The sequence below is a fragment of the Columba livia genome (assembly GCF_036013475.1).
Source record: "Columba livia isolate bColLiv1 breed racing homer chromosome W unlocalized genomic scaffold, bColLiv1.pat.W.v2 SUPER_W_unloc_4, whole genome shotgun sequence".
Classification (NCBI taxonomy): Eukaryota; Metazoa; Chordata; class Aves; order Columbiformes; family Columbidae; genus Columba; species Columba livia.
In genome coordinates, this window is record NW_027042999.1 from 641,109 (window position 1) to 713,197 (window position 72,089).

Below are 72,089 nucleotides of genomic sequence, written 5' to 3' on the forward strand. Positions count from 1 at the left end.
ACTGATTTGGATCTAGGAGAATAGAATAAGGGATTGATGTTTATTATAATGTTTTTTGACATCTGCTGTAAATTGTAAAAGGTAAATGGAGCTAAGGAATGTAACTATTGCTGAGCTACTTGGAATTGCATATAAAGTGTATTATGGTTGGAATGAAAAGGGAAAACAATAGAGCAAAATATCCCAGGCCTGTGTGCAACTCATTTTAACTGAGAAATTTCCCAGAAGAGCCTCCCACTTCGTACCTGCCATTATGCCAGCTGCATGACCTTGGGTATATCTAAACTGCAGCAAGAAGAGAAAGAAAAAAAAAAAAAAAAAAAAGGAAAAACCTGGCTGCCCGCTTTTAAAGCGGTGAAAGGATGGAGCAGTCTGAGGGTGAAGTTTAAAGGCATCCCTAGCAGACCCCTAGTTCTAATGAAACTGAAAAATAAAACCAAAAATTTGTTAACAGACTTATTCTGTGGTAATTAGTTGTAAGAGACTTCTCAGTAAATTCACCATGCTAGTTTTTGAGGTCATGGGAGAGAATGAAAGAAAGGCTTTTTTTTGAGACCAATAGAATGCCAAATTTGGAACAAAGTTTTAATACATGAATTTTTATAGTTGCCAGAAAGTCCTATACCTCTTTTACGTTAAGATTTGTTAAGTAAATTGTAAGCTCAAATAACGTTTTCTGAGAATTCTGTTTAGTTGCATGGCCTACAAGAAGCTGCTTGGATGGCGCAGATCTGCTTGCTGCAAGTGAGAAATCTCCAAGGAAATTTCGAATGCTGTATTTCCACTAGTATTAACAGCCAATGTTTTGATAAAGCAAATACTGCACTGATAGATCTGAAACAGGACTTCGATCCGGTAAGGGAAAACAATATCCAATAAATATGACAGCCAAAATGGAGTTAGAAATGTTGAGGAATAAATTTATGACAACCTTACAGGCTGACTGCATTCGATTGGACTTGCAGATTTGTGTATGAAAAACCTGTGGCTATTGTGGGACAGTATGATGACATTGCCAGCAGACTGATATACCGACTGTTATATATCAATTGTCACTCTGATCAAGAAAATGCAGGGAATGAATTTAAGTCTTAATAGGCCATGATCCTTTTGTCATATATGTACCATTTGTGAAATTTAATTCTGATTTTTTTTTTTTTTTTTAATTTGTAATCTATGTCTTTGTAAATTGCACTACCTGGGATTTTTTTTTAACAGCACAGATTTTGGCATGCATAAATGTAAATTGCTGCAGAACCTGCAAGTCTTTAACATCAGGTCATAGGCCATAGTTGTATTTGGTCTGATCCTACATACTTGCAAAGTTTTTGTTGATGGTTCTGGGGAGTCTCATAGAGCTGTAGTGGTTTGGTGTGAAGGTAACGATTGGCATCATTCTGTAAAAATTATTGAAGGTTCAACCCAATTAGCAGAACTTGGCACAGCTTTAAATTACTTAGAGCTTTTTAAGGAGGAACCTCTAAATTTGATTTGTGATTCTGAGTACGTAGTCAAGATGCAACGCATATTGCTAGTTTAAACTGGGTTTTTAAACTAACCAAGTCATTGGCTTTGAAGAAATGCAAACTATCTATCAACACAGACTCTTTTTTATAAAGGCATTTTAAAGAGAATATTTCAATTTAAACTTGTCTAATTTGTCCGTGTAATTATATGAACTGAATTACCTATTCAGGAGGAGTGTTGTGTTGTATTAAAAAAAATTATGTATGTAAGGAATTTCTTAGCTATATTTTGTTAAGCTAAATTTTAAAGTAGCTGACGTAGTAATTTTCCACACTTTGATCTAAAATCATTTAGCAGAAACCTGTGTAATTAAGAAGCAAATATCTTTACTGCTTAATGTAAACACTCTGGCACATCATATCAAAAAATATTTATCTACAGTGACTCCACATGTGTTTGGGACTAGTCATAAGATAAGATTCTATGCATTATGGTCACCATTTTCTATTGGTGTCATTCTTCTAAATTCATCAGCTGTTCATCAAGTGTGTCAGCGAAAACAAGTGGCACATGAAAAAAAACCTCTCAAGTGTGACTCCCCAAAGTCTTGTTCTGAACCAACGTGAAGCTGCAACTTGTTGTTGGGGAGGTGCTTTGAAGTCATGAAGGTATATTGTAAGTTGACCTGATTATCAGAATGCTTATTGCTAGTTTAATAGGCAGCAGAAAAGGAAAAAGAAAGCCTAATGTTAGCTCATGTTACATTATAACCCTTAGCAAATACGAGCGGAGAAGGGGCAGAGCTGAGCCGCTGATCCTGAGGGCTGCCAGAGCCCACAGGAATGCTTTTGCTTCAAAGCCCCGCCTAGGAGAGAAAAAAACAGTCTAGCACTTGCTCTCAAGAAGTGTCTTTGTCAACAAGATTGATGCAGATGCCAGCTGTGAGTGTCTGGAGAAGCTGGGCTGCCTATATCATCATCACAGGGGGGGTAGGTTTTAATTAAGATAGATGTGTACTGAGAATGGCTAATGATTTTGTCACCATATTCACCTTGAGAAGAATCACAGGTTTCAAACTCACTCTGTGCAGCTAGGTGAGCTTTGCCAATCAATGGGGTAACTGGTAGTTTCCAAAAAGAAGTACAGAGCAGCACTCAGAAAAGACAGGCCATTCTCAGGTCACACAAGACAAATGACAGCTGCTGTTTCCTTAACATCAACATTTTAACATTATAGTTTTTCCTTGTTTCATTTCTTTTGCTTGTTTACAGTTTGATGCACTATCTTGCTTTGCAGTCTGCATAAATGCATACTCTGGGCAAAAGCATTAGCTAACGTTCATTGACTTTGTGATTCCTAAGGTCATGGAGTTTGAAATTTTTGGTTATACCCTATCAAATATACCAGTTACTACTGCTATAGGATAGTTTTCATGTGCAACTGCTGAATGCCACTCTCATTTTCTCGCAGGGGTGGTGTAAGAAATTATTTGCAATTGAGGGCTCCTGTCAGTCTAGTGAAGTGTTGCAGGAATTCCAAACAGCCAAAAGTAACTACTGGGTAGACTGGCTGAAAGGCTGATCCTCTCCCAGTGAAACTGAAATAACAGGAACACACCCTTATTTTCCCAGGTTAGTGATTACCTCAAATACAAAATGTCTGAGGCTACTTCTATTTCTAGTTTAAAATTACATATTAAGAAATTAGAAGATGGTTGTAAACTGAGTGTCTCCTAAGCTAGGGAATGTCAAAATAAAGTAATTAATCTCATCCTGTGTGTGCACTGTATTGGTGGCTTTACAGGGAAATGAAATGTTCTACCAGTTTTTATTATCACTGAAGTGATGATTATGTTTCGTAAGTTACTTTATCAATTCTTGTAAAGTAGAACTTAGCACACCTACACGTGATGTGCTACCACAGTACCAAGCCTTATCTAATCATTGCACCAAATATGATTTACCTTTTAAAGGCTTTTACAGACTGGGAAAATTGCATTTCATAGCATTTTGTATACGTTGTCCATCAAGAGAAGGAGAGGGTGGCATACAGCACTGTAATTCACAACCGTTGATTTGTAAAGGTTGGTTATACTTTTGGTTTACTAACCTCTATTCAGTATGGAATTAATATGGATCTCAGTCCTGTCAAGCCTTAACTATGGCTTTAAATAACGTCAGATACCATGTAGTCAGCATGCATTCAATAAAATTTTAAGCGTTAGATAATTTGCTTTTTTTCTCCTCTTCATGGCATGTGCGGCTGTAATGCTCCTTGGATTTTAGCTTAGTGTTGTTAGACTTAGCATGTGATTTTGGTGTTGTTTTGTTTTGTTTTGCCTGACTTCTCAATTAACTTAGAATTGCAATGTTCTCTTGGCTTGTTTACCTGAGAGTTTTTGCTTCTACAATTGTATTGGAGGCTGTTCAGTTTTGATAATGTGTTGTTACTATGTAATATGTTCTTCCTAAATGTTTATGTTTGTTAGCATGATACTGGGTATATATAGTGCTATAAGAAAAGCTGTGTTTATACTGATGTCTCTTGTTATTTCTAGGACCTAAATCATGGGAGGATGTGTCAACCGAGGACCTTAGAAAATGGCAGGAGGAAGTACTTGAGGTAGCTATTAATGTAGTCCTACTATGCAGTTTGTTGTAATGTTTCTTTTTCCTTAATATATAATATCTATAGGAATAAATTCAAATCTCGCTGTGCCATATCATATTTGCAAGAGGTATTAATCAATTAATTCAACATCTGCCTTAAAATAGGGGTTTAGGATAAATTGGTTAAGACTGTCAGATGAGACAGACTAAAATAGATGACCATTTACCAGTTCTAAGCACCACTAGTAAACCTGGAAAAAATAAATATTTTTTTGTCTACATCCTGGCTGATGGGGATGTGTACTTTTGGATCTCATCAGAATATAGTCATTGAAGTCAACAAGCATTGAATCAATTGGTCTTGGTTCAGGTAATCACCTCTTCAATTCCAGAGGGTTTACTGGTTTCATCATTAGATTTTTTTTTTTTCTTTTTTTTTTCCCTGCAAAATAATGCTAAAGTAATTAAAGTATCTTTGCAATCTCAGCACTTGCTGTCTTTATGAGGCTAAAGCCATTACTGTTGTGTGATCTGTATTTTTTTATTCTGAGTACTTACATTAAACAAGCAGTTACTTCTTTTTCTATTTCCTGAACTCCCTCATAAGAACTCAACAGTGAATTTATTCTAAATCTCAGTGTTTCTGCCGTAACTGCCAAAAGTCACCTTGTTGCTACATTCCTAATATCTGCCTAAAAAGCTAAGTTATGTGGTGTGCCTTGGTAGTTAACACAGAAGCTGTTTGGAACCCCACAGAGTGAGGGGACAAGGGGTAAAATTCAGTCTTGGGAAACAAGAGAGTATCTAATGGAGAGAGCAAAGGGGCTGTATTTCCCTTTCCTTTTCCGCTCCTGGGTAATACCTTGTGCATCATCTACTAATCCTTGCTGCACAACTTTACAGACTAAATACATTAAGGACTGTAAGAGGAATTATCTGTCTTAGCCTGGGCCAAGGTAGCTAAAGCTTACATTCTTGTAGCGATTTTAACAGCAATAGTGTGACAAGAAGTAAGCGATCAGGTAACTTTTAACACGTATTGTATTTGTGGCTTTTCTCATCAGGCCGTGGGAAACCTGATGGAAACGGAATTATTATTTAGGAAGTGCCTAGTTGTGAGATGTACCAAAGTAAACAAAGGCATCCATTAATTACTATTCTAATATTCTTCTGATGTTTCTTCTTTTCCTGTTTCTAATTGCAGTGTAACAGAGGAAGTGAAAGGAATGCAGGTAAAGTGTTTAAGAAAATAAGTGCCATAGATTATCTTATCCAAAGAGTCTTGACTTAATAGAAGACATCCTGGTTTTATGCCAAACTCTCTAGGATACTCACTGTTTTTTGTGGGGGGATCCACACAAAACCAATAATGTTCATAATTAAAAGCTTCAGTAAATACATTATAATTGATATTGCTGTCACCACAAGTTGTTTAAAATAATCTCACCTGATCAGTTAAACAGCTTTTTGTTGTATATGTCAGTTTCGGCAGATGTTCATTGAATCTGAAAATTCCAGCCCTAAGTTACATGGATGTGGAGAGATTTGGAAGTTGCTAACTTTTTGAAATAATTAGATAAGCAGGCATATTAAAAAATGAGTGTTAAAAGAATCTCATTAAGTTGCATGATGAACTATCAAAAATTTAGCAGATTATTCTGTATACTGAATGAATCAGGCTGCCTGCAGGAAAAGGTTCATTAGAGACCAAGTATCACGATGAAAGTCAAATCAAGACTGCACAGCTAAGTGTAATTCTGATACTGCTTAGGGAGATGTATGCCATATGAAGATTTTCTCATTGTTCTGAAAAGGTCCTGTATGTTCCAAAAAAATACAAGTTTTTACTGGAATAAGAGAGTGGGGGGAAAAGCTGATGTGTAGTACAGCACAGATATGTTGGGCTTGATTTTCTTAAGGCTTCGCAGTCTTTATTTCTTTTTTTTTTGGTGTTGCTTATTTCATGACATTCATCTAAGAAACCCTTAGCTGAACATCTGAGGACAAAACACAATCTAGTGTCTCTGTCTCTCTATCAAGACTTGATCTAATTAATTTTAAATGTACTGCATCACAGATAAGGTAGAAAAGCAAAAAAACCCGATGTCTGTCTTATTTTTTCCGACTTTGAATATAACTTGAGCAAAGACTTTATTATTTAGTTATGTTTTAAATTATGCTAGGGAAGATATATTTAACTGAATATTGAAGGCGTTAACAGCTTTTGTTATGAGGAAAAACCTACTTTTACAGATTAGTATTTATACCTGTATATTTATATCTGCTATAAAAGATGGAATCTCAGATTTTTTTCAATTTAAGGAAATCATATATTGTATTGACTTTTTTTTATTTGAAATGCAAAAGTAAATGGAGTGAGCATTTGAAATGGCTGATTATGGTTGGTGTAACCCTTTAAAAAAAAAAGCCTCTGGCTATGGATTATTAAAGCTACTGTGCACATTTTACCTGTTCTTCTATATTCTTAAGTGGGCCTGATATGTATTTTCACTTAGGATACATAAAGTTCTATGCTATTAAGTGTGAACATTTAAAATATCTTTATGAGATCCAAATACTTATTAGTTAACCCTTTGTTTAGTGACAGTCTTGAGTCGGGTAAACATAGCTGCTTAAGCACATGTACTATTTTTATTATTTATGTCACATGCATTCAATCATGAGAAGTCCTGCTACAGCTTTAGTACCAGCAGAGTCATATGTTTGGGGATGCAGATCTTCTCTTTTGGGAAAGATTAAGTTTCTGTAATTTATGCAGCATTAGCAATAGATTTAAGCAATATTTTTTTTTTATACACACCTTATCATATTCGCTCTATAAAGACTTGAGAGGTTGTGGCTTGCTATAGGTAAGTTTTTACATCTAACAAGGCAGTGGTTAGAAATGTAACATTTTTCTGCAATATCAAAACAGTTTTCAGTCGGATTAATTTTAATAGCAACACTATTTGTCTTAGAGGATCATTATGAAATAAACTTGTGTGGAAGTCACATTTATTTGAAGATGGCTGCTTCTCTGTGGATGTCTTGTCGGTTTTATTTAAATCCATTTGAGTTGCGGTAGCAAATGTAAAAAATAGAGATCTCTGCTGAAATAGGCAGCTCTTATAGTCTTCATATTTCTTCTGCTGCTTCTGAGATAAATGGAGGGGGAACAACCCAAAAAGATTGTGAGTGGGTCTATCTGTGCAGGAAGACAGGCACAGCACTTTTGGAATGTCCCCTTGCCAAAAATCATTAAAAAGATGCAATAGAGGTTTGGGGCTCCATCCTCAGGCTTCAGGAGTAGTTCATCTTTTTCTCATCCTTTTCAACACACGTCAAGAAAAATGCAGAAAAAGTCTGCAGTTGTCTTCCTTTTCTACAAGTGATACCAACTGATAAAAGGGTAAATTTTATTTTCTGTAGTGCTTCATGGGTTAAGAAGAAAACAATATGGTAGATGTGCATCTCTGATCAGAATTAGTCTGCTGTATTTGACTAGAACGTTGTTCTGTCACTTATCTGCTCTTTGTATCAGTCCTATGTAAGTTCTCCATTTGCAAAATGTCAATGTTAAATATTTTTCCAAGTAAGAGTATATACAAATGATCAGTTAATGAGTTCGGGTATAATATTGGTCTGTGACTTATCAAATTGAAATAGAATTATTTTTTTCCTCCTGTGCGTGCTAAGAAATGTCAAAGCAACATAACAGTGATTTTGAGGATGGACATTCAACGGGACATCAGGTATGGGCACCACATTGCGTCTACTGTTACAAAGCCTCTTTAGGAAAAAGTATTTATGTACTCAATGTTGAGAAAATTATCATGAACAGGTGATCCTGTACCATACCTACAGATTTTTAAAGGCCTACTCATTGCTAAATTGAATCACTTTGTTCTCCTTAAGTAAGAACTTCTGCATTATTTTAGGAAAAATGTGTCTTTACTTGCTAGGTGCACAGAATCATAGAATCATTTTGGTTGGAAAAGACCCTCAAGATCATTGTGTCCAACCATTAACCTAACTCTGTCACTAAACCATGTCCTTAAGAAGTTCATCTACACATCTTTTGAATGCTTCCGGGAATGGTGACTCCACCACTTCCCTGGGCAGCCTGACAACCCTTTCTGTGAAGAATTTTTTCCTAATATCCAACCTAAACCTCCCCTGGGACAACTTGAGGCCATTTCCTCTTGTCCTATCACTTGTTACCTGGGAGAAGAGACCAACACACTCCATGCAACAGCCTCCTTTCAGGGTTGTAGAGAGCGATAAGGTCTCCCCTCAGCCTCCTTTTCTCCAGGCTAAACAGCCCCAGTTCCCTCAGCTGCTCCTCATCAGACTTGTGCTCCAGACCCCTCGCCAGCTTCGTCACCCTCCTCTGCACTCTCTCCAGCACCTCAATGTTTATCTTGTAGTGAGGGGCCCAAAACTGAGCACAGTATTCAAGGTGGGGCCTCACCAGCGCTGAATACAACAGACTGGTTAATATAGCTTATGTTACCAGGTCTTAAAATTCCTTTAATGTTCTTTTAAGGAATCTCCTGTGACCTCTGGTGTGAATACATCTGATACAGGTGGGTGTTTTCATTTACTTTTTAGATATTTTTTTTTTGCTTTTTGAAACTTGTATTACTCATGATCTTTTTATTCTTGTGCATATGAAAACTTGCTATTTTGCATAAATTAAACTATGGCTAGGCGGTTACCAGCATGTAATGATGAACAAAGCAGCTGCAGCAAAATATGGTTAGCTGGTGTTTAAATACTCTGGTATATATTAGGTACTTCACACACATAGCTGTCACCAAGGCAGATGATTGCTTCCTTCTTGAGGGAAAACAGAAAATAGCAATCATCTGAAATTTGTCCTCCTGTCATTTGAGAGTGTAATTTCAAATATGTATTTGAATGATAAAATAATTTCTGCAAAGTTAGAAAATGTAACCTTGTGTTTTCTCAACCCGTGTAGTGAAATACAGGAAACGAATTTCAGAGGCGTCTGTAGCTTAGCTTCTTTAAGTGTCCTTTGTGTCTTTTGCACTCATGGGATAAATGAGTGATGCAGTTCAGACTCTGGTAGCTTCATAGCAGTGTGCGATAATATGATTATCCACTCCTCCTCCTCCTCCTCCTCTTGTAAATTCACCTAGGTGTTCTGGTTTGGGGGTTTGTGGAGTTTGGTTTGGATTGTTTTTGTGTGTGTGTGTGTGTTTGGGTTTTTTTAATATACAAAAGGTTAGCAACAGGACATGCCAACTCTTAAGAAAAAAGAGTATTTCTAGCTGCTTTAGCTAAAATTTTAGTTTTAGCAGTTTTTTTCCATCTTTAGTATTCATTCAGAGACACTTCTTAGCGAAGGCAGTGTTTCTTCCAGGTTTTATAGAGTACTTTTGTTCTGAAAGTATGCGAAGCCTATCAACAGCAGGTACAAATAAACCAAACAGCTCTCACCTGTACATGAAAGTATTGGTCTTACTTTAATTGGGAAAATTATTAGGTCTACCTCCTTTGGTTTCACAGGAAGTAGCATGGCAAAGTATAGTGATATCTGAACAATTCCCTGTATCTATTAGGGTAGTATCACAGAATAATTAATTTGGAGAGAAAGGGGAAAGTTCAATCTGCGTTGTATATTTATCTAAGTGTATTTAAGTTCAGAAGATTGTATCAAAGTCAAAACATAATGTTTACAGTTACCTCCCTACTAATATGTTCAACTCTTCTGTAAGATATCTCTTTTAGGTAATGATATCTCTTTTAGATGACATTGTATTGAGTGCATTTCCAGTGAAATAACTTCCTGTATTATTGGTGAAATTTTTCAGAGAGAATGGTGGAAGTTTTCATTTTTTCTCTCTCTCCTGCACTTGAGCAACAAAGGTGTTCCCGAATTTCCCTTTTGGCCCTTAAAAACACTTCAGGGATCCCTGGAGAAGATACTTTATTTTTTTTTTCTGTTTTGTGCCGTGCCGTGATCCTCTGCTAATAACGTTCTAGTGATTTGAAGTATGATTGACAATACATTGAAAACATATTTAAAATTACACTTTTGTGATGTTTCACACCTAGAAGGATATTCAATTTGTATGCACATCAACTTGTACAATACAACCTCCTTCTAATAACTTGTAACTGACATGATGGAGTCAACCATTCTTGGACACTTGAGTTACCTTTATACAAGAACCTCTCATTTCTATAGCAGTCTAGTAATTTCTGACTGTTTAGGGAGCAGTGTGCCAGATTTGTGCCCAGTTCTACTGGATAAAGAATACTGAATGGCAGAAAGCGAGTATCAGCTGTTAGAGCAGCAATTGGAGGCTGAAACTTTTCCAGATGATAACATTAACATTTTCACTGCTTCCTCCACTATTGATGCTTGGTAACTGGTTTCCTGTGGATAAAGTGATAACTTTTTTTTCTTTTAGTCATGTGGGAAGAAACTTTGATAATCTGACAAGTATGGGTTTCAGTTCTAATAAAACAATTCTGCTGGGGTCAGGTAAACTGTCAAAGATGACCCTCCGTTTGCTCAACATTTTCACCAGATGATGTGAAATTGTGTTGTTTCCCACAAAGATACAGTTTCTTTCATATGTGTCTTTATTTTAGCTCTATGGCAGCAGGTGTCCACAAAGCTTTAGGTGATGACTGCAGTGACAGGGGACAAAAACGGAAGATGGGATAAGTTGGAATATATTTTCATTCGCTTTTTAATAATTTAGGGATAGTGTCAAGAGGCAGCGATGTCGTAGGTATCATAACCAGATCTTTCACTCTTTTTTTCCATTTTCAGGGGTATTCTCCTTTCCTCTTTCCCTCCCTGTGATGAACACGATCATGGGACAACGATATAACAGCCAGGGAATTTCTGAAATGAGAAGTTAGAATGCAGCTACATGTTTTCTGATTATGAAAGACTAAGGCTTTAGCTAGTGATGAATTGGAAGGTCTGATACACCTAGCAAATAAATGCTTTATTGTGTTTCATTCACAAGCATACCACATAGAATACCTAAAAATTAAGTTGGAAGATTTGGACTTGCTTTTTAATATTATTAAGTCTGTCTTATTTCTTGCCTTGGCAGTTCTAAGGCAGTCTTGACGAGAAGCAACTAGGAAAAGGAAGCATAGTAGAAGGTCCTTACTGTCTTTGTTGGGAAATTTAGGAATGTAGTAGGAAATAAGTGGGAACGATACCTTAATTAATAGTGAATCTTGCAGTTCAGTACTTAGAAAATATTTCCCATCTGAAATTGTTAGCGTAAATCTTGAAGAACTGGTTGCAAACAAGTTATCTCCACTCTTTGTTCCACTCATGCCACTTAGGACTCTGTAAGCCATGCTTTTAAATTTGACTTGAAATGGAAAGGTGGTACAGATAAACAGTTTTAGTGTAGAAAAGAGTTTTCTAAAATGAAACCTGTTAGCAAATGAGTCATACAGGGTGTGTTTAAAAACATTTCTGCTTTGGTTTTGAGTTCAGCTAGGTTTTATTTAGTATTTATTTTCAAATTGTAGGTGAAGAAAGTGATACCGATACAGTTTCAGTAAGAAGAAAATTTCAAGACATTCACTTACAGGTAAAAATTTCTGATGTCTAACGCAATGGAATAATTTTATGTTCAATAGACATGATTTGTAAGAAACAGTGCAGACTATATCCAAATTTTTTTTCTGTTTTTTTTTTTTTTTTTTCTACTTTGTCCTTTGAACCATGAGGTGTGAGTTGATCCTTGTCGTGGATTGGCTCAAGGAGCACGGACATGAGTCCACCAAGCAACTGTATGAGCAGAGCCCATTTTAGTTGACATAAGTAGGCCTTAGTTAGCTTGTCTATTAGGCCGTGGGAAAGGGGGGAACGGAAAAGTACTAACTAAAGCAGGGTCAGGATATCCTTGAAGAGATAAGAGTCAGAAGAATGCGGGATGCGCATAGCTAGCTAAACCCAAGTAGGTGGAGTAAGTAAATGTAACCTTTTAGTGCTTAGCCTATTAGATAGAGACAAGTATGCATAATTACGGTATTTGGTATAAATGCACGCTATCTCGGGCAATAAAGTTGAAGTATGCTTTATCACTCATATTGAGTCGGCTGCATTTCTTCCTCCATCCGCTCAGGTCTGGAACTCTGATGGGATTTCTCTCCGCAGATCCTCACTTCAGTAAGTTTCCTGAAAAGCCTAAATTTGAAGGTTGTAGAGAAAAAGGGAGTTTTAGCTTTATTTTGGGTTTGGGGATAAGGGAGATTAGGGGCACGAAGGATTCTTTTACATGGTATGGCTTCTGTTTCCTACTCAAGTTGCCAGGGAGGTATAGATTATCCAGGTAGATATACATGGAGATATATAGATTCTCATATTTGGGAAAGGGATTAAAATATGACACATAATGTAGAAGTTGCAAAAATAAATAGCCTTTCCAAGATTAAACTGCTAACTCTTAAAAATTGTTACTGAAGTCTGACTAGACATTTTCTTCCTTGTCTGAAACTAATGAAGGCCCTTAGGACCATAACTATACAGGACCTATTATAGCAAGGAGAGAGTAGGAGAAGTCACAAATAAGGTTTGGTTGTTACTTCTAATGTGCAAAAAATTGAGGATATTAGATTGTGTCTTCTGTTTGTTTTTCAGAGAGAATGTCAAGATTCGTCAAAAGGTCTGCATTTAGCTTCACCAGTGCAAGAACTGATTGGTACAGCTAAATCTTTTGGAGGTTGGTCAAATATTTTAGTTACAAAACATGTTTCTATTAAAATTTATTAGAAATATTTAATGTATTGAAAACACAGAGGCACTGTTTATCCAACAGTATAGTTCAACGGACTGGATTCTTGAAGAGAAGACAGACATGATTTTGCTTATGGCAAAATGTGTTTGAAAAAATAGAAAATAAATAACTTGTATACATAAAAGCAGCTTTTCTTAAATAGCCCCAGGAAAAAAGAAAATGCATAGTTACAAAATTCAGAAGCATTATGCTCCATTAAATGAAAGCGTAGTTTTTTGTTTCTGGAATGTCATGAATGGCTTTGGGTTGGCTGGTAACTGGTACTCAAAGTGGTACTTTACTAGTAAACTTCCTTTTTTCAGAAGTTCTCCAGACTTGATGCAAACCTAAAATAGAATTTTGGTGTAAATACTTCAAGCCTAACAACTACAAAAAGCATTATGTTAATCATGCTTTATGGCAAGCAAAGCTGCGTTGGTACTAGCCAACTACAATGCTTTAAAGTAATATAAAAATAGAGTAACAAAACCTGTTGGATAAGGCTGTTCCTTCTGATCAGAAATCACGAAGAGCAAAGCAGTCTTCCTCTACAATGAAAACATTTTAGATCTCTGTCTATCTATCTATCTATCAAGCTATTTTAAGATGGGGGGAGGGGCTCCAACACATCTCTTTTTTTCTGTCTTCTGTAGTCTGTGAAATCAATATGGTTAGGAAAAACCTTTTATTTTTTTCTTCCTAATAGATTGTATGTTAATAATCCATTTAGCCTGGCAAAAAAGCTTAATGAAATATGCTATTACAGTAAGGCTTGTTTCTAAGTCATATACATTAGTGGAATTGCCCTAATAGATTTGGGGCTTTTTTTCTTCTTCTTGTTTTGTCTTGTCATTAATTTGGTTGGGTTTTTTTAATAGGCAACCAAGCTGCTGTTTGCAGAAGGAAAGTAGAATTGTCAAATGAATGTTCTTCATCCAGACCTCCACAGTTAGGATTTTCTGATGTTCCCATATCAACAAAGACAATCACCATACCCAGGCATCAGACTTCCCCAGAACTGAATAAAACTTGGTGTGATAGTATCTTGGAAGAATACCAGTCTGCAGATGAGGGATGCTCCTGGAGCAATGTAACTCTTGCAGACTTGTATCCAGGGATGTTAGAGTTACTTACAAGGCTCATGACAAAGCACACTCGGAGAAAAGAGTCAAAATACATGTTTGGACAATTAAGGCACAGAAGACACCCTTCTGGAAGACCAAAGCTCAGTGTCACCTTAGTCAAAATAAGAGGGTTCAGACCTCCTAAACTGAAGCGAGCACAGCCTAGCATATGCAGCAGTAGACATGAAGACATACAGAATCAAACTTTCGGAAATGAGAACTTTGTGATGACAAGAGGTCCATTAATAATTTGTCTGGTGTGGTACCTTATTCTTACATTGATACAAATGAAATCAAAATGGACTGCTCTGACTCAAGTTTAGTACCTAGAAAAGGCCCAAAATTCTCCAAATGGACTGTTTTTCCTGATGTTATAACTACAATGGGAGAGACGTTTCTAGTTGAAGATGAGTTACAGACTACTGTCTCACTTAATCCAAAATGCAAAGAAAGTGAAAATTTGCTTACCAGTGTCCTTCAGAATACTGTTTTATAACGTCTGCTGCCAGTTCAGGGTCAACAGGACTTCATCCGGTAAAAGAGAGTAAAACTCAAAAAAATTACTTTTCTTGTGGTGATACCTCAGAGTTGTGTTCATCTACTTGCAGTTCCTATGGCAATAGTCATGCTTTTACACCTGTCACAAACTGTTCTCTTGCAAGAGCATCAAATACTTTGCTCATAAATCCCGAAAAAATAACCTCTGAAAGACAAATTCCTTTCGAGCACAAGCACTTATTTTCCTTGTTGTCTACAAAGCAGAGTCCTTCAAAGATGCCCCAGAAATACAAAGATGCATTTGAAAAGCTCTCCTACAAGCTGTGTCCCCAAGAAATCCAAAAGCCTTTGACATTGACAAGATCTCTTGCAAATTCACAGAACCTTGAAGATAAAGGAAGATTAGTGAAGAGTAATTTAAGTCATTCTGTGAGGTCCCATACACAGTGTGATAGAGAATTTGACAGGATCTATGAGCAATTGTGTAGTGGGGGTGTTCCAAAACTTCCTGGGTTTCAGAGAGCTTCAAATTTAAAGAAGTATGGAGGAGTACAGATGTCAGAAACTGTAAATGCTCTGGTTAACTCGCCTGTTCAAACTTTATCTGCATCTCCCAGAGTTAAAAGACTGGGGAATTTCCAAAACGATCCTCTTTGTTCACCAGTAAAGCGACTGAGAGGTATACTGGAACGTTATCTTTCTTCAACAAAATGTGAACAGATTGCTCACAGAAGAAACGCTGAACTTCAGACCGACGGCATGAGGTTTTTGAACCCATACATTGTCAGTAACCCCAGCATTTTTGACAGTCACAACTGCCAGAGTGAGGTAGTTAAAGGACCTTGTAAAACTATAATATTGTGCAGTCTTTGATATTTGGAAAAGGGCTTAAAAATAGATTAGAGCTGGAAGCTTTTTAAGCAAGTGGCAGCTTACTTCTTGTGCTATTTGGTCAGTAGAGTTGTTTTACAACTTTGGGGTTTGGGGGATTTTAATTTGCTAAAATATAAGTCGTATCAGGTCTCCTGGATCATGTGAGGAAGTTCACTATATTTAATAACCTTGAAAGTGGTTATACAATGCTCAATAATAGATTATGTTTTAATGGACTGTGTCACTGGTTTAAATAATCTCAGACAGTGAGCCTGTTAATTAAGGTGGTGTCCTTCTGAAATGATAACACTTTGTAGGTGAACGAATTGAGGCGAACCAATTAAACTTTACCTGGTTCCACTGAAATCATTAGACTTGTTGATTTAAATATTAAATCCAGCCCTTATTTCCAGGTTCCCAGTCATTTCTTCTGAGGCAAGCTGTGACATAATACATGAGTTTTTCCATCGATGTAATCTGTTAATGCTTTATTCTCAGGGCTCTGGATTTCATGCTGCGTCAGATAAAACTTTTCTTGGTGTTCCTGGTACTTCCTTGCAAGGTTAGTTTCAGAGACTTTATGAATTACTGCTTTAGCAATCACAAGCACTTCTTCAAGGGTAGATCTACAAATCTCAATAGACCGCTGTCTAGGTGACAGCTCTTCTTCCTCAGTAACAGTTGGGTATGTTCAAGTGTTCCTTTAAGGAATCTATACAGAAAAGGGTTTTCTGAATCACATGTAAACAGCAATTTAAGAAGCTTTTCTTTAGGTTAACTGGGACTTTTCCTACTAAAGTGTTGCTTATACCCATTGGTTTTCTCCCTTCCTTTTTTCTATTTTATTTAAAATTTGCTGTTGCTTTTACTTTACATATCTACCTGTTCAGCAGGAAATGCATACTTTATTAATCCTACACTTGAGTAACCACATGCTTTTGTTTGGATTCTTCATCTTTACAAAAACTTGCAATTGAGTTGTTGCATGCTACTGTCACTTGCTTAGGTGAATTAGATTGTTAGCCTGGATAAAAAGGCTTTTGCTAATTCAGGACAGTAGAATTTTAGAATTTTAAAAATACACCACCAAAACTAGCTTCGTTTAAGATTCAAAAATGCTAATATTCTGATTTTCTTTTTAAAATCTAATTTTGGTTTAAAGCATGTCTGTAACAACATGAACTTTTGTTCCTACTAAGTTTGGTTTATTTTTATGAACCTTGTCATCAAGATAACAACTAACATGTAAAGGAAAATACTGAAGAAGATGCCTTGAAATATTGTCAACTGGTATACAAGAAGAAAATAGCAGAAGAAATGTACTTCTTTGCATGTTTCTTGCCTTGTTGCATTTTCATTGCTGGTTAATTGTAAATCATTTGTTTATTTGAGGTGGACATCTGTTTATTTTGCCTTCCTCAAATTTTAACTAATACTTTATGTATTATGTTTTTTTTTTTTTCTGGTATCAGCAGTTCCTTCTACGTTTTTCTAATGGCATAAGCATTTTTGCAGAAATATAGCTTATACTTAAGTACAGTGTGCAAAATGTATTGGAAATTAAGTTTTGCATTAGAATATTTTTGTAAGGAAACTTGCTCATTGAAGTATGCCAGTGAAGTATTACCCATGTCTTAACAGGCTAACATTTTAACAAGATACAGTAGTGTCCATGCTACTCAGCATTGTTCTTACCCTTTTCATACTACTGTTTTCTACCACCAGAATCTGGGATTGCAGGTACCAACTCTGGTTGGCCTAGTGCAGTGAAGAATTACAGCAGTCCCAGAAATGCACAGTACTGTCGCAAAAGGTAAGTTCTTCCTCAAAAAGAAAATCCAAAAGAAATTCTTGGTGCTTTACATCTATATTAAAGGTGTGGAGGCTGTTGCTTACATGTGTCCTTCTAGAATGAAAATCAGATCGGATGCTTGGGAAAGCCCAAGCTAATCAGACCTGCAGACTCAAACACTGGGAGGTAAGTGTCTGGACAAAACTAGCCAGACTTCAGCATGGCTGGCCAGTGAACGTAAGGTAGTAAGATGGCTTGACTGAATAGCTACTCTAGTCCTTCTTTCTGTTCCTTGTAGACGCATTTATTATTTTAGATATAACTCAGATGGACTGCCAGCTGACAAGCTTCCTTGGGCCTGTAGTGTGTCGTTCTTGTATATGGTTCCAAGGAGTGAAGCTCTTGTTTAATGGCTACAGAGCCCTCAGAAGTTTTATGCTTAAGCCACGTGGCAAAATGCTGCATTTGTAATGAATGGTGGTGGAAAGAAACCTGTATTGTCTTCCTGTCTCAAACTTGATAGCCTTTCTGGAGAAGGTGATTATGAAAGACGTATTTCAGAAAAAGAAATGTTCATAACTAAAACTTTTCTTGAGCTCTGTGTGACTGCTGTTGTACAGCTATAGTGCTATACTGAATTGTCAGATGTAAACCAAAATGGTTCAAAATATGCCATTTCTTAAGTAATATGCAAGGAAATAATTACATTCTCACTTGTATCTTTCCTTTTTAGCTATTGGTGAATACATTCCGAGCTTACATCGGGAAGTTTAAGAGATACTTATGTAATTTAGGTTAAGAGAGTAGCATTACGGAGACATTAAAATGACATAGGATGAAAAGTTTTCTCTCTAGCTGAGAGCACATAGGAATGTGGACAAGGAGTCCTGCTGCTGTTTACAGTCAAGATGTTCAGATATCTTGCTTTGATGATTTGTTTCAATTTCATTCTGTTCATCAGAGTTTTGGCAGGCATAGTATTTTTGTGTAATTTACTTAGTAATCTTAACAATTCTTTTCTATAGGGCATCCAGAAAATTAAGCTACACTGTGGGTAAAGATGACAAATCCCAGCAATCGCTTGGGTGACTTCCTGGTTGAAACCCACCAAGGAGCATTCATGGACTGCTACAGAAAAAACTTTGCTTTATAAAGTTTGGGTTTGTTTTGTTTTTCTTTCTTCTTCCAAGAATCAGGGATGTATTTTATGTACGTGTCATGCAGTTAGTCCTGTTTTATGCTTACCTGTAATGTAAATCTTCAGGACTGGTTCATCCCTTCTGACAGGGCGCTTAGTCCTTTGGCTTCATCAGGTATTGCAGGGAATCAGGGTTCTGTTCTATGGCAAAGTTTAAATTTTGTAGTTAGTTGTTAGAGCAAAATAAGGGCTCAGCAAAACAAGTCGATTCAATGTGAATCACGCTAAAGCCATTTATTACAGAAACAAGTCTCCTTATATACGTAACTATATTCTAATCACGCGTCCACGCTCCAAGCATGGATTCGCTAAATGAGTATCGTGGGCTGTCCATGCGCTGGAGTCTCACTGATGATACGTCTGTTGATTCACGCCGCGCCAGGACCCCAGTGATTGAGGAACGCCCCTCTCTCTCACAGCAGATTCTGTTCTCAGCTTCTCGAAGCGGCCTTGAGATTCCTTTCAGCCTGACTAATTCAGCAACAAATCTTTATCTATCAAAACCCCTCCACAGTTAGTAGTGTTTGTTCTAACAGTGTGATCAGTATTTTCTTGTTATCTGCTAATAAGCTTTGATTCTTAACATATTAGTCGTAAGTTGAGAATCAAGCTCTTTTTGCTGGATTCCTGCCTGTTTGTGCTTTATAAGGGTATTGACACTAAATGAAAAATTTCTAAACTGGGGTGGATGATTGAAATGCAGTATTAGATGCTATGACTTGTTATATGCCTGCTATGTTAAATTTTCTACATAGCTCACAGAGTGGATTGTTCAATAAAACTTTATATATTTCAGTGAATTTGACAGTTATATTCTGTGTTCTGACAAAATATACGTTCTAAATAAAAACCCGTTCTCAACAGCTATCTGCTTTCAACATTTTATTTCAGGTATGTGAATTCTCATGAGGAGTTTGTATCCCTACAGCAAATACATCAGAGTGATGTGGCTGGGTCCCACAGGTTTTCATTGCTGCATTCTTTCTTGGCAAGGAGATTATTTTAGTGGTGTCAGGTGTAGTACACTCTGTTTTATCAACCCTGCCCCTTGTCAGCTTTCTGAGCTCCAGAAAAGGAAAAAAAATCACATTCCTTTGGCTTTACTTCATTTCTGGGCACACAGGAGTTTTTATGATATTTTAGCTCTTAAAACCAAAGTCTTGTTATCTGAAGTGTTTTTCTTGAAAGGAACAAGAAGCCAGTTTCAGTGAGGTTTACAGTAAGACAAGAACTTCTGCAATATGCACACACATTCTGTCCCTCATAATTCGTGTATTATGTTTCCTTCAACAACAGCAAAAAAGATTGTCTTTTAGAAATGCTTTTGTGGCTCATTTTTCTTCCAGTTCCAGACATGAATGAACTGTAGGAAATATGCTTTATGAACTACCTTCTCCTTGAATTTGTTGAGGTAGTTATTTCCCAGTCTTGCTTGATAGACCAATACTGAGAGATTGCATAACTCAATGTTTTCTGTTCTAAAGTAAATTAAATGTAAACTGGAATTGGGTTTTGGACACGTTCTGACTCTAGATATGATGTCTACACTGCAACCTGAATATAGGCTTACCAAAGTAGGAAGGTAAGTTTGTTTAAGCTACACAGCAATAGTTCATTGTCTCCATGAAAATTACTTTGAAATAATTTTAAGAGGTGGTTCTTGAAAAACCTTGAGGTGTTGGAAGGTAAGCACATCCCTTTTTATTGCTAGCAATAGCAAAGAAAAATGGGAGAAGCTTACACAATTATTTTTACAGTTTGATCCTCCGACATCCACTTGAGTCTTAAGACTCTTAAAAGTATGATATAACCAAAAGTCTGTGGTGTTTTTTTCCTAACAATACTGTTTAAACAGATGCATCTGCAGTGATTGTCAGATGCTATCATGACTACTGGAGTATACCTGTGTGAGACTCACCAAAATTTCGTGGTGATACTTGATCTCTCTTCTGTTTTGAGCTCCATTCTTCTTCCCTTCCAACGAATTTTGCTTCTTCCACCATGTTTCGTCTTGTTTACTCTTTCCGCACGATACTTGAATGCGAAGCTTACTGTTAATAAAAACAGCTTCATACTGCTTCCCTCTGCTTCAGAATTTTTATGAAGAGCACTGGAAAAACAGGTTAGGTTACTGAGACAGTATAAACCTAGAACCTAGTATCTCCTTATTTTGTTGTAATTAGTTGAAGCTAGAATTTAACTAATCTGTGATAGTTTATATAGGTCTTTCTCCAATGACATGAAGATGAAGCAATGTTGAATGTGCTGTTTCATGTAAGAATTCAGTAGTCATTTGAAAACTATCCCCAAAAGTGATTTAAAAAAAAAAAAAAAAAAAGAAGAAAAAGAAAAATAGGTCGTTAAGTTGCTTATTTAAGCAGACAGAGGGTAACGAGCTTGAGGAATAAAACTAATTCTGGAATGTGGTAGCGCTATTTCATTGGAAAGAGTTGATAGGCCATTAAAGATGATCCTGAAGCGGGGAGAGTCTGTGAGAGCAGCAGTGAATAATTTAATGGAAGCAGTCACTGAATGTGGAAGGGAAGCATGCATTGAAGGAGAATATTTACAGAAGTGCCCTGCTTTTAGCAAGCTATGTTGCAAGGGAAAGCAGCTGCTGAAAATTGGCATAAATAAATAGCTAGACTAAACAGTAGAGACTATGAATACAGAGGAAACTAGATGCACCTAAAGGCTGTGAAGTGGACTTACTGTATTATGTATACTTGGATGAGAGGAGTGTGTACTTCATTTCCATTAAATTAATGATCAGGCTGAAATGACGGATGGAAGCTGGGTAACCCGTAGAAGTTCTTTGGCTTTGAGATTTTTAGAGGAAAGGCATAATCAAGAGTGCAAATGCTGTGAGAAAATTGGGAAATAGCAACTTTTATACAAAATGTACACAAGTTGCATTAAAATACACATGAAACGAGGGATGCTGTATGTTGGAAAACAGTAGAAAATGGACTCTTGGGCATGTGTTTATTTGCTTGAGAGATTAAGACGGCTTTCTCTTTTAATCATCTCAGAGGGCTGAGTATTGGATCTGATTGGTGCCAGCTAAATTGAAATTTTCTATAAATGTTTTGCATATTAATGGTATTCAAACAATTTTGATATGCAAGTTTAAGCAAGACTGTATGATAAATATTTTACTACTTATTTTGCTGCTACTAAGGAACAAAGTAGAAGTCTTTCCAATCTAATTAAATTAAGTTAGTATCTCATGCACTGATATCTCTGTGTTTAGCTTTGGATCTTTGGCATTGGATTTGCCATCCTCCTTCCCCCTGCTTAGGCTCTTAGTAAGGGTCATCATTTAATGTTTCTTCATTAAAATGGTTTTTATCAATGCTTTGACAGTATTTACTTTTGCTTATCCAATGGTAGTCAGTCTAAGACCATGATAATATGGTTGCTTTAATTCCAAGTCTGCCTGGTTTCTGCAGCCTAAGAACCAAGCATATACTGACTTGATTTCTGCGCACAAAAGCAAGTGCTAGCGCAAGACAGGCAGTGACACTGGGCAGCTTTGGATGCAAGGGCTGGCCTTTTGGTCTTGCATAGAAGTTAAGGCAAGTTAAAGAGGCTCGTTAACTATGAGCTAAACAAAACATGAACCAGGCTGTCAAAGAACTATTTCTTTTTTTTTTTCCTTGTTAAATTTGTCACATCTCTGGATATGTCCACCCACTTCTGCCTTTACAAGAGGTGTTGGTTCTTTGTACTGTGGGTTTTTTTGTTTGTTTCTTGTAACTGCTTTTAGGGTTTTATTTTTCAGGACCTGAAACACTTGCAGGGCTCTATGTGCTTGAGAGTTTCAGACTCCTTGACACTGTGCTCTGCATGGATTTTAAAGGCTCTAACATCCTTATTTTGAGAAGGCAGAACTCTCTGACACTTAGAGGTAGGCACATTATTAGTTGGTGCAAAAGTAATTGTCGGTTTGGACTGTGAATTTTAAATCATTATAACTAGACTCAAACACATCTTTAAAAATCAAAATAGGAACCATTACAGTCAACACATTTTTGCCAATAATAAATAAGTTTGTTTATTCCTGCGGCATAAAAATCCATGCTTCGGGATTTGAGAAACTCTTGGAAAGCATGTTCTGCATCCTGCTGGTATTGGAAGCTTTTTCCCTGCAAAAAGTTGTCAAGATGCTTGAAGAAGTGACAGTCAGGCGACTATGGCAGATGAGGCAAAACTTCGTAGCCCAATTTATTCAACTTCTGAAGCGTTGGGCAACGTGCGGTTGGGCATTGTCGTGGAGAAGAATTGGGCGCTTTCCATTGACCAAGGGCTGGCTGCGGGCTTTGCAGTTTTCAGTGCATCTCATTGATTTGCTGAGCATACTTTTTGGGTTTCGCCAGGATTCAGAAAGCTGTAGTGGATCAGACCGGCAGCAGACCACCAAACAGTGACCATGACCTTTTTTTGGTGCAAGTTTGGCTTTGGGAAGTCTTTTGGAGGTTCTTCTCTGTCCAACCACAGAGCTGGTCATCGTCAGTTTTTGTACAAATTTCACTTTTCATCAATCCATCACCTTTTTCACCTTTCCAATTTGCTTCAAATGCCAAACAACTGTAGGATGGTTGACGCTAAGTTCTTCAGCAACTTCTCCTGTAGTTGTAAGATGATCAGCTTTGATGATTGCTCTGAACTGGTTATTGTCAACTTGCAATGGCTGGCCGCTACCCTCCTCATCTTCAAGGCTCTCATCTTCTTTGTGAAACTTCTTAAACCACCATTGCACTGTACGTTCCTTAGCAGTTCCTGGGCCAAATGCCTGGTTGATGTTGTGAGCTGTCTTCACTGCTTTATGACTCATTTTGAACTTGAATAAGAAAACCACTCAAATTTGGTTTTTGTCTAACATTTCCATAGTCTAAAATAAACATAAAATATATAGCAAGTAATAAGTCATTAGCAAAAAAAAAAAAAAAAAAAAGAAGAAAAAAGAAGAAAAAACATAAAGCAAGAAAATAACATTAAAATGATGCATAAAATAACCACATTTATTTAAGAATGTATCCCAATATCAAACGGAAAATTTCAACAGTGTGAAAGCCACAATTCCTTTTGCACTAGCCTAATACATCACGATGCCTTACTGTTTCCTGCTTCTACTACTTAATGACTCCTGGAACATAAAAATAAAACCCCACTCTATAAAAGGTTACCATCTGATGAGTTTAAAGTCTTAAGATGAATGTGCACACAATATGTGAATTATTTGGGGAAATAAAAAGGCTCTTTCTACTTTTGTAAAATAGATGAAACAATGGCAGTGAAAAACCCACACAGAATATTAAACATCACATAGAATATTAGAAGGAAAAAATCCTCCCAAGGAGATTTAATGTTACAGATATTTGGCTAGTATCTTTAATGTGGGCTGGATACAACATAACATTAGTAGAGGAGTTGAGATTTGAGATGTATCCTGGTATTGCTCAGAGAAGGAAACTAAAGATATATAAGGATATTGTTAAATCTTGCAAGATGTGCAATTACTACTTTAAACAAGCTATTAACTTATTCTCCAATTAGCTTTAGATATGTTGTGTTATTACCATAGACCAGTCACCATAAGGAAGTATAAAATGTCGAACAGATGATCGGTTTTTAGTTTAACTAAATCGTTAAGTGTGCAAGCATGAAACACAATTTCCTTCCAAAGGTGGTGTTCAAACCTATATAGAAGAGTAGTTATACTCTGCTAGAGCTCTACAGACAACAGGGTGGGTCTTTTGGGACTGTTTGAAAGTTGATGGTTGTTTTAAACTAAGGATTAATTTTTACTGGAATCAATACCATGTGAATGCTGAGATACCAGCTTCTACAACTCCTTTCCAAAATGTCTTCAGAAGGGCAGGTCCTTCAAAGTGGCAGTCTGGATCTTATTTCTTGCTCAGTCTCTAAATGTGCTTGGAAGACACTTTAGAACACTTAACTTACCCATTTTCTAACATGGTTTGGTATGTCAGTTTGTCAGGTTATTGCCTCTAATCATTCACTGTTTTTCCAGAACGAAGAAGCAGATATCACTTTATGATTACATATTTGGTTTATGAAGCCACTTCAAATGTTCTCTCCTTTGTAGTATGAATCAAGCCCATTAATCTCATGGGATCATCATGAATGGCTTCTACGTTTGTTGTGTTTTCAGCAGCCAGCTGCTCACTGTTGAGATAAATGCTAACTTTGGAAGCCATCATGGTGGGGTTAGATGATCTTTCTTCTTCATCCTCCTCTAATGAAGGGCCCTTCTTTCTCCTCGGTTTTCTGCGTTTTCCCTTGACACTGTGATCAAGTGAGGCATAACACATCTGATGGGCAGACTCCACCTAGATGAACATGCACTTTAACATTCAGTAGTTATGCTTGCTCTAAAGTTATGTCTAAGACTTTGAGTATGTCTACACCGTAATCATAATAGTGGCTGAAGTTTACCCAAATTAGCTCATTAAAAGTACAAATGATTCAGCTGTGGCAGCACAGAAAACAGACCAACGTAACCTAACAGTAAATGACTCGTGTTCTTGGGGTAGTGTTGGAACGAAAAAGGACTCAGCATTCCGATTCAATGTGAATCACGCAGAGACATTTATTACAGAAACAAGCCTCCTTATATATGCATCTATATTCTAATCACGCGTCCACGCTCCAAGCATGGATTCGCTAAATGAGTATCACGGGCTGTCCATGCGCTGGAGTCTCACTGATGATACGTCCAATGATTCACGCCATGTTGGGACCCCGCTGATTGAGGAAGGCCCGTCTTTCTCACAGCAGATTCTGTTCTCAGCTTCTCGAAGCGGCCTTGAGATTCCTTAGGGCCAGACTAATTCAGCAACAAATCTTTATCTATCAAAACCCCTCCGCACTTCCCCCTTTCTGTTCTTGAATTAGTCAGGCCCCTTTAACCGCACGGTGAATCATTTTTGAAATATACTGCAACATAGAACACGTGATTAACAACATAATTACAATTACATATAATGCAGTTAAACCTTACTTAATAAGATCAAACAACTACCTGCCTATTCTTAAAACCTTAATTCTACTATGACAACCTTATTAACACACTATTTTAATAGATTCAAAATAACCAGACAAGTTAATACAATATATTCTCTTAAATTCCTAAAAGATTTATAACTGCGCAGTTTATAGGGTAACATATTTAATACCATCAGCATATAGTAATAATTGAATTAATATCTTAAAAGTTATCTTAACCTATTTAAAAGATCAATAGCTTAAGATTAATATCCCTTCTAAATCTTTATCAGTTGCTAAACTTAGATTACTATGGTAGGGATATCTCATAATTTTACCTTATCTATGCATTGACTATCTAATCATAATACCACCCTTTTGGATCTCCTGCTGATTGTTCAAATTGCCATTCTCCACAGAAGGTACACCACCTTCTTACTAATAGGCTTCTAGACCACCAGGTCTGTGAGCATCTATAACACTGAATTAGGATCCATGGTTTACATCTGAAACAGTCCTCACAACTTATCTCCCTTCTGTCTATCTCCATCTGTTGAATCTTTGTGGAATCCACTTCAATCCTCGGCCTGTAATGACACAAACATAACCTTTTCCCCAGGTTATCAATTGATGCGGCCTTTTTCATTGACTAGTGATTTGACCATAACTAACGTAGGTTCTTTCTGGTTTAGCATGGTTTTGGGTCATACTTGCAAAGTGTTTCATCACATACAATGCTTTTGACAATTGGTTTTGTGGTGTTTCCCCTACTTCCCCCCCTCTGGTTTTTTTTTTTTTTTTTGTTTTTGTTTTTGTTTTTTTTTTTTTTTAAGAAAAAAACAACAAACAAACAAAAAAAGTTCAGAACCAGATAGGTGTGTTGGATCTTGACTACGTACTCAGAATCACAAATCAAATGTAGAGGTTCCTCCTTAAAAAGCTCTAAGTAATTTAAAGCTGTGCCAAGTTCTGCTAATTGGGTTGAACCTTCAATAATTTTTACAGAATGATGCCAATCGTTATCTTCACACCAAACCACTACAGCTTTATGAGACTTCCCAGAACCATCAACAAAAACTTTGCAAGTATGTAGGATCAGACCAAATACAAGTATGGCCTATGACCTGATGTTAAAGGCTTGCAGGTTCTGCAGCAATTTACATTTAGGCATGCCAAAAGCTGTGCTGTTAAAAAAAATAGCTAGTGCAATTTACAAAGACATAGATTACAAATAATAAAAAAAATAAATCAGAATTAAATTTCACAAATGGTACATATATGACAAAAGGATCATGGCCTATTAAGACTTAAATTCATTCCCTGCATTTTCTTGATCAGAGTGACAATTGATATATAACAGTCGGTATATCAGTCTGCTAGCAATGTCATCATACTGTCCCACAATAGCCACAGGTTTTTCATACACAAATCTGCAAGTCCAATCGAATGCAGTTAGCCTGTAAGGTTGTCATAAATTTATTCCTCAACATTTCTAACTCCATTTTGGCTGTCATATTTATTGGATATTGTTTTCCCTTACCGGATCGAAGTCCTGTTTCAGATCTATCAGTGCAGTATTTGCTTTATCAAAACATTGGCTGTTAATACTAGTGGAAATACAGCATTCGAAATTTCCTTGGAGATTTCTCACTTGCAGCAAGCAGATCTGCGCCATCCAAGCAGCTTCTTGTAGGCCATGCAACTAAACAGAATTCTCAGAAAACGTTATTTGAGCTTACAATTTACTTAACAAATCTTAACCTAAGAGAGATATAGGACTTTCTGGCAACTATAAGAATTCATGTATCAAAACTTTGTTCCAAATTTGGCATTCTATTGGTCTCAAAAAACAGCCTTTCTTTCGTTCTCTCCCATGACCTCAAAAACTAGCATGGTGAATTTACTAAGATGTCTCTTACAACTAATTACCACAGAATAAGCCTATTAACAAATTTTTGGTTTAATTTTCCAGTTTCATTAGAACTACGGGTCTGCTAGGGATGCCTTTAAACTTCACCCTCAGACTGCTCCATTCAGTATTACATCGCTGCAGTGGGGGGGAGAGAAAACCCCCCTTTCACCGCTTTAAACGTGGGCAGCCAGATTTTTCCATTTTTTTTTTTTTTTTTTCCTTTTTTCTCTTCTTGCTGCAGTTTAGATATACCCAAGGTCATGCAGCTGGCATAATGGCTGGTACGAAGTGGGAGGCTCTGGGAAACTTCTCAGTTACAGTGAGCTGCACACAGACCTAGGATATTTTGCTCTTTTGTTTTCCCATTTCATTCCAACCATAATACACTTTATATGCAATTCCAAGTAGCTCAGCAATAGTTACATTCCTTAGCTCCATATACCTTTTACAATTTACAGATGTCAAAAACCAGTATAATAAACATAAATCCATTATTCTATTCTCCTAGATCCAAATCAGTTAATATTCTAGCAACTTTTAAATACAACCTCTTCCAAATTCACATCTATCATAGCATTTAGGTGTTTTGGTGTGTTTTTTTTGTTTTGTGTTTTTTTTGTTTTGTTTTGTTTTGTTTTGTTTTGTTTTGTTTTGTTTCAAAGCAGAGTTTAACAATTTAAATGCTTTTCTGGTCTCAAAATTACTAGATAACAATATAAGCAATTACTCTAATGTGTAAGGATGCATCCTAAGGGGGAGCAAGGTGGAATTTTGGCAGTGGAACCGGTTCCCATTTTGTAATTATCTCCCCAAACAAGATTCTTTTGGTACCAAATATAAATATGCAAACTAAAATACTGAGCTCAGATATGAAAACCAAACACCAAGTTCAAATATTCAGATGGATCACAGTTACACTAATTTAAGACAATATCTCCATTTTTGCATTGCACCTTTGGGCCGCTTACTGCCCAGCCAGGTGGAGGCACCTCTGGGTCTCCCTGACAAAACAGGTCAGTGTACGCTGGAGCCCCATTGGCACCCACTCCCCTGCCACCGCAGCAAGCTGGACTGGGCAAGGCTGGTGCACTACAGCTGTTATTCCAAAACCAGGGTTCTTTACATGGTGTGCATACTGAAAAGCCAAATCCAGCACACCGAGATGAGACACAGCCTGTCACAGAGTTGTGCAAGTCTGAATGCTGGAATAAAGGAAGCATGCTGGAGAGAAAAATAACAGCTACTACATGCAAAATTTTACCATCACATTCATGCAGTAAAGAACTAAATTACTTATCACAAAACGCACATTTTGAGTCAACGGATTCTCATGATTTAACAGTCTGTGAACTTATCGTACCATATAGAAAGACCTACCAAAATTGCAACATGCTTAAACAGATACCCACAAAGAAAAAAGGTTAATAAGTAAAGCATCTTGCAGACTTTTAACAAGTTTTCTGACCTGTGTGTTATCAGTTAATTCTCTCTCAGCTTGTTGAAGTTCAAATCGCACCGCCTGTAAAACTGCAGAGATTTATATTGTCCTGCTCTTCTGGCCTTAAAAACAACATTAATCGCAACAGAGTGTTACACTGCGATATTGTATTCTCCAGACACTTTTCCCAATCACTTAACTTATACAGCAGCAAACACTGATTTCAATATTTAACAAGATCTTCCTTCCTCATAATTCCTAAGTTTTAAAACACCTCCGAATACCGATTTTTTAGGAACACAACTGAAGACAATAATTCCTGACTCCATCTTGCAAGTAAAAACCTTGAGAAGAGGGAGGGAGGGGGGAAGGAGAGGAATGCACAGGGCTGCTTGCAGTGTGAGTGTGAAAAGCGGGGAGAAGGATTTACAGCGCACTTAAAAACAACTAGTATAACAATTAACTCACATTCCTAACAAGCTGCTTGATTTTCAGAGAGGCAATACACAGGACCACATAATAGGTACTGTAAAACTCGCAAATAATATGTTGATAGCAAACATTAGCATTCTCTCCTGCTAATTTCAATACCAATGCTTCCTTAGCTTTCAAGTTTTCAACCTGCTTATTGATGGCCTCTTGAAAGTGGTCAGTAAATTGCATGTAATTCTCATTGGGACCCTGATTAATAGTTGCAAATGATTTGGCTGTTTTGTTGGCTTCAGGCACCTCTCAGCTTGATATGCAAGGTTTGTTGACTGCCTCAGGATTACAGAAACTTATCGTGCCTGTAGTTGTGATATGTCTATTAGTGTCTCTTCTAGGAGTTGTGGGATACCTGTCCCTTTCAACGAATCCCCATCGTTCTGTCCTAAATGATCTATAGCTGTTACATTGCATAGGTCTAATTTTGCTTGAGTCTTTCATGGTTCTTATCTGATCTCGGGGCAACTCGTACACATACTTAACTTTTCAAGAAAAATGCTTCAAACCCTCATTCTCTTCCGAGTCATCAGATAACACGGACTTGAACAGTGCTGGAGAATCATTAGTAACAGGGGGGTTCGGAACAGTGCACATTCTCGGCAATACTTTGTAGCATCATAATTATTCGTATAAGCTGAGTCCCCAAGCGCATCCCCTTTCCCGTCACAATCAGCATGACCGCATTGCTGACTGTTGGATTCACTCGCTAATAGCTGATCTGATCTTTCACACAGTTCTTTTGCCCAGTTCATATCCGGCAACTCCTTCTGCTCTCTCGTAGGAGTTAGAGAGGTAGAAGGCGGTAAAGGCGGACACGAATCAGTAAAAGGACTGATATTACACATATTTACGACTTAAGCATTCTCATCTTTCACCAGTTCTTTTGACAAATTGTCTGATTCCAGTCCTTTAGACTTCTTGATCTCTCTAGAGTCGGGTAATGGTATAGGAGTCCATCCACTCGGTTATTTTCCTCCCTGCGCCCCAGACTGCTGTATCATCGTGGGTGCCGACGGCACAACAGGGGATGGAGTGGGGAGGGGGTCAAAAGACTCGATCCGGGTAAACTTTACGGTTATTTTTAGGTTTGCTATCAGGCTGCCCCCTTAAAGTATTTTAAGGTGGAAATTATAAGCTTCCATGTAATCGCTAATGATTTAGTTTCTTTATCATCTCCATTGCTGACCTTATTCCGTAATTTCTTCCCTTTATCGTCCCAAAGTTAACGTTTAAAAGCCTTCTAATTTTCTCCCGGGTAGCCGTGAATTCTACACCAAATTAATAGTCTACATATGTTACATTTTTCCTATGTAAGTCCTCTCATAGAGAGAATATGCAGGAGGAACTTAACTGTAGCTTGTGCTTCAGAGAACACGTTCTGTCCCATAACTTTACTCTTCCCTCCTCCTGCTCCCAGCCAATCAAATTTTCCCTTTGCTGCATCAAGGACTTTATTCCCGGGGCGTCCTTACGCCTCTGTCCGGTCTTCAGTCCAGCTGAAGCCGCTCCCGGCTGGGCCACTCCAGGCTTTTCCCCGATCGTAGTGGTACACCAGAGTATCATGTCGGGATCACAATTTGTTGGAACGATAAAGGACTCAGCATTCTGATTCAATGTGAATCACGCAAAGCCATTTATTACAGAAACAAGCCTCCTTATATATGAAACTATATTCTAATCACGCGTCCACGCTCCAAGCATGGATTCACTAAATGAGTATCATGGGCTGTCCATGCACTGGTGTCTCGCTGATGATACGTCCGATGATGGGACCCCGCTGATTGAGGAACACCCCTCTTTCTCACAGCAGATTCTGTTCTCAGCTTCTCGAAGCAGCCTTGAGATTCCTTTGAGACAGACTAATTCAGCAACAAATCTTTATCTATCAAAACCCCTCCACAGGGTTATGGCAGCTATTATTGGAAAGATTCACTGTGGGACTGAGGGTACTTTATATAATTGGTCCAAGTTCTTTGGGATGTAAGACATTATTTGATCTCTTTTTCTTCTTACTGGTTTTGTTTGTTTGTTTTTTAAATTATAATCCAGTTACATTTTTCATAGGCTTGGTCTGTGCAGAAAACTAAAGATGGGTGATTCTTGTCTGTAAATATGATCTCATTTGCAGTGCAAAATGTATGCCTCGTGTGTCTTTCCCCTGTTTTTCTCTGTGTTTTTCAAGCCAAATTATCAAACATTTTTCATATTGGAATTTTCATAGGTTAGTCTGTTTCTGTGAAGTTAATAAAGCAAATGTCTAGATTTAAAAAGAAAAAAAAAAATAAATTTTCCACCACCTGGAAGTATCCTGAGAGAGAATTCAATTCAGCCTGATCTGCATGCCTGTGACCGAGCTTTATTATGCCATATGGATGGAAATGAGCTGTCTATAATTCTCCTGCTCCCTCATTAATGTCCCAGATGGAACAAAGGTCAAGTCCGTGCTTAAATTTCTTGATGAACTACGACACTAATGCATGGTAATTTTCATGATGAGCAGTGTGAAAATTTTTGTTATATATTGTCATGGGATACACACAAAAATTCTGAGACAGACCACATTACCCTAATTCAGAAATCCAGAATTAAACTTAGAGATACCTGTAGCTGGTTAACTGGCCTTTGAGGCTGGGACTTCATCTGCCTGTAACAACATTCCTCTACAGTTTATCAAAGTAGAAAAATGTTTTAGTTATTAAGGCACACTACTGAGTCTTAAAAGATCAAATTAACAGATCCTCCCTGTTACAGAACCAACTTCCCCCAGTTTACTTTGGTAGAAGTTTGGTTTTTTTTGAATTCACACACAGATCTCTTTCTCTATTAACAGAAGGGCGAATAACTAAGAAATTCAGACATGCATACTGTGAAAATGAAAAGCATTTTCTGTTCATATGGATGGAAAGTTTCTCATTATTCACTAAGTGGGCGTCATTTTAGACTGCTAGGGGTACCATCTTGTGTGGGAGCATTGACTTTGGGCAGGGAGTAATATGTGTCTTAGATTGCTGTAACTGCATGGATCAAGCTGTTATTTCAACTGGTGCAGCTTTACATGAAGAACAGCTCTTGGTTTTGAGATATTTGGCTGAACAGGATCATTTGGACTGCAAAAAATCCAATTCAGTATGAGACCTGGTCTTAAAAAGAGTAGTGCAGTATGATGGTTTGCAGTTCTATCCCAAGCTGGTATTAATTCTGTGTTGAGAAACACAGAAAGCGTTGGTCAGTCAGTTTTTAACTACACATTTATCACAGCCTCTGAACAGACACATGTTCTCAAAGTGAAGCTTACCTAAAATATCTTGATTGAGATTGCCATAAACTGGGTCATCTTCTGTGTAGTAGCCATCATAGCTAGAAGGGCAACGGAAAAATACTTTTAATTCACAGAATATGCTTGATTTAGGACTTCACTATTAGACTTTAAACATTTTACACGCATGTGGCAGTAGCAAGCAGATTGTATGTGATCTGAAAAACAAGACCAAAAATATCGGGGTGGGGGGGGAAACAAGTGTGGGGACACAGCACAGAAATGGCTATGTGCATGTTCTGAAGAGAGATTTGTTATCTAGCCAAGAATAGAACTCTTCTTTCCTGGAACTTACTTAAGTATAAAGCTAATCTCAAGACCACTAAGCTACCGTTTGATGTAGTTCTAGAGGTATTATTGATCACTGAAACGAACCCACTTCATGTCCTCTGAGCCTGCTTTGCAATACAAACTAAAGCACTAAATGGGTCTCTTGGGGCAATGTTCTTAAAAACAGAGACTTCCCAACTTCAGGTAAATTTGTAATTGAGGATTGGTTTGGGGAAACAGGTGAAGGCTTTTGTATTTCTGTTTCAAGGGCCTTTTATATTTTGGTTGACATGAGACCCTTTCCATCTCTGTTTTTTAACGTTTGGCCTATTCTTTTTTTACTATGGGATAAGAGAAACAGACTTGTAACAGATCATCAGGTATCCAGCAGCTGTATACAGACTCCATTTCATTGCTTTTGAACATCATTTATAAAATAAGGGTATGAAATGTAAATACATGTTTTTATATATTGTAACTTATTGTTTTCTGATATTTATCTTAAATTATTATAGACTTACTGAGTTTGAGTGATAGTAAATATTGTTTTATCTTTATATCTTGCACTTCAGTATACAAAATTCTCATATTAACATGCAATTATTTCATTTTTGATGAAATGACTGGAGTACATCACTTCCACATGATTTTTTAGTACATTACTTCCACATGATTTTTTTCCTGTTTTCTTCGGATTTTTCTTTTCCACAACCAGCGTGCTCTCTGGTGTTTCCAGGCGGGCTTCATGAGATAATGGATTTTTCCCTATGCTGTCCCTCCAAAGCCGTCTCTCATTATTTATTGCTTATTTCAACCTTTCCAGAAAGAAATATTTTATCAATCTTACCTTGGACTGTTGTCTTCATAGTCTTTATACTTTTTAGCAGGAAAACTTGTTAAAAAAAAAAGAAAGAGCAAATGAAACATGCTATTTTTAGAACACTTCAGATAGTTGTCCAACTGACATGCTTTTGATTTCACCGTAGACAGTAAAATGGAATGCTCTTGGCTCTGAGAAACTCCATTTGTCCCCCTGCTTTTCTCAAATACTTGTGACTAATACAAGAAATGTTGGTGTGCTACCCTGTCCTGTGGCTGCAAAGTCCACATTAGTTTACAAGTCCCCCAAAATGTATTGTAACACCTGTGATTAATTTCTTATTTCCTTCTCCTTCTGCTTCTACCTCATCTTTTTCTCTGCCTAGGGAGGTGCATCATGTGTTTATATTACAAGGCGAAGGGTTTGTTTACTTATTTTGCTAGTTCTGCTGCGTATATCTCAGAAAGAGTGACCATGCAGAAAAAGAAACTGAGGCAGAAAGGCATTGGCTCCAAAGAGATTTGTTACTAGAGCTTGATTAATAACTCAGGAACGCTTGACTTTCTGTCTTCTGCTCCAGAACTCCCGAATTTAGCACAGTAAGCTCCGATTACATGAGCAATGCAACATCAGCCAACCTTACCAAAACCTTGCTCAGCATTGGTTTTGTAAATGACTGTGATTTTTCATCGTAGAAATCTCTGCCTAGCAGCACTAAAAGACAAACCAAAAAGGCACTCCCTCATCCCACAGCTCTCCAGCAGCTCTTTTAATATCCTGTCATATTCTAATTCTCTTGTACTTGGTGAGTTCAGTTCATAAGCATAGGCCTGTTTATGTAGGTTATGTACATATGTGTGTTTAACGTGATTGAACCCACTAGTGTTTGCCTGAGCACCCATGTGCATATAGCACAGGTGCAGTTTTCCCTGTGGAAACGCACTTTTTCTCTGAATGGGCGTGGTGAGGATGTGCAACTGAAATCTACAGAATTGCATGCATAAGAGAGGTTGCAATGGCATCATCAAATCTGTTGAAAGTCATAGTTAATTTTAACCGAAACAAGAGTATGACTGTAGTCGCCCTCTAATGTGAATTAAACAAATCAGTTCCTTATTGTGAGTGACACATTGATTTAAGAGCTACATTAGCATCCCACGATGAAAAGCAATTTGGACTTTTTCAAAACAAACTAATTAAGCATAAAATGTGCATGAAATCTGAAATTCAAATAAGCATTCAGGAATTTTGGGAAGATAAAATTTTCTCAAATGTATTTTGTATCAGTGCAGCTACTTAAAATTCTTTTTAAACTAAAGTACGAATAACAACCAGTTACATGAAAAGTACACCTTAATAAAGGAAGTTACAGATGTTAAAAATGTACATGAAAAATACAAATTTAGCCAAAACTTAATTCCTCAACTTGTACGTGTTCTGTTGGTTTTTCTTCAGAGAATGGACTCAGGTAGCTGTGTTTGGCAGTGGACTGGGCAGCTAGCAACCATTGTATAATCATACCTGGCTCCCCTAAACATGTTTGAAAGTTGCATGCTCTCTACTAGAATCATTCTTGCCGAAAAATAATTAATCCATTTGTTGGCTTGAAATCTCCAAGCAGTGATGGCTTTCTCTGCAAACACTTTAACCCCTCAAACTCCATTCCTTACAGAAACATTACTTACCTTGCTTCTTTTTCATATAGTATGAAATGTTCAGTATCAATGAAACAACAAGAGCCAAACTCAGAAAGGCCAAAACTCCCCAGACAGAAAAATGGCAGTCCATTTCTGCAACTGAGAGAAAGGAATTCCATAGTTTGTGTTGTCAACAATTTTACTGTATTCTTTGTGGTGGGCTGGTTTTTGCTTTCTGTAATTGAAGCTACTATTTTGTTGTTTACTCTGTGACAGCCATTGCTATACAAGCTAAATAATTAATATCAAACCCAGATGCTAAATAATAAGAGAGCAATGTCAAGAAGCTGTTAACAGAACTACTATTTCATAGGAATTCGGCCAAAGTTTGGACTATTGGTTTACCTGTAAGATGCAGTAAAAGTCAGAAATCGATAAAGAAAAAAGTCAATAGCTTTGAAATTATTTTTGTAATTGTCTTTTACTTATTATTTGCAGTAAATTTTGGGCTCAATTCTGGAGTTCGTGAATGTAGTTCTGAAGATTAATTCAGTCAAAACAACTTCACTGGAAATGTCTCTGAATAATAGGTAAGACCATCAGGGTTTAAGAATCTCTGCAACAGATTTCAAAGGCTGGTTATGTCTTTTCTTGCATTTCCTATTAAAACCACTTGTACTCATATCCTCGCTCTCCTTCCTGAGAAAGTAGATGTTGTAGTGGCAAAGGAGGAGAAGTGGCTGGGAATCAGTGAACTACTACTGAGAAAAACCTGAACAGCTCCTGAACAATCACTTGGGAAAAGGTGTGTCAACTTAAACAAAGAAAGCCTCCTTTTGCACTGAGCTCACCTCTCCTTGGAGCCATGTTAGAAATACAGGAAGGAACTCCCCCTGCACCAAGTGAATTTTGCCATTTAATTAATTCTTCGATTAACCTAACTCATACAGATTTTCCATCACAAACCATGCTGAAGAAAATAGCCTATTTGTGACAGTCTAGTGGCCAAAGTGATTGGCGTTGCTGCAAATGGCTTGTGAAAACCCTTCCTTTACAGAGGAAATGCTGAGCCAAATACATGAGTGAAAGGAGCTTGAAGCTAGATTTTTCACCTTCCCTAGAGGCATATTTTATATTTTTCTAGATTCAGAGTGTTTGAAATAAAGCCTGGCCCCCAAAACTAAGGAATTCCACTAATATTGCATTAAAAGGTCAAGCTGGAACAGAGCAGTCAAGGGGAGAGACTAGATGGTACTCTCGGAATGGGATTAGAGCAGGTTCTTAACACACTTCTTTGGTTTTGCTGTAGCTGGAATCCTTCAGGGGGCTGATGTTTTGTTTGGTCCGTAAAGGAAAGCTGAGGTAAAAGAATACAGGAATACACGTGTTGCCAGCCACAGGTGGCGGAGACAATGGATGTGCTCCTGCTGAGAAGACAGAGATTTTTTTCCCTGGTTGACTGGCTCCAGCTCATCTTGGGGACAGCCCCTTTACGGGCTTTGTTCCCTAATTATGCTGGGGTTGCAAAAGCTCTCTTAGTTTTGTTTTATTTCAAGCCAGAGATGTATTTATGATGTTGAAACAAGAGAAGATAATCCTTGGTAGTAAAAAATCACAAATTGCACGGAATTCTATGATGCAGGTTTCCTTCACGTCAGAACTCTCTTTTAAAAGGGACAAAACAGAGATGTAACTTTCTGACAGGCTTTTAGCTGTTTTTATCACATTGTACTTCCAGTGGCCATTTATCCTTCCTTTTATACTAAACAACCAATTTCCAGTCCTTTCTTTTCTCCTAGAGTTCTCCCAAAGGTGTTTGAGGGTTCTCCATCACAGCAATACTACTTTTCATGTTGAGAGGCACTTTTTTACAAGGTACAGACATTCTTGAGGAGGGATGACACCTCCGTGAAGCAGCTACATATTATTCTGATTTTTCAGAGAAGGAGTTAAAAGAAAGGGACATCATACCTTGAGAAGATGTTGTCAGGCCACGTCAAGAACCATCAGTGCTTGGAACCTGGTTAGTCTACAATTAGTCACTCAGCATTTGCATCCTATGCAACCTTTCCAAAACTACAAGAAGTCTGTGTCAAAGGCAAGAGCTTAAAATCTCAAGGTCGTGCCTAAATAATAAGAGTCATCCTTGTCCTCCTTCCTTCTTCTCCTACAAAATCTCTTTATTTTTATTTTTTTTATTTTTTTTTTCAGGGAGCAAAACCAGTATTGTTGCATAAGAGAAGTGAAGCACGTGTAACTGAGATAGAAACTACAACCCTGTGATTTGTTTGAAAGAGAGTCAATACCTAAAATAAAGTTCTGATCTAAGTATGTACCTTTTTCCTGATCCTGAATGCTGCCATTTATTTTTCTGATTCAGGAATCCTTTTTTTTCCCCCCAGTGTTTCCAGGCAGAAGGAGAACTCTTAGTTTTACTTTTTTATTTTAATATTTTCAGCCCTTAATTGAAGTGCAGGAGGAAAACAAATTTTTGATGACAAGTATTATTTTTGTGTTTCCGATTCTGATTTAAATTGGAATATTATCTGGAAAAATTAGAGGTTTGAAAAAAAAGTTGTTTCCCTTTTCAGTCTCAGGTTTAACATCTACAGTATTTGAGCAGTCCCACTTCTCTAGGACTTTAAAAATATTCTAGCAAAACAAAAGGCATGAAGCTTGGATTTCTAATACAACGTACCAATGTGTTAAACCTCACTATCTGTAGTTCTTTCTTAAACATGATTTAGGAAATTGCATAGGTGTGGGGAGATTAAGAAAACAATATTTATATGTATTCCTAGCTGAACACAACTGAGTTTATTTTTAAATTTATTTTCCACAACTCTGACTTAAACACCTGGTTGTATTTCAGGGGAATGTATACAAACATACGTGTGGCTTCAGGTTGTTTTGGTTTTTGTCTTTGCCATAGGAGCTATAAAGCTGTCCCTTTATGTATAATAGCAGATGCAACCCATGACAGTTAACTGTTTGTGCTGGTTGTTGCCCACTTGAAGTGCATGTACACTAATGCACGCAGTATGGGCAACAAACAAGAGGATCTGGAAGCCATCGTGCAGCAGGAAAGCTATGACATAGTTGCCATCACAGAAACATGGTGGGATGACTCATATGACTGGAGTGCTGCTATGTGTGGCTACAAGCTCTTCAGAAAAGATAGGCAGGGTAGGAGAGGTGGAGGGGTGGCTTTATATGTTAGAGAGTCACTCGACTCTGTTAAACTTGAGGTCAGCAGTGACAAGGTTGAGTGCCTGTGGACCAGAATCAGAGGGAAGTTCAACAAGGCTGACATCCTCGTGGGTGCCTGTTATAGACCGGCCAACCAGGACGATGAAGGAGATGAATTATTCTACAAGCAGCTGGCAGATGTCTCAAAATCGACGGCCCTTGTTCTTGTGGGTGACTTTAACCTGCCGGATATCTGCTGGGAGCTCAGTACTGCACAAAAGAGGCAGTCTAGGAAGTTCCTAGAGTGTATAGAGGACAATTTTCTTCATCAGCTGGTAAATGAGCCTACCAGGGGCAAGACCCCGCTAGACCTACTGTTTACAAACAGAGAAGGGCTGGTGGGAGATGTAGTGGTTGGAGGCCGCCTGGGGCATAGCGACCATGAAATAATAGAATTTTCAATACTCAGAGATGCAGGGAGAACCATTAACAAAACCTCTACGCTGGACTTCCGGAGGGCAGATTTTTGCCTATTCAGAAGTGTAGTTCAGAGCATACCCTGGGAAACAATGCTTAGAAACAAGGGGGCCCAGGAGGGTTGGACATGCTTCAAGCAGGAGGTTTTGAGTGCACAGGAACAGGCTATACCAGTGTGCCGAAAGGCTAGCCGGCGGGGAAGACAACCGGCTTGGCTAAACAGGGAGATTCTGAATGAAATCAGAAATAAAAAGAGACTTTACCGACTGTGGAAAAAAGGGCTGGCTACTTATGAAGAATTTATGGAAATAGCTAGATCATGCAGAAAAAAAATCAGGGAACCAAAAGTGCAATTTGAAGTTAATTTGGCCAATTCTGTCAGGGATAATAAAAAGTCCTTCTTCAAATATGTTAATAACAAAAGGAGGGGCAAGGAAAACCTCCATTCTCTGTTGGACTTTGAGGGAAATATAGTTAACAAAGATGAGGAGAAAGCTGAGGTACTTAATACCTACTTTGCCTCAGTTTTTACCAGTAAGACAGGTGGCCCTCAGGACAACTCATCTCTGGAGGTGGTTGAAAGAGATAGGAAGCCAAATAGGCCCCTTGTATTCCAGGAGGAAATAGTTGGTGATTTACTGAGCCATCTGGATCCTTACAAGTCTATGGGACCAGATGGGATCCATCCTAGGGTGATGAGGGAGCTAGCAGAAGAACTTGCCAAGCCGCTCTCCATCATCTTCCAACAGTCCTGGCTCACTGGGGAGGTCCCATATGATTGGAAATTGGCCAATGTTACCCCAGTCCACAAAAAGGGCTGCAAAGCTGACCCTGGCAACTACAGGCCTGTCAGCCTGACCTCAGTGCCTGGCAGGGTTATGGAGCAGATCATCCTGAATGGAATCACACAGCACCTTCAGGATGGACAAGGGATCAGACCCAGCCAGCATGGGTTTAGGAGGGGCAGGTCCTGTCTGACCAACCTGATCTCCTTCTATGATCAGGTGACTCACCTGGTGGATGAGGGGAAAGCCGTGGATGTGGTCTATCTGGACTTCAGCAAGGCCTTTGACACTGTCTCCCATAATATACTCCTGCAAAAGCTGGCAGCCCATGGCTTGGACAAGTGTACACTACGCTGGGTTAAGAACTGGCTGGAAGGCCGGGCCCAGAGAGTGCTGGTGAATGGGGCTGCATCTAGCTGGCGGCCAGTCACTAGTGGTGTTCCCCAGGGGTCAGTGTTGGGTCCAGTCCTGTTGAACATCTTTATTGACGATTTAGATGAGGGGATTGAGACCATCATCAGCAAATTTGCTGATGACACCAAGCTGGGAGGGAGTGTCGACCTGCTGGAAGGCAGGAGGGCTCTGCAGAGGGATCTGGATAGACTGGAAAAATGGGCTAATTCCAATAGGATGAAGTTCAATAAGGCCAAGTGCCGGGTGCTGCACTTTGGTCACAACAACCCCCTGCAGCGCTACAGGCTGGGCGCAGAGTGGCTGGAAAGCAGTCAGACAGAAAGGGACCTAGGGGTACTAATTGACAGGAAGCTCAACATGAGACATCAGTGTGCCCAGGTGGCCAAGAAGGCCAACGGTATCCTGTCCTGTATCAAAAATAGTGTGGTCAGCAGGACAAGGGAAGTGATCCTTCCCCTGTACTCTGCATTGGTGAGGCCACACCTGGAGTATTGTGTTCAGTTCTGGGCCCCTCAGTTCAGGAAAGACATTGAAGTGCTGGAGCAGGTCCAGAGAAGAGCAACACGACTGGTGAATGGACTTGAACATAAGACCTATGGGGAGAGGCTGAGGGAGCTGGGGTTGTTTAGTCTAGAGAAGAGGAGGCTTAGAGGTGACCTCATCACTCTCTCTAACTACCTGAAGGGAAGTTATAGCCAGGTGGGGATTGGTCTCTTCTCCCAGACAGTTAGCAATAGGACAAGGGGGCATGGGCTTAAACTCTGCCAGGGGAAATTTAGGCTGGATATTAGAAAGAAATTCTTTACAGAGAGAGTGGTCAGGCACTGGAATGGCCTGCCCAGGGAGGTGGTGGACTCGCCATCCCTGGAGGTTTTTAAACTGAGATTGGACATGGCACTTAGTGCCATGATCTAGTAAACGGACTAGAGTTGAACCAAGGGTTGGACTCGATGATCTCTGGGGTCTTTTCCAACAAAGTCGATTCTGTGATTCTGTGATTCTATGATGGAGAGTGAGAAATAAACAGAAAGAGAAGTCTATTAGACTAATTATAGTCTGTTCTGAAATAGTCTCTTGTATTCTATACTCTAATTTTAATTATCATTCAAGTAATTTACGGTCAAATGTAGCAAAAGCAGATTATTATTTTTTACGTATTACATATTTCTTCCAAAGAACCTGTAGCACTGTGTTCAGGGGCATTCTCACTCTATTGCAATCAAATTTCATATTTTAAAAAAATTTGTGATATCTTTGAAAAAACAGTCCTAAGAAAAAATTAGGCCCCTGGAAATAGTACATTATGATTCTAATGGGATAAGCTCAAATTTCATCAGGGTTTTCTGTCATAGTCTATCTCCGATGGGGAAAAGCAAGAGCCATGGTAGTTTGTTCATAAGAAACTATATTGAAGCTATTCTTAGACTAATGCGCTCCTCTGTGAAAGAGTTCATCATATAGCCAAAGGTTTCATGAGAAGGACGATACTCGTTTTATTGTTACAAGCTGGGAAGTGTAAGTGGCAGAAATACTATATTTAATCATTATAAAGGTGGGAGTGTTTTGACTATCTAATACCTGAATCTCTCTAGTATTAATTATATATTCCCGTTCTGCTGTTCTTTCACTTCTGTTTGGAAACAGGGTCAAACCTGGAGTTGCACCCAAGTAAACACCTACCTTCAGTAATTTGCTCCATCTGGATGATAAAAATTTTACTTTTCTGAGTTTAGGGATGGAGTTACTCGTCTCCTCTTAGTATATTTTACAGTGCTGTAAACTATATTCAACAACAAAATACAGGCAAGTAAAAGACTTTATAAAGACATAGTTACTTGTGCCTTTTCTCCTTTTTAAATCTATTATTGACGACTTTCTCTACCAACAGAGAAAAAACACGGGAACAAATAAACTTTTGGTCACTTGTCAGGTTTTCTCTTTGCAGGGCTCGTTATACTGTAATTGGAGGGGGATGGAGAGGAGGAAGCAAACAAAAAAGAATAACCAAACAAACAGAAGGCCCCCAGACATTCTAAACTTTCCTGGATTATTTTCTGCAATTCAATAGTACTGCAACTCAGAGGAGAAGGTATAATCTTGTACTTACCTTTGGGGGCAGGGGACAGATTTAACAATTTGGGGCTAGAAATAGGTGTTTGTCCTCCTAACAGCATAAGAATAGGTAGCAGAAGTACTATGTTTGGTTCCTTCTTGTTCTAATGTATTTTGTTTAGAGAATCTCTCACAAAGGCTAACAGGAAGATACCATACTTCGACCAGTTTCTCCTACTGAAAAGGAACGTGAGATGCGCAATATAGATACATGTCTAGCTGGACATGCCATCTATGGTATCGACTCATCATTCATACAAGCAGATTAATTACTTTGGTCGCTACCGCATTTAAAATGATCATCTGGAGCACAAAATTATTTGCTTCCTGTTCTTTCTGCAAATTTGTCAAGATGAGATAAAATTAGTGTTTTCCCCCCTCTCCAACTGAATGGTGAGATAAATAATATTACATACTAATGACCCTTAGATAAAGAAACCCATTAAAAGACTGATGAATGTTAAATTAGCATTAAACATGCTTCCACCTGTGTGAGTTTTTAAGGCAAGATTAATTCTCCGGAAAGGATTCCTTAAACTGCAATTAATTAGTGCACAACTAATTGCTTTGTAAGTTATCAGCTTCATACTTCAGAAGGGAAGCGGCCCATTGTAAAATAAGCCTTCAGCACAGTAAATATATTAAGCACAAAACTAACACCAATCCTTAGTGTTCATTAATAAACCTTAATTAAGGAAGGTTTAAGCTGTCGATGATGACTCATCATCATCATGATTATTATTAATAATTTGAATTCAGAACCCTGACCAACTTTCTTGGAATGCTAGTGCTCTACCAGTGTGTTTTTACTGCTGATTTGTTTACAAGTTTATAATACCGAAAAGATAACACTTGCCGGTTTTTGTTGTTTCTAGGAATACTCCCCACCCTTTATCCAACAGACAATCAAGTTATGTTGGCAAACCTTGGATGCTCTTTTGTGTTGGACCTGGCAGCATGAATCTATCTCTACAGCTGCCACCAGTCTTTAAGGTCTCCAGCCTTTTTTTTTCCACCAGCTTTCTTAAAAACAGGAAGCGTGGTTCAGGCTTATGCAACCTCACTAGCAAACTGGCAGTCTCCTTCAGTGTTTGCCTCATTCAAATGTGTAATTCCCTTCAAAGGAATTTGAAATTCATTTGCATATGTAATTATGTATGTCTTTATTAGTGTATTTATTATCCACCTGCCTTGCCACAGAAGAGCATGTACAGGAATATTAGTTCCATTTTATGTGATACAAACCTGCTTTTGTGATATTCACATGAGACCCATGCTCTAAGTCTTCCGGTTTGTGATGTTGTGTTGAATTCAACAAAAGTATTTAGATACCTCTTTGATGACTCCTTATCTCTTGAGATTTCTAAACCAAGTCTGAAAGTTCATCTCCGAGAGAGACTATGGTTTAGCTGAAATAGGATTCAGAGGCACGATGCAAAAATGATACCATTGCCAGCTCTGGAAGGTCAGGTTAGGATATCATGATATGTTTCCTCTATTCTTTAAAGTCTATAAATCTGGACCCACAATCCAGAACATTTGTGGAAAGACAGGGTACATCAGCATGTGGCTTACGATGTGTATTTATCTTTAAAATTTAATGAAACATGCCCATGTTTGGGTAGAGAAGCCATTGGAGTAGCTTCTTCCAGAGGAAGATTGCACTCTGAGCACCATCGAAGAAGTTTTCTGTTAACTTCTGAGGGCTTGGTTTTTTTATGGTTTTTGTTTATTTGTTTGTTTTTGCAGAGCAGAAGATTTTATTTCCAATAGTGCATAATGTAGAAGGCAGAACAGTTTCTTAACAGAAAAAGTGAATCACATGACTACGTTTACCTTTTTTGAATACGTACATTGAAATAGCCCTCATTGTAGTCTAAGGAGCAATGTAAAACATTGTTCTTCAAGAAAAGTTCTTATGTGAGAATATAACCTGTGCAGTATATGCTTATTTGAGATGTTATTACTTTGGAAAATTATTTTTACATTAACTGCCTTAGATCAATGCTTAAGAAATAATTTACTGGATTAGCATCCTATTTGAACATGAAGGAGCAGGTTAGTCTTGATTAATATAATATAACCTTCCATCTGAGTCCAAAGGTGATATAGACTCTTAACTATTTAGAGCTTTATCATAATGAAGAGAGTTGATGAGCAGAAATTAATGGAAAAACACTGAAAATTGTGGGAATTCTTCCACTTCATACAGTTCTTGAGGTTGTAATTAACATGATGAAAAATCGCATGAAAATGACACTATTTTAAAGTGGACATAGCTTTGGCATCTGCCAGCAACTGAATTTAGAGACCACACTCATCAATACGAGTAGAATCAAAATTTCTCATCGATAAACCAAAAGGCATGGGTCCATCACATTTCACTGAAAACCAGGATATATAATAGAACTAGAACTCCTTTTGGAAAGTGATGCATTCTATCATCTGTAGTCTGAACTGTGGCTTAAAGCAGGGAAGACATAGAGTTTTATGAAGTGGAGACTGCAATTCATGTGTTTGAAAGTAAAGGTTTTGTCACAAGCCCAGGGAAGGAGAAGGACTCAAGCAGTTATAAGGACTGGATTGAGTCATTCCATTTGTACGATCAAGTGAACAGAAGAGTCCCAGGGCCATCTGATAGGAGTCTGCACCTCAAGAGGACGCCTCTTGTTCAGCAAAGAAGGATCTTGTTCTAAAAGAGAAGCTGGGGAGAGTGGGAGATACGCATTGTAATACTGGAGACAGTTGCTTAGTTTCGCAGCTAAGAGCATGAGGAGTAAATCCGAGATCTGCAGAGGATTCAGAATGAAATGCTTATCAGCCTGAACAAGAAGCTTACAAGGAATAAGCTCCTTTGGAGATAATTAGGGGCATAATGGAAAGGTGAACACTGAGAATGCAGCAAAGGATCTCTGGGTTTGTGGTCCTGGTGGAGTGTTAATAAATCTGCTCTCCAAGGGCAAATCTCTGTTGTACAGTGTCAGCGTTGACTGGCTACAGAAGGAAAGTCTATTCGACTGGACACGAGCTTGGTATGCTATTTTGAGCAGCCTGCAACAGAATGGGAGCTCTCTTCAATAGCAAGAAATTATTTGCTGCAGGCTGTAAAATCCATTGTGAATATAAAGGACTTCTTACTTCTCTTTCTTGTCCTTTATATCAGTGTTACATTAAAAAACTTAGTGAGCCAGAGCATGCTTAACATGCTGTTATTCGGGATGATAAAGACAAGGACAAATCAAGTCCAATTTTAGAAAGATGGGACATAAGGTAATATTATTCCATCCACATCTATTGTGCACAAAGACATTTCCTCTTCTTTTCAAAGTCCCCAAGCTATAAACTGCTGGGTGCATATTCTGGGAAAGTATCTCTGACTGCTTGGCTACTTATGTGATCTTTGGTAAAAAAAAAAAAAAGAGCTTATGAGGTAGTATTTTGTTTGTTGTTTTAGAGAACGACAAGGAGAAGCATCCTAAAGTAGGCATGAAAGACAGCTCTACCTTAGGGAGGAAAGGCATACTTAGAAAGAAGAGGGTAGGTCTCGAATTTCTTTCTTTGAGCTTAGCTAAGTCTTCCTAAGCTTGATAGTAGTGTAGAGAAAGGGGGGCAGGGGAGAAGTATGTTATGGATGTTATGGATGTAGGGGGCTGTTGTTGCTTTTTTGTTTGTATGTTTTTGTCTTGGATATACATTGTGCCATCTACAGAGTGGAATAGTTAGAAAACCTGGAAGTGCCTGTGTTCAGTACTCATGTTCTAGTAGATGGTAACTCACACTTACTATGAAGTTCCTTCTACATGTGTGTTTATCCATCAGTGGTATATATGAAATTGTAAGGTTTACACTAAATTTTTGAGGAAGGAGATATGTGGCAGCAGCCAAACATTAGATATCTGTATCTAACTTCTGTGATGAGATAGCAGAATGTTGCCATGGAGCATGGAGCTAAGGCAGTGGCTGACCAAGGAAAGATTATAATAGTGCTGAGATCCCAAGAGAGGAAGTGAGCCAGTTTCCAGAAGCAATACAGTTACCAGAATTTTTATATTTAAAGGGCTTTTCTGGTTGTGGATGAAGCATGGAAGGATGGAATGTTTTACTGTTGGTGTCTTAAAAAGGTAACAACACCCTTAGCAGTTGCCAGCAGGCTCTTCCAAGCCTGGAATTTGCTCTACATGACCAGAAACCTCAAGGGAAAAGAATTTTCAGCCTTATTGACCTGAAAGCAGTTTCAGAGTTTTTTCCTTTCCTTTCCTCTACCCTAAGAAATCAAAAAAGCTGTCTTGAATCCTTCCTCTCTGTTTTCAAAGAAGAAAGTGTTTTCTATGCCACTGAAAGAAGACTTCTGGGGACTAGCTTAACTCTTTCTCGGAAAATGAGCGTTAAAACTAAATACTACATTTTTCAAGTGTAATTAAAGAAAATGCAAATTTAACAGGCAGCTGGCACAAGGCTTCAATGCATTGGACTTGATAAATCTGCATCTCTTATTTACTTCGCAAGTAAATCTTGGGAGTTTTGCGCAGGTCCGTGTGGTGGGTTCGATAATCAACGTCTAGGATACCTGCAGACCGGTCCCTGTTTGTGTGGAGACAGTGTGCCTGAAAGTCTGTGTTGGTTAGCGCCTCCTGTATCTATCCGTCTCTCCACAAGCATGTGACATGTCTTTCCCTCCACAAGCATGTGGGTTGATTTTGTCGCACATGTGCATCTGCGCTAGTGTTGAGCTCAGCGAACTGTGTCTGTTGACACTTGGTGTGCGTTGGCTGTGCCTGTGTGTAACACAGCACAGCCATGACTGCTCAAGTGAACAGGGAAAAGGGAAATCATCTAGGTAGAGGCAATAAAGCAAAACCGAGGAAGGATTGACGTGTGTGGGGGGGACTATGGCGGGTCCGTGGATTCCCTGACGGAGGGCATGGGAACAGAAATTAGCCTTGAAGATATGAAGGCCTACCCGTGAAAAAGAAGGGAGTAAAAGAGGATCCGGAGATGTTAAGGATGTACCCGTGAGAGAGAAGGGAGTAGAAGAGTAACATTGATAACAGCAAAATTGGCCAATGAGATGTTACTGCTGTAACTTGTAAACAATAATGAAGAGATACATTAATTGGTAAAACTGTATAAAAATGCACTTGTGGCAATAAATGGCATCTACTACTTTCAAAAAAACCACCTACCAACCAAACACCTAAATGCTATGTTGGATGTGAACTTGGTATTGTATGAGGTTGTATTTAAAAGCTGCTAGAATATGAAATGATTTGGGTTTAGGAAAATGGATTGATGCTTTGCTTAATACACTGTTTTTTGACATCTGTGAATTTTAAAAGGTAAATGGGGCTGAGGAGTGTGGCAACTCTTGAGCTGGTTGGAATTGTGTATGAAGTGTGTTATGGTTGGAGTGAAATGGGAGAACAAAAAAGCAACATATCCCAGGCCTGTGCCTGAACATGGATTTCGGGCCTGTGTGAAGCTGCAAGATAAACTCAGCTCATTGCAATCGAGGAGTTTGCCAGAGCCTCGCACTTCATACCAGTGATTACGCCAGCTGTGTGGCCTTGGCTACATCTGAACTGCAGCAAGAAGAGAAAGAAGAAAAAAAATATGGAAAAACCTGTTTGCCCGCTGCTAAGTGGAGAAAGGGGGGCTTTACTCCCCCCGCTCTGTCTCTTTAATTCTTTTTTTTCCTGGAGTATTGTCATCCATCCTTGTTGTGGCACCGTGTTGCTTCTCGGCTTTGAATCAGGGGTTGTTGGTGTTGTTTCTTTTTGCTTCTGTCTTTTTTTTCCTAGGTTTTGACACATCTGGAGAGAGAGCTCATCATTTTACCTCCTTGCTGAGGTCGGTCTTTTCACACTGGTCAGCTTTTGGGGGTCAGAGTGCTCAGTGCTTCTCTGGGTCAAACTGGTACTGATTTGGGTGTGGAGTGGAGCCAGGTTGGTTTGATGTGGAGTTCGAACTGATCTGTTTTCATGCTGGGCTGGAGATCCTGCCATCTCAGATGGGGGCAAGAGGGAGGTTTTATTCCCCCCTCCCCAGCGATGTTACTGCTAGGCAACTGTCATACTGCATGAAGGAGTCTGAGGGTTGAATTTTAAAGGCATTGCCAGTGGATCCATAGTTCTAATGAAGTTGGGAAATTAAACCAAAATTTTTTTTTTAATAGGCTTATTCTGTGGTAGCTAGTTGTAAGAGACTTCTCAGTAAATTCACCGTACTAGTTTTTGAGGCCATGGGAGAGAATGAAAGAAAGGCCGTTTTTTGAGACCAATAGAATGCCAAATTTGGAAGAAAGTTTTGATACATGAATTCTTGTAGTTGCCAGAAAGTCCTATACCTCTCTTGGGTCAAGATTTGTTAAGTAAATTGTAAGCTCAAATAATGCTTTCTGAGAATTCTGTTTAGTTGCATGGCCTACCATAAGCTGCTTGGATGGTGCAGATCTACTTGCTGCAAGTGAGAAATCTCCAAGGAAATTTCAAATGCTGCATTTCCACTAGTATTAACAGCCAATGTTTCGATAAAGCAAATACTACACTGATAGAACTGAAACGGAACTTCGATCTGGTAAGGGAAAACAATACCCAATAAATATGACAGCCAAAATGGAGTTAGAAACTTTGAGGAATAAATTTATTACCACCTTCAAAGCTAACTGTATTCGATTGGACTTGCAGATTTGTCTGTTTAGAGCTACAACATAGAAACAAGCTGTGGCTATTGTGGGACAGTATGATGAGATTGCTAACAGACTGATATAACGATTGTTACTCTGATCAAGAAATGCAGGGAATTAATTTAAGTCTTAATAGGCCATGATCCTTTTGTCATACATGTACCATTTGTGAAATTTAATTTTGATTTTTTATTTGCAATCTACATCCTTGTAAATTACACTAGCTGATTTTTTTTAACAGTACAGCTTTTGGCATGCATAAATGTAAATTGCTGCAGAACCGGCAAGTCTTTAATATCAGGACACAGACCGTACTTGTAGTGGGTCTGATCCTACATACTTGCACAGTTTTTGTTGATGGTTCTGGGAAGTCTCATAAAGCTGTAGTGGTCTGGCATGAAGATAACAATTGGCATCATTCTGTAAAAATTATTGAAGGTTCAACCCAATTAGCAGAACTTGGCGCAGTTTTACATTACTTAGAGCTTTTTAAGGAGGAACCTCTAAATTTGATTTCTGATTCTGAGTATGTGGTTAAGGTCCAACACACACATCTGATTCTGAACTGTTTTGTTTTTTTTTAAACAAAAAGGGGGGAGAAGTAGGGAAAAAACCACAAACCCAATTGTCAAAAGCATTGTATGTGATGAATCACTTATATCTAAGTGGTGCAGCCTAAATTTGCCCTGTGATGAAACACTTTGCAAGTATGGCCCAAAACCATGCTAAATCAGAAAGAACCTGCATTACTTATGGCCAAATCACTAGTTAATGGTAAATGGAAAAGGCCACATCAATTGATAACCTGGGGAAAAGGTTATGTTTGTGTCATTACAGGCCAAGGATCGAAGTGGATTCCTGCAAAATGGGTTAAGCCATGGCTGAATAAAGACAACAAAGACTTAACGGATGCAGACGGACAGGAGGGAGATAAGTTGTGAGGACTATTTCAGATGTAAACCATGGATCCTAATTCAGTGTTATAGATGCTCACAGACCTGGTGGTCCAGAAGCCTATTAGCAAGCAGGTGGTGTACCTTCTGTGGAGAATGGCAATTTGAAAAATCAGCAGGAGATCCAAAAGGGTGATATTACATTCAGATAGTCAATGCAAAAATGAGGTAAAATTATGAGACATTCCTACCATAGTATCTACTGCACTCCTCCTCCCTAGTCTAGCAGCTGGTAAAGCTTTAGGAGACATATCAAAGTTAAGCTATTGGTCATTTAAACAGGCTAATCTATCTTCTGAGATACTAACTCAATTAATAGTAGATGTTGATGGTATTAGGCATGTTACCCTTCAAAACTGTGTTGCTGGAGATTTTTGTTGTTGTCATAAGGACATGGTTGTGATGAATTTAAGAGCAAGATGTTGTATTAACTTGTTTAATCATTCTGGATCTATTCATAGTACTTTAGACAAACTAAACCAGCACGTTAATAAGATTGTCATAGTAGAATTAGGGTTTGACAAATGGTGGGTAGTTGTTTGATCTTATTATGTAAGGCTTAGCTACATTATATGTAACTGTAATCATTGTTGTTAATCATATGTTGTATGCTGCAGTGTATTTCAAAGATGATTCCGCGCATTGTAAACAAGGCCTGGCTGGTTCAGAAACAAAAAGGGGAAATAGTGTGTGATTTGAGGAATTTTCTTGAGGTTGTTGTGGGGATGGGTTTCTATTAGATGGAGATTTATTTCTGAACTAGCCAAAGGAATCTCAAGGCCAGTTCCAAGGCTGAAAAACAGCACCTGCTGTGGGAGTGAGGCCTCAGGGCCTCAAAAAGATGTAAATCAACAGACCTATTAGCAGTGAGATTCGGGCGCGTGGACAGCTCGTGAACATGGACAATATTCAATCAGCTAATGCATGCTTGGAGCGTGGACGCGTGATCAGGAAATAACTGCATATATAAGGAGGCTTGTTTCTGTAATAGATGGCTTCGCTTGAATTCATATTGAATCGTGTGGAGTCCATGAGTTTTCACCCTCGCAAACCTCAAGCAGGTGCTGGATACAAGCGCAGAGTTGTGAAGGGACACACCGACCGGCAGCTGAGAATGTGTGGCGCTGCTCGGTGTTAAGGAGCACGGCCTTTTCTGGTGAATTAGTGAAGCATTTCCTTCTTGCTTTGCAGGCCGCCTTTGGAATCAGATGAGCACTTGCGCTGAGCTGGGCTAGAGGCCAGAAAGAGCGTGGGGCTGGGGACTTGTCCCAAGCACTACAGTCATTTTGTTTCTTGCTGTCTTAGGTGCCATGAGTGACAAGGGCTTCAGCGTCCACCTCTGGAATGAGCAGGTGAATGGAATGCCATGGGAGTTTTGCAGAAGTGGCAGTTGTGGAAATAGTTATCACCGATGGATGCAATACTTATTGCTGGCACTGACTGGCTCTTCTTGCTGTTTTTTTGTTGCTGTTGCAGATGTTTTAAAGGAGTCTGGTGACTGCAGGAAGATGCCCACTAGACGATGCGGTGTTTCTTTTTGTTGCGGATGGATTCAGACCCATGCCTCTCTGAAAGCTAAGTGAAGGGACCAGGGCAGGGGAGGCGCTGGGAATTGCAGGGAGAGGTTTTAAAGTTGGTGTAGGGGATGGGACGGTCCAGGTACAGTCCCATTTCGCCACGTAATTAGCGGTGCAGCTACGGTATTTTTCCTGTATTTTCGCCACATTTTTAGTTGTTCACGTACCTTATTTTACCTGAACATTCACCACATTTTTAGCAGTGCACATGCCTTTCTTCACCTGTATATTCGCCACATCTTTATTGATGCAGCTGCCGTGTTTTACCTGTATATTTGCCCCTTTTTTAGCAGTGCGTGTCCTGTGTTTTACCCGTATATTCGCCACATTTCTAGCGGTGTAACTTTACTTTACCTGGATGTTCGCCACAATTTTAGCGCTACAGCTACCGTATTTTACCTGTATGTTCGCTACATTTTCAGCGGTGCAGCTACCGTATTAAACCCGTATATTCGCCAGTTTTTTATTGGTGCAGCTGTATTATTTTACCAGAATATTCACCTCATTTTTAGCAGTGTGTATGGGGATACAGCGGAAGATTTGGCGTGCAGTGTGTTTACCATATATTTCCTGTATATTCACCAAAATTTTACCCATGCAGCTACCGTGTTTTACCTGTTTGTTCTTCACATTTTAACCCGTGCAGCTGGCATTTTTTACCTGTATGTTTGCCACATTTCTGGCGGTGTAGCTTCCGTATTTTTCCTGTATGTTCGGCACATTTTTAGCACTACAGATACCATTGTTTGCCTGTATATTCGTCACAATTTTAGTGGTTAATGTACCGTATTTTTCATGTATATTCTCTGCATTTTTAGTGGTGCAGCTTCCGTATATTACCTGCATATTTTCACAGTTTTAGTCTTGCAGTTACTGTATTTTACCTGTATATTCCCCAGTTTGTACTGGTGCAGCTACGGTATTTTACCTGTATGTTCACCACATTTTTAGTAGTACAGCTACCATATATTACCTGTTGTCGAGGGTTTAGATTGCAGGGTGACAATAAAACACTGGCAGATGTATTGTTAACCTCCTCTTCCCCCCCACTTCCCCCTTTTTTGCCTCTCCCTCTCCCCCCTTCCCACTAAGGACAGGTGATCAGGAGAAAAAGAAGGGCAGAGAGAAGAGAGTTGGAAGAAATTAAAAATGTTTTACTAATGCTACTAATAAGAATAGAGAAAATAATAGAAAATATACAAAACCAATCTTGAAAGTCTCAGCAACTGCCGAGCCTGCACCCAAAGTCCTGGATTGGACTCTGTAGCCGATCGGAGCTGGATTCAGTCTGTCACTAGGCCTCAGTTCGCAGGGACGACTAGCAAGGTCCTCTCCTAATGTCAGCCATGAGGAAAAAGGGAAAAGGGCCGAGATCCTCGTGATCTCCCCCTTTTATATGAAGTATGCATGTGAATGGAATGTTATACACAGTTGGTCAGTTTCTTGGTCACCAGTTTCTCGTTGCCCCTCTCGTTAGATGTCCATCCATGCTTATCAATAAGTTTGCATTCCATTGCTATGTTTACCAAAATGTGTATCTGGTTCTTCAGGAAAATGCAGCCATTATGAAGGCTTTAATTGACAGGCAAATTCACTAAAAGAGAAACTTGTTTTTTAACAAAACCAGGACATTCCACCCCTTATAATATGCCATTCATGGAAATACCTAAACCTTATCAATACAATCTATCAATACAATCTAATTAATCACTACTACTATATATATACATATGTACATATATACACAGGAGTAATTAATCTTAATCTGTGGACCATCCTTTGAAAAGTTCATTAAGTTCATTTTGTCACAACATTCTCCCAGGGCAGGAAAAAATGTTACATCAAGTGCATCTCATGACCACTGTTTGTGGGTTAAAGACATCAACTTTGAAGAAGTTGTCAGGCGCCACTCAAAGCAGCTAGCTCTGGTTTCATCATCACTGTCTTGATCTGAAAGACACTTATTAAACACTGTTAGTACAGCAATTCACATCATGCAGTTCAGTATTGCATATTTTCACCTAAAATCAAATCCCCTTGAGGTACACACCAAACCTCTCCATCCTTAAGCATCACTCACCAGGTGCTGCCAGGTCCCTGGGCAAAAACAATCCCGCGAATGGGCTTGCCTTTGCCTGAGGCAGGAGTAACCCAGACTGCCTTTCCTAACATCTTTTTCATGTGTACTACAGGGACTTTATCTCCTTCTACAGTCCGTAGAATTTCTGATTGGGCAGGCCCGGCTCAATTGGCTGATCCCCTGGTGTTGACCAACCAAGTGGCTTTTGCTAAATGTGAATCCCAGTTTTTAAAGGTTCCACCACCAAGTGACTTTAGTGTAGTTTTTAACAAACCATTGTACCTTTAAATTTTTCCAGAGGCTGGTGCATGATATGGAATATGATATACCCACTCACTACCATGTTCTTTGGCCCAATTGTCTATAATGCTGTTTTTGAAATGAGTACCATTGCCTGATTCAATTCTTTCTGGCGTACCATGTCGCCAAATGACTTGCTTTTCAAGGCCCAAGATAGTATTTTGGGCTGTAGCATGAGGTACGGCATATGTTTCCAACCATCCAGTGGTTGCTTCCACCACTGTAAGTACATAACACTTACCTTGACGTGTTTGTGGAAGTATAATATAATCAATCTGCCAAGCTTCTCCATACTTATACTTTAACCATCGCCCCCCATACCATACAGGTTTTAACCCTTTAGCTTGTTTGATTTTGGTGCAAGTTTCACATTCATGAATAACCTGTGAAATAGTGTCCATAGTTAAATCCACCCCTCGATTGCGAGCCCATTTACATGTTGCATTTCTTCCTTGATGCCCTGAAGCATCATGGGCCCATCGAGCTAGGAAAAGTTCACCTTTATGTTGCCAGTCCAAGTCCACCTCAGCTACTTTAATCTTAGCAGCTTGATCTGCTTGTTGGTTGTTTAGATGTTCCTCGGTGGCTTGACTTTTAGGCACATGAGCATCTACATGACGAACTTTCACAGGCAGGCTCTCTAGCCGAGCAGCAATGTCTTGCCACAGTGTGGCAGCCCTAATGGGTTTACCTCTGCGCTGCCAGCTGCTTTTCTTCCATTGCTGTAGCCACCCCAACAAGGCATTTGCTACCATCCATGAGTCAGTATAGAGATAAAGTATTGGCCACTTCTCTCGTTCAGCAATGTCCAAAGCCAGCTGGATGGCTTTCACTTCTGCAAATTGACTAGATTCACCTTGTCCTTCAGTGGCTTCTCTAACTTGTCGTGTGGGACTCCACTCAGCAGCTTTCCACCTTCGATGTTTTCCTACAAGACGACAGGATCCATCTGTGAACAGCGCATACTGCTTATCAGCCTCTGAAAGCGTATTATACGGTGGTGCTTCTTCAGCACGTTTTACTTCCTCCTCATCTGGAGGCATCCCAAAGTCTTTACTTTCTGGCCAGTCTGTAATCACTTCTAAGATCCCTGGGCGATTGGGATTTCCAATTCGAGCTCGTTGCGTGATCAATGCAATCCATTTACTCCACGTAACTTCGGTTGCATGATGTGGAGAGGGAACCGTCCCTTTGAACATCCAGCTCAGCACCGGCAGTCAAGGTGCCAGGAGGAGCTGTGCTTCAGTACCGATCCCTTCTGAAGCAGCTCGAACTCCTTCGTATGCTGCTAGTATCGCTTTTTCAGTTGGAGTATAGTTGGCCTCAGATCCTTTGTATCCTTGACTCCAGAAACCTAAGGGTCGACCTCGGGTTTCTCCTGGTGCTTTCTGCCAGAGGCTCCAGGTAAGTCCATTATCTCCGGCTGTGGTGTAGAGCACATTTTTAACATCTAGTCCAGTCCGAACTGGTCCAAGGGCCACCACATGAGTTATCTCACGCTTAATTTGTTCAAAGGCTTGTCGTTGTTCTGGGCCCCACTCAAATTGGTTCTTTTTACGAGTCACTCGATAGAGAGGGCTCACAATCTGTCTGTATTCAGGAATATGCATTCTCCAAAAACCTACAAGGCCTAAGAAAGTCTGTGTCTCCTTTTTATTAGTAGGTGGAGACATTGCTGCAATTTTGTTGATCACATCCATTGGGAACTGACGACGGCCATCTTGCCATTTTATTCCTAAAAACTGAATCTCTCGTGCAGGTCCCTTGACCTTGCTTTGTTTTATGGCAAAACCAGCATCCAAAAGAATCTGAATTATGCTCTCACCTTTCTCAAAGACTTATTTCTCTGTGTCGCCCCATACGATGATGTCATCAATATATTGCAAGTGTTCTGGAGCTTTAACTTGCTCCAGCGTGGTCTGGATCAGTCCATGGCAGATGGTAGGACTGTGTTTCCACCCCTGGGGCAAGCGATTCCACGTGTACTGGATGCCTCTCCAGGTGAAAGCAAACTGCGGCCTGCATTCTGCTGCTACAGGAATAGAGAAAAATGCATTAGCAATGTCAGTCTTGGCATACCACTTAGCTGCCTTTGACTCCAGCTCAAATTGCAGTTCTAGCATGTCAGGCACTGCAGCACGCAGTGGTGGTGTAACTTCATTCAGGCCACGATAGTCTACAGTTAGTCTGCACTCGTCATTAGACTTACACACTGGCCAGATTGGGCTGTTAAAAGGTGAGCGAGTCTTACTGATCACACCCTGGCTTTCCAATTGACGGATCAACTTCTGGATAGGAATCAAAGAGTCTCGATTGGTGCGATGTTGCCGGCGATGCACGGTCGTGGTAGCAATTGGCACCTGCTGATTGTCGACCATCAGCAGTCCTACAACAGAAGGGTCATCTGAAAGACCAGGCAAATCAGACAGCTGTTCAGTTTGCTCAGTGTCCACAGCTGCTCTACCAAATGCCCACCTATACCGTTTTGGGTCCTTAAAATACCCTCTCCTGTGATAGGCTATACCAAGGATGCACGGAGCATCTGGACCAGTCACAATGGGATGCTTTTGCCAGTTTTTTCCAGTTAGGCTCATTTCAGCCTCTACAACAGTCAGTTCCTGGGATCCCTCAGTCACTCCAACAATATTGATGGATTGCGTTCCTTTATAATTAGAAGGAATTATTGTGCACTGAGCACCAGTGTCCACTAAAGCTTTGTACTCCTGGGGGTGTGTTGTACCAGGCCATCGTATTTGTACAGTCCAATAAACTCTGTTATCCCTTTCATCCACCTGGTTGGAGGCAGGGCACCTCTAATTTCTGTTTTGCACAGTCTCTGGGTGTGAATTAGAGGTTCCTTCAAGAGCATCAGAATCTTTTCCGCACCTTTTGTAAACTGGAGCAGCCACCTTCCTAGGAGTTTTTCCTTTTATTTCATGTACTCGTTCTTGAAGTTCTGAGGTAGGTCTTCCATGCCACTTATTCATGATTTTTCTCCCTGCTCATGTAGGAAGAACCACAGTGAACCTCTTTTTGTGGGCTGCCTCTGTCCTCTCTCTCTCGATTGGAAATGCCTTCTCCTAATAGCTGAAACATAGGTTCATACAGGTTGTGAATGGTATGTGTCTTCTATGAGTTCTTTAATTTCTTGCAACAGCTTTTCAAACCGGTCATCAGATTTTTCACACAGTTTCTCCACAGCAGACACACAAGCCCGTAGAGAACCAGCAAGGCTGTCCTCAAAGTTCCGGAGCTGCTCAATCACTTCAGTAATATTTTGTACACCTCCAGCTGACCAGACCATTCCTGCCAATGACTTAGCATATGCAGGTGGTGCACTTTGTACAAATCTGCACCACAGAGGTCGTGTACAGTTGATTCTATCTGGGTCTGTCCCCTCTTGGCTGTTTGGTCCAAAATAGATGATCTCTCGCACAGCTAATTCTCTCAGGAACTGGATACCTCTCTCCATAGTATTCCATTTCCCTAACTTGGATATACAATCTTCCTTGTAGGGAAATCTTACTTTCATAGCTGCCAGGAGTTGGGTCCAGAGGGTAGTGGCATTAGACTCTCTTGAAATTGCCCTATCAATGGTGGAATCTTTTGACAGAGATCCCAGCTGCCTGGCTTCACCACCTTCCAATTCAATTGTTTCTGCCCCATTGGCCCAGCATCGGAGCAGCCAGGTTAAAATATTCTCGCCTTCACGACGACTAAAGTCTTTTCGCAGATCTCTCAGCTCACCTGGAGAAAAGGACCGAGTGGTGGTCACTTCATCTCCTCTCTGTGCTGATGATGCCCCTTGGGTTGATGTTGGCCCTGTGCCATCACCTGTTGCATGGGTAGTCTTTCTAGTGACTTTCTTACAACCGGCAACTGATGCTGATATAGGTTCACCATCATTTGATTCATTTCCAGAGTCTGAATGACTGTCACAGTGATTGCTGTGGTTACAGCAGCAACAGTGACCAATGTGTGAAGAAGAGGGGGCTGCCTTGTTAGCCTTTGAGGCTGGAGAAGTAATGTTATCTGCAGCGACCTTGGCAGAGGAACTCTGCGGAGGAGCTGTAGCTTCAGCCTGTGAAGCCGCGATTGGGGGGGCAGTGGCTGCACCGGCAGCTTTCTGTGTTTTGCTCTTTCTTGAGTGGCTAGGAGTGCTTTTTGCTAAAGCTTCCGAAGACGCACCGCAAATCTCAGGACTAAAAAGAGACGCAAACCTCCTATTGAACCTCATTTCTCTATAACAGTAACACAAACTGACACACATTCAGCAAACCAGATAACACCATCACTGTTCTATCAAAGCTCCAAGGATATTCAAAGCTCTCTAAAACATTTGCAAACTGTCCCAGCGAAAAAATTTAAGTATTGTTAGTCAGCCTTTCTAAAGCTTCACTCGACCAATTAGCAAACACAGAGCCATACTGCTCTCTCATCTCTCCTGGAGGCTTTTCGAGGTAAAGCAGAAATGAGTAGAAATACATTAGCGGCTTCAGTATAATGAAATGTGCCAAACCACACAATATCACCAGAACCATTGTCCAGTTTCTTGTTGTTATATAATGAATACTTCGATTCAAAAAGAAACCCCAACACAGATATGGAATCAGTGAGCACACTGTAGAAAATAACTGATACAACTTATGCCATAACATCTTTAAATCAATGTAATTCAATTTTCCTTAATACCACTAAATAATGTCCAAAGCAAACAGACACGCGACTATCACAACTCTATGAGTTGGCACTAGGCCAAGTAAATTGAAAGGTACATCAGAGCAGTAGGAAAGCCAAAAATCTCTAAATGTATCCCTTTCTCTCACCGCACCTTGTGCGCTAATTACCTGTCAAGGGTTTAGATTGCAGGGTGACAATAAAGCCCTAGCAGATGTATTGTTAACCTCCTCTTCGCCCCCACTTCCCCCTTTTTTGCCTCTCCCTCTCCCCCCTTCCCACTAAGGACGGGTGATCAGGAGGAAAAGAAGGACAGAGAGAAGAGAGTTGGAAAAAATTAAAAATGTTTTACTAATGCTACTAATAAGAATAGAGAAAATAATACAAAATATACAAAACCAATCTTGAAAGTCTCAGCAACTGCCAAGCCTGCACCCAAAGTCCTGGATTGGACTCTGCAGCCAGTTGGAGCTGGATTCAGTCTGTCACTAGGCCTCAGTTCCCAGGGACGACTGCAAGGTCCTCTCCTAATGTCAGCCATAAGGAAAAAGGGACGAGATCCTTGTGATCTCCCACTTTTATATGAAGTATTCACGTGAATGGGATGTTATACTCTGTTGGTCAGTTTCTTGGTCACCAGTTTCTCGTTGCCCCTCTCTCGAGATGTCCATCCATGCTTATCAATAAGTTTGCATTCCATTGCTATGTTTACCAAAATGTGTATCGGGTTCTTCAGGAAAATGCAGCCAATATGAATCTGCAAGTCCAATCGAACACAGTTAGCTTGTAAGGTTGTCATAAATTCTATTCATCAAAGTTTCTAACTCCATTTTGGCTGTCATATACATTGGATATTGTTTTCCCTTACCGGATCGAAGTCCTGTTTCAGTTCTATCAGTGTAGTGTTTGCTTTACCGATACTTTGGTTGCCCATACTAGTGGAAACACAGCATCCAAAATTTCCTTGGAGATTTCCCACTTGCAGCAAGCAGATCTGCACCATCCAAGCAGCTTCTTGTGGGACATGCAACTAAACAGAATTCTCAGAAAACATTATTTGAGATTACAATTTACTTAACAAATCTTTACCCAAAAGAGGTATAGGGCTTTCTGGCAAATAGAAGAATTCAGCTGTTAAAACTTTGTTCCAAATTTAGCATTCCATTGGTTTCAAAAAATGGCCTGTCTTTCTTTCCCAGAATCTCAAAAACTGTCACAGTGAAATTACTAAGAAGTCTTTTACAATTAGTTACCACAAGATAAGTCTATTAAAAGATTTTTGGTTTAATTTCTCAGTTTCATTAGAACTATGGATCCGCTAGGGATGCCTTTAAATGTCACCCTCAGACTGCCCTATTCAGTATTACAACATTGCTGCAGTGGTGGGGGTGGGGAGAGAAAACCCCCCTTTCACCGCTTTAAAAGCAGGCAGCCAGGTTTTTCTTCTTTTTTTTTTTTTTTTTTTTTTTCTTCTTGCTGCAGTTTAGATAGAGGCAAGGCCACCCAGATGGCGTAAATTGCTGGTGCTAAGTGGGAGCTCGTCTCGCTTTAGAAACAGCAAAGTGTTTTACCTCAAGATTCTATTCTCCGGACACTTTTCCCAATCATTGAACTTACACAGCAGCCACCATTAATTACAATATTTCACAAGATCTTCCTTCCTCATATTTCCCAGTGCTTTTCTATGTTCTAAAACACCTCCCAGTACTAATTTCTTAGGAACATGACTGAAAACAGTCGTTCCCAACCCCATCTCGTAAGTAAAAACCGTGAGAAGAGGGAGGGAGGGGGGGGAAGCACGGAGCGGCTTGCGGCACGAGTGGGAAAAGTGCGGAGAAGGCTTACAGTGCACTTATACAAACAATATCACAAAGAAACAATTGTAACAACAACCAATAAAACAATTAACTCACATTCCTGACAAGCTGCTTGATTTTCAGAAAGGCAATACACAGAAGCAGGTATTCCGTCATGTTCTGGTGGTTGTTATGGTTTGTAAGTAACTGGAAAGGTGAAAGAAAAATCGCCGTTCCTCATAGCCTTTTCACAGCATTTTGCATCACCCCTTTGTGTTCTGCCGTCTTAGTCATGAAGGGGTTACTGTGTGCTGTATAAGCATCATTAAAATCAGGCGAAGGAGGTGCTGAGGGCGGAGTTTTAGACTCCTGACCCAGCTCCACACAAATTCCGGCCTTATCTTTACACAGCTGTGATGGCATTAATGATGGATATAAAACCGACTCTTTTTCGAGATCTACAGAACCAGACTCAAAAGGATAAGTGCTGTCAAGACTCAAATCATTAACAACCCGCTCATTTGTGTTTTTCTGTCCATCCTCCCCTGTTTGCCCTTGCAGTATGTGCTCTGCCGACTGCAACTGCGATAGTGCAGAGTTTACAAATCTCCAAGTAATATGTAAACTATTGGGAACTGAATTCTTTTGTGCATGTAGCTGTTCCCTGACCTGTTTCCAAATTTTACTGTCAAAAGTCCCCTCACTCGGAAACCAAACACAATTCTCTCTCACCCATACCAGGAGCAAAGCTACCTGCTTCTCAGAAGTACGATAACCAGAAGAACATAATAGCTGCAGTAAAACCTGCAAATACAGTTTATGTTCCTGAGAAGCGGCTTGCCCTATACTAACGCAATCCCGCAGCTCTCTCATTCAACAAGGACTGCTTGTCCCTATCTATACCGTAGGGATTAATGTGGCCACAAATAAAATTTACTCACCCGTTGGATTGCGTGGTCGCCGCCAAACACACTGCTCAAGGAAGAGCTTCCAGGGGTCACACACTCGCACGGGGCACCATTTGTGGCGATTAGGAACGACGCATACCGGGACGCAGACAGAAATTCACGCAGAGGCAGAGATCTTGTTCAGGAAGGAGCGCAGAGCGTGGCCAAGCTGAGAGCTGACCTAGGCCTAGGCTGCTTTCTTTATTCACCATTGACAATTTATAGGATTTACAGGAACGAGCATGGACTAAGATGTTTACAAAAAGGTGTTTTTCCACTAACTGTTATTAAGAACACACTTAACTCATGTGATGTTTGTCTCACTTGTTTCTCCACTCTTGCACAGAATAGGCCCAAGGACATTCACACATCCCATGCCTTTGGGGGCGGTTATCCGGCCCGAGATGCCGTTCTCACGAGTCTGGGCTATAACTTCTTACAATTACAAGAAACATACTTCAAAGTAATCTGTCCAAGGCCCTTTAGATATTATTATGTAAGTATTATGTCTTTCACCGTCCAAATGGTCATGTTAGTATTGATCTTCCTTTATCATCCAGGTGGCTGGAACCACACATCTTGCTTTCCCACATCTTACTTCCCAACAGCTCATTAAATGCAGTAACTATATTATTATGTAACAAGGTGGATGGATGATGGCAGAGCGGTGGATGTGGTCTACCTTGACTTCAGTAAAGCCTTTGACACAGTCTCCCACAGCATCCTCACAGCTAAGTTGAGGAAGTGTGGTCTAGACAATAGACTAGTGAGGTGGGTTGCAAACTGGCTTAAGGAGAGAAGCCAGAGAGTGGTAGTCAATGGTGCGGAGTCTAGTTGGAGGCCAGTATCTAGTGGAGTACGTGAGGGGTCAGTGCTGGGGCCAATATTATTCAATATATTCATTAACGATTTAGACGAGGGAATAGAGTGTACTATCAGCAAGTTTGCTGATGACACTAAGCTGGGAGGGGTGGCTGACACACCAGAAGGCTGTGCTGCCATCCAGCGGGACCTGGACAGGCTGGAGAGTTGGGCGGGGAATAACCTGATGAAATTAAACAAGGGAAAGTGTAGAGTCCTGCATCTGGGCAGGAACAACCCCAGGTTCCAGTATAGGTTGGGAAATTACATATTAGAGAGCAGTGTAGGGGAAAGGGACCTGGGGGTCCTGGTGGACAACAGGATGACCATGAGCCAGCACTGTGCCCTTGTGGCCAGGAAGGCCAATGGCATCCTGGGGTGTATTAGAAGGGGAGTGGCTAGTAGATCGAGAGAGGTTCTCCTTCCCCTCTACTCCGCCCTGGTGAGACCACATCTGGAATATTGTGTCCAGTTCTGGGCCCCTCAGATCCAGAAGGACAGGGAACTGCTGGAGAGGGTCCAGCATAGGGCAACCAAGATGATTAAGGGAGTGGAGCATCTCCCTTATGAAGAAAGGCTGAGGGAGCTGGGTCTCTTTAGTTTGGAGAAGAGGAGACTAAAGGGGGACCTCATTAATGTTTATAAATATATAAAGGGTGAGTGCCATGAGGATGGAGCCAGGCTCTTCTCGGTGGCCAACAATGATAGGACAAGGGGTAATGGGATCAAGCTGGAACACAAGAGGTTCCGCTTAAATTTGAGAAAAAACTTCTTCTCAGTGAGGGTAACAGAGCACTGGAACAGGCTGCCCAGGGAGGTTGTGGAGTCTCCTTATCTGGAGACATTCAAAACCCGCCTGGACATGTTCCTGTGCGACCTCACCTAGGCGTTCCTGCTCCAGCAGGGGGATTGGACTAGATGATCTTTTGAGGTCCCTTCCAATCCCAAGCATACTGTGATACTGTGATACTGTGATATTATTGAAATTATGTACTTACATTTCCTGAAAAAAAAATAATCAAAATGCTGTTGCATTACACTGAATTTCTAGCAAGACCACACATCCTACCTAACTTCTACCAGAACTATGTTCTGGGAAGGACTGAAGGACAGAGCAGACTTAGATTCCATAAGAATCTCTTCTAAAAAATAAACTAGGGCTTGCCTTGCCTCTCCAGGACTCCCAAGGCCTCCCCTCATCTTCCAGGGCTCCCCAGACCCTCCCTCTCCAGGTAGGGCCTCATCTCCCTACGGCTCCCTTGAGATCCACAGTCCTGCCCAAGGCTCGCCTTGATTCCTCAAGGCACCCAAGTTCTCCCCAGGGCTTGTCTCATTTCCCCAGGGCTCCCAAGGCCTCACTTGATCTGCCTTGGTCTCCCCAGGACTCTGCAATGCTCTCCATGGGTCCCCCAAGCTCACCTCATCTACCCAGGGCTTGTCTGTATTCCCCAGGAATCCCCCCTTCTCCCCAGGACTCACTTCCGTTCCCCAAGACTCTCCAGTCCTCCCCAGGTCTCCTCCATTCTCCCAAGGGCCACGGTCCCCCAAAACTCATCTCAGCTCCCCAGGTCGTGCCTCAGTTCCCCAAGGCTCCCCAGTCATCCTCAGGGCTCCTCGTCGGCTCCTTTCAGCTCCTTATTCCTCCCCAGGGATAGCGCTGGCTCCCAAGGATTCCCCATCTTCCTCTCTGACACCGCACACTAACTCACCTTCTTACTGCATTCAGTTCACCTCCTCTGTCACTTTTTGTTGTGCATCATCATCTTCTTCATCTTCTTCTTCTAAAAAGATCATTCAACAAGTACGGTACATGAATGTGGCGAATAAACTGGTAAAATATGGTACGTGAACCACTAAAAACTTGACAAAAACACAGGTAAAATATGGCAGCCATAAAGCTAAAAATGTGGCGAACACACAGGTAACATACGGTACTTCCACCGCTAAAAATATGAAAATATACAAGTAAAACAGGATAGCTGCACTACTAAAAATGTAGTGAACGTACAGGTAATATACAGAGGCTGCACCAATAAAAACTGGGGAATACACAGGTAAAATACGATAACCAGTCTTTGGTTCACCCTTGCTTTATTCCCCAGTAATGTGACAACTTCTTCTGACCTAAAGTTTAGGAAAGGAGCTACTGCTCAGGCAGTACATGTAGCAGGCAGAGAACTTGTTTCCCTCTATAGCCTGACTGGGACAGAGAGCAGAAGCCTTCAGCTTCGAATAAAGGTATATGGCTCAATGTGAAAAGCAATGTTTTATGCTCAGGCCTGCACTGATTTTTGCCTTACAGCAGCCACGTGAGAGAAGGTTCACCTATCAAAGGTAACTTAACTGCCAAAGAAAGTTGTTCTAAAAATGTTTGTGTGTCAATACTTAATTTTTATTTCCACCTCCTCTGCAGAAGAACTGTGAGTTAATTTAAGACAGGTCACTACATAGTTGTCACTGTGCTTACAACCAACACTGTAATGAAATACTCGCTTTTGAATTGCTAACCATCAAATACCACTGGCTCTGGCTTGAATGTCTAGTTGCTTTCAGTAAGGCCTGAACTTCTCAACTCATTTAAAGCTGCACTGCTTATAAGAAACCTAGACTGACCTACATCTCATACAGAATACCAGAAAGACTGGGAGGGTGGGTGGGAGACGCAGAACACCAAAAAAGACCACAGGGAAAAAGAAGCAGGGGAAGAAACCTGGAGAGGAGGTAGAGGCAATCAGACTCCATGAAACGGACGTCATGGCATGACAGCCTCTGGCCCTAAGGGACAAGCTCTAGAAGAAAGTCCAAATTTCAAAGTATGGAAAAGAGGAAAAGGAGAAGAGACAAAGGTGATGAAGAGGCATGTTCATATTGTGACTGTTCTATGATTCGGATGATGCTTGACAACTCAATTGCTTCTGCAAGTGCTCAACAAAACCTTAAACAGAAAGGATATGATATTTCGTCTCAGACACTGTCCAAGATTTGGCTCTCCTTGCTGCCTTAATGGAACTAAAAACTTTTCCAACAACACACCGTTGAAGGAATAGCCCAAAAGAGGTCATACACACTACCCTGTATAGGCCTAGCTTCTGCACAAAGGTACAAACCAAAACTGCCTTTCAAGATTGACAAGCATTCAGAAGGAATCGGATTAGTAATATTACACATTAGGAATTTGAGATAGTGATGATCTGCCCCAGCAGTTTTTTATACCTGAGGACAGTGCTGGGGCACTACTGCTATTGCACTTTATTTCTCATGGACCAAGGGAATTAACCACTCAAGATGTCTTCTGTTTCTTCAGAGAGGATGTTCAACAGCCCAGCAAAACAAAGGTACCTTTTGTTGTTCCTCTCTATATTATTTTCATTAGCTGTCCAAATTAGTAAGGTACCAACAAGTGTGTTGGAATGCAGAATTTTGCATGCTGTGGAAAACTGTTTGTTTGGGAAACACAGTAATTTCTTCTCTCCCAGGTAACTAAATACCCTCTGAATGCCAATGATACTCGAGTGCTGTTTTTCACAACTGAGTCTGAGCAACTCATCTAAAGAGAAAATGGTTGATATTCCATTCTCCTATCCCATGAGCCATCTAGTCTTCTGGCATTTTGAATATACATAGCAATTACAGATTTTTTTAAACTCCATTTTTCTTGGAAAACTCAAAGTACACTCAGAATAATAAATGAATGTGGACTTATGGACCATTTGTGGTGCCATATAAGTCAATGATCCCATTGGTTGCAAACTGAAACAGAATTTCTTCATGCTAATATCTGAAGAATATAAGAAATGTTTGATTTATTCAGAATCTTATTAACCTTTTATGCAGCACAGTATTTCTGTGGGCTACTGCAGAAGGTTGTAGTGAAGGAATGAAATAAGTATTTTGGAAACACTTTAAAAAAATTAGTAAGGTGTTAGCACCATGATAATTTTCCTTTTAAAAATGAATGAAATATTCATGGAAAGGGTTGACACAGTTTTGAGTGTATCAAACGAAACTAAACTCCCATCAGGCTTCAGGCACAGCTTTTCATTCTTAGCATCCATTCACATGTTCTTTCTATCCCTGTCCCCAAAGCAAAATTATGTGGGGATTTTTTACACTGGCAGCATACCTCTGGCACATAACTTTAATGGTTCTGGACAATATGGGAAGAGTTTGCATGTTTCCTCATCTTTTTATTTAAATTACAAATATTTGACCAACTGCTTCTATCCTGGAGGATTTCAAAACACTTCAGATTTAAAACACAGCTCACTCTTTAAGAGAGCTGCTAACACTTAGAGGAAAAAGTTGAACATTTGCAGTTAAATGGTTTTTTATTGTTCCTTGTTCCTTTTTTATACTAAAGGGGCTTACATCAAAAGAGGATCTTTATTCCCTTACATACATTTATTTTTTAATTAGGTCAGTCCCCCTTCTGTTCACCAGCTCAGCCTCTAATGGTAGTGTCAGCTAGCAACCGAATTTGGTGAAGACCGTAACAATTTAGTAATCTTCTAAGTAATACAATGACTTCCAATAAAATTCTATAAATAGTGAACATTAAACAGCTCGCAAAACACTATAAAAGAGAAAAGGGAAGCCATCTAGGTAGAGGCAACAAAGGAAAGCCGAGGCAGGATTGACGTTTGCTAGACAGAGACGGATTCCCTGTGCTGACATTTCTCAGTTACACGAGAAGAAAGCTGAGCGGTAGGTCGACCGGAGAAATGTTTCCGAAGAGGGCATTTAGGGAATGAACAGCAGTGTGTGCGGCTTTCAGGAGTGTGCCTGAAAAGTGCCCAAACTAGCACAGCCTGTCTTCAAAAGCTAGTGCCTATGTAACTGCATTGATGCATGTTCCCGTGTCTGCGAGTGTGTCATGGAGGCACCCCGAGGTTAGTTTAAGGGACAACAGGGTCCAAAACAACTTTTATTATTATTATTATTATTATTATTATTATTATTATTATTATTATTATTATTATTGTAAATCTCCTAGCTCCAGTCCTGAATATGGCGTGCTATGGGTAGCCGTGCGTGGATTTTTGCCTCGTCCTTCTGTATGTGCTTCAGTTCTAATAAGAGGATGCAAGTCCTTTGTTTCTACTCCCCCTTCATCAACACTGTTTTCAGACTCAGTATCTTTGTTGAGAAGCGGGGGGGCCGAGGGGCACACCTGAACTGGGGGGATGCAAGAGGAAGCTCTTATATTAATTAACAAAAACTCAAGTTTTTGTTCCAAAAAACCAAGTTTCTGTTCTAACAAGCCAAATCTCTCTTCTAAAAAATCCGATCGTATGCTTTGCCGCGAAAAGTCCTGTATTAGAGAATCAAACTGTTCGCTTTGCCGCGAAAGGTTTTGCTTTAAACAGTCAAATTTTTCACTTTGCCGCGAAAGATCCTGCTTAAAAAAGTCAGACTGTTCACTTTGCCATGAAACGTCCCACTTTAAAGAGTCAAACTGTTCACTTTTCCGCTAAAGGTTTTCCTCCATTTGGTGCTTAAGTTTACACAGATCCTGTGCTACCTTTAAGCAAACGCACAAACTGAAACACACCGTGATCCACATTACGGCAAGACCCCAGGTTACTGCAGAGATATTACTCAACCCTCTGAATAATTCCTTCATTTCTGATATCCTGCTCGACTACTCCAAAAATGTCACGGAAGCACCCCGAGGTTAGTTTAAGGGACAACAGGGTCCAAAACAACTTTTATTAAACCAGTGAGAAACAAGGTTTTAGCACTCCAAAAGTGACTTAAATGCAGGTTCTGATATCAGTTGAGGAAAATTATTAAGGGGCAGTAACTAATACAACAGGAGGTCCACAGTGTGCATGCACGTGGCTTCACCCAAAACAATGCCGGAGCCGCCCCTGAGTCCCGGACGAGTACACACTTGCCTGAACACAGTGTGGGATTATTTTAAAGAGATACACGTACTTGTAGTGAGTACAGAAAGTGTACGCTCACGATTGTGCGAGGAAATAATTTATACACGTGCTCGTACTGAGCACGGAAAATACACGTGCAAATGTGCACAGAAAGTATATGTACTCGCAGTCCTGCGAGGGTTAATTTACTTACACACGTGGTGGCAAGGCAAGCGGAGTCTCAGTCCCGGGGAGCAGGGGGGCCGTGGCTCCTGGCGGCAGTGGCTATGCTCGTGCTCCAAGAGACCCGCGACAATGGGCTGAGTCTCGACGAGAGTTCCGTTTTTTTATTGGCTGTTCAGATCTGACTGTAGGCATTCCAGAAGCTTCTCTGCACCCCCACCTGTGGGGTGCCCCTGAAGCCTCCAAACATCCCCCACGCTGGCCACAGGCAACCAGCATCTCACTGGCACCTCTGCACCTCTCCCTTCTCCTAATGGCCCTGTCCAGGGTGCTCTGGGGCCAAACAAAAAAAGCTGTTAGCCTCAAGTAGCAGAGAGAGAGGGAGATGTGCCTAATCCTTCCATACTGAAGGAGGGAGGGGGAGAGAGGGGGGTTTGCATCTGCCACAGAGTGTATAGACGACTGTTACGTGTTCACACAAAGGCAAATGGTCCGGTTCTTCTTCTGTGCGTGCACACGCGACTACGTTCTCGCTTCCCGACAGAGGTAGGTCTGTGCATGCAAAAATCCGTGGTAAAACACGTCTGCATATGTTTTGGTAAACAGGCGAGTGTGCGCGTTCTGGCAGCAGCATCTACGCCGACGTCTCCACAGCTCCAGTTCTGAAAGCCCCGCACCCCAGGACTTGAATGTATAAAGAACCAATTGCACCGGTGTGCGCAATCACATATTTAGAGGGATGTCTTTAATCTCACAGAAGCACGAACGTTTTTACGTTCAAGCGTATATCAGAAACAATGTGTGAACAGAGGAGCTGCTGGTATTTTCGCTGTTCGGCATGCTTCCTTGTACCTCTCTTGAAGATCGCAGGCTTATGGGCTTGCTTTGCACGACTAGGTGTAGGGAGAGAAAGAGATAGCATCGGAAAACTTGCCTGTTGCCTCCTTCAGTGCTGGAACCTAGTTGCTACGCCTTCTGTTTGTCCAAGTGCACACAGGCTAATCCTCACCGAAAACCACGCAGAAAACTATCCACAAGCACCCAGGTATGCGCAGCCACCATTACGTGCACGCACACGCAGCTAGAGAAAAGCACCCACCTTTTCACACACTGATGCGCAAGCAAATACGTGGCCACAAATATGCACACATTCACAAGCGCGCCCACTCTCACCTATTGACAGAAAGACCTACAGGAAATGTACTGACATGCCTGAGGGTAAACACGTTCATTGATGTATAGCGCACTGCACAAACGTATACGTGGCTGCACGAGAATACACATATGGAGGGTACCTGCAGATATGTGCTTGTTCTTGGACGACCCTCTGCGTGAAATCATTTGTGCTTACCAACGTTTGTCTGTCCACATGCGTGCGCCTTGGTGCTGGCTCCATTCATGCTTAAGCTGGAGTGAGTGAGTGCACAGCTGCGCTGTTTGTTGGCGAGGTTCCGCGTGTTGCACAATGTTTCCCAGTCCTGCATTTCTCATGCAGACCGATGCAAGGGAGCTCTTCTAGTAAAGGAACAAAGACAGTCGCAGGCAGTACTAAATGCTGCTCTGTGGTCCCTCTCTCCTATGGTAAATGCTTCACAGTCGCCCGAGGAAAGACGCTTAGCAATCGATCTCCAAGAGAAACGAAACTGAGCATGCCATAACGCGAAAGAACAGCACGGCATCTCTTCACAAGCATCTAGGATACCTGCAGACCCGTCCCTGTTTGTGTGGAGACAGTGTGCCTGAAAGTCTGTGTTCGTTAGCGCCTGCTGTATCTATGCGTCGCTCCACACACATGTGAGTCCATGTCTTTCACTCGACAAGCATGTGGGTTGATTTCGTCGCACAAGTGCATCTGCGCTAGTATTGAGCTCAGCGGAGTGTGTCTGTTGACACTTGGCGTGCGTTGGCTGTGCCTGTGTGTAACACAGCACAGTCATGACTGCTCAAGTGAACAGAGAAAAGGGAAACCATCAAGGTAGAGGCAACAAAGGAAAGCCGAGGCAGGATTGACATTTGCTAGACAGAGACAGATTAACTACACTGACATTTCTCAGTTATTGAACCCACCACATGGACCTGCGCAAAACTCCCAAACACTTACACACCACCAGGACCACAAACCCAGAAATCCTTTGCTGCATTCTCGGTGTTCACCTTTCCATTATGCCCCTAATTATCTCCAAAGGAGTTTATTCCTTGTAAGCTTCTTGTTCAGGCTGATAAGCATTTCATTCTGAATCCTCTGCAGATCTCGGATTTACTCCTCATGCTCTTAGCTGAGAAACTAAGCAACTGTCTCCAGTATTACAATGCGTATCTCCCACTCTCCCCAGCTTCTCTTTCAGCACAAGATCCTTCTTTGCTTAACAAGAGGTCTCCTCTTGAGGTGCAGACTCCTATCAGATGGCCCTGGGACTCTTCTGTTCACTTGATCGTACAAATGGAATGACTCAATCCAGTCCTTATAACTGCTTGAGTCCTTCTCCTTCCCTGGGCTTGTGACAAAACCTTTACTTTCAAACACATGAATTGCAGTCTCCGCTTCATAAAACTCTATGTCTTCCCTGCTTTAAGCCACAGTTCAGACTACAGATGATAGAATGCATCACTTACCAAAAGGAGTTCTAGTTCTATTATATATCCTGGTTTTCCGTGAAATGTGATGGACCCATGCCTTTTGGTTTATCGATGAGAAATTTTGATTCTACTCGTATTGATGAGTGTGGTCTCTAAATTCAGTTGCTGGCAGATGCCAAAGCTATGTCCACTTTAAAATAGTGTCATTTTCATGCGATTTTTCATCATGTTAATTACAACCTCAAGAACTGTATGAAGTGGAAGAATTCCCACAATTTTCAGTGTTTTTCCATTAATTTCTGCTCATCAACTCTCTTCATTATGATAAAGCTCTAAATAGTTAAGAGTCTATATCACCTTTGGACTCAGATGGAAGGTTATATTATATTAAACAAGACTAACCTGCTCCTTCATGTTCAAATAGGATGCTAATCCAGTAAATTATTTCTTAAGCATTGATCTAAGGTAGTTAATGTAAAAATAATTTTCCAAAGTAATAACATCTGAAATAAGCATATACTGCACAGGTTATATTCTCACATAAGAACTTTTCTTGAAGAACAATGTTTTACATTGCTCCTTAGACTACACTGAGGGCTATTTCAATGTAGGTATTCAAAAAAGATAAATGTAGTCATGTGATTCACTTTTTCTGTTAAGAAACCGTTCCGCCTTCTACATTATGAACGATTGGAAATAAAATCTTCTGCTCTGCAAAAACAAACAAATAAACAAAAACCATTAAAAACCCAAACCCTCAGAAGTTAACAGAAAACTTCTTTGACGGTGCTCAGAGTGCAATCTTCCTCTGGAAGAAGCTACTCCAATGGCTTCTCTACCCAAACACGGGCATGTTTCATTAAATTTTAAAGATAAATACACATCGTAAGCCACATGCTGATGTACCCTGTCTTTCCACAAATGTTCTGGATTGTGGGTCCAGATTTATAGACTTTAAAGAATAGAGGAAACATATCATGATATCCTAACCTGACCTTCCAGAGCTGGCAATGGCATCATTTTTGCATCGTGCCTCTGAATCCTATTTCAGCTAAACCATAGTCTCTCTCGGAGATGAACTTTCAGACTTGGTTTAGAAATCTCAAGAGATAAAGAGTCAAATAGCACACCTAGGTAATATAGATCTGTAATTTAGTTTAAGAGGTATCTAAATACTTTTGTTGAATTCAACACAACATCACAAACAGGAAGACTTAGAGCGTGGGTCTCATGTGAATATCACAAAAGCAGGTTTATATCACATAAAATGGAACTAATATTCCTGTACATGCTCTTCTGTGGCAAGGCAGGTGGATAATAAATACACTAATAAAGACATACATAATTACATATGCAAATGAATTTCAAATTCCTTTGA

The 72,089-nt window shown here is 39.9% G+C and overlaps 1 protein-coding gene across 1 annotated transcript; it reads right to left on the minus strand.

The window, feature by feature from the left end:
* Positions 1-24,373: 24,373 nt before the first annotated feature.
* LOC135577480 (T-cell receptor-associated transmembrane adapter 1-like) lies at positions 24,374-56,181 on the minus strand. The gene is made up of 5 exons (XM_065047621.1): positions 55,883-56,181; positions 33,625-33,669; positions 32,487-32,548; positions 31,793-31,851; positions 24,374-24,700 (listed from the first exon to the last, which is right to left on the minus strand). Exons 1-5 carry the CDS (start codon positions 56,179-56,181, stop codon positions 24,422-24,424), a joined length of 744 nt encoding a protein of 247 aa, XP_064903693.1. The 3' UTR covers positions 24,374-24,421.
* Between the last annotated feature and the right edge of the window lie 15,908 nt (positions 56,182-72,089).

What these genes read in the sequence shown, in the direction of transcription:
- LOC135577480 (XM_065047621.1), bottom strand. Translation starts at nt 56,181, where the DNA reads ATGGTCGACAATCAGCAGGTGCCAATTGCTACCACGACCGTGCATCGC. An exon ending in TCTCAATCAAGATATTTTAG is followed by an intron (nt 31,852 to 32,486) that starts GTAAGCTTCACT and finishes GATAAACTGTAG; the next exon opens with AGGAATGTTGTTACAGGCAG. An exon ending in GGCCAGTTAACCAGCTACAG is followed by an intron (nt 24,701 to 31,792) that starts GTATCTCTAAGT and finishes ATGTTCATCTAG; the next exon opens with GTGGAGTCTGCCCATCAGAT.